This window comes from Phocoena phocoena, chromosome 15, assembly GCF_963924675.1.
Source record: "Phocoena phocoena chromosome 15, mPhoPho1.1, whole genome shotgun sequence".
Taxonomy (NCBI): Eukaryota; Metazoa; Chordata; class Mammalia; order Artiodactyla; family Phocoenidae; genus Phocoena; species Phocoena phocoena.
Genome location: NC_089233.1, coordinates 65,796,740 through 65,868,008, shown reverse-complemented (window position 1 = coordinate 65,868,008; position 71,269 = coordinate 65,796,740). Strand labels below are relative to the sequence as shown.

Genomic DNA, 71,269 nt, shown 5'->3' with positions numbered 1-71,269 from the left:
GAGGCCAACCCCGAACCCAGAAGAAGAGAAAAAGGCAGGAAGGGATGTCCCAGCACGGACGTTTGTGGCAACTCTATCTGTCATAGTGAAAAAGAGAAAATAGCCTACGTGTACATCCACAGAAGGGGAGCGAATCAACCACATGTATTCTGGAATGCGCTCCGGTGCAGATTTTTAAAACAGGGTGCATCCTGGGCCAGGCTGGCAGGCTGGCTCTCTGGGGAGGAAATGCCCAATTTGTAGCTTTTGTTGATTTCTGTGGTGTAAATACAACCACCAAGGTCAATTTCAAGCTACCAACGTGCCATCGCTGGACAGAGTTGGGAAGAGATGGCTGCCGTTGGCTCCTGCAGCTGGAACAAGCCGACTCCAGCACAGTGACGGTGGGTCGGCGTGTTCACCAAAGAGCTCAAAGACTTGCCACTGGGAAGAAAGCTTGTTGGCAAAATCTGTGCACGGTAAATAGCACGTATATTTGAAACACCCCCCTTCAAAGCAACTCCATTTTATCTAAATAAGAAGACGGACAGACTCACACAGACTGGGTCCCAGTGGTTCCCCTGGGGCGGGGTTGGGGGTGAGGAGAGGCAAAGGGCTCTCAAGTCTTTCCCATCATGCTTTAAGTTTTTGCATAGAAGGTGCCTTCACATATCACACGTATAATTAAAAACTATTTTTTTTTAATTAAAAAAGGAAGAAAATTGGAGAGGGAAAAAGGATGAATGAGACTGAGGAGAAGGAAGAGGCCTCCAGATCTTTGGTCTGTCTGTCCATCAACCCCCTCCTCTGTGCTGAGACAGAGAGAGAAATCAGATGCAGACCCTGCCCTCACGGAGCTCCCAGGCCCTGGAGGCAGGGGGGGTGGTGTGGGAAGTAGATTGGGGGAGATGCCCAGACACACGTACTCCTGGGTGCCGCGGATGTGTGGAATCCTCACCCGATAAGGTGGGGGCCCCAGGGAGAGGTGGGCAAATACTTCTCTGAGGAGGGCATGGGCTTCCTGGAGAGCACCCGAGACCCCACTCAGCAGAGCTCTAGCAGGGAGAGAGAAGGGTGCCGGGCATGGTCAGCATGAGACCGCTTACCCAGGGCAGCTGACAGAGAGGGAAGTGGGAGGATGGGGCCCTAGGAGACTGGGCACAGAGGGGTGGATGAAGCAGAGGAGGCTGCAAAGGAAAGAGAAGAGGGATGACCTCAGAAGTGGGGTTCAGGGAAGTAAAGGAGGTCCAGACACCAAGATAGACCCCTGTCGTCAGAGACCTTGGATGGATGAGGGAGGTGAGGGGAAATGGGCCATGGGGTCTGGAAGCCTCATCCAGCCACCCCAGTGAGCACAGAATGGCTGCCATGGGAGGTTACAGAGGACCAAGGATTGGGGAAGGAGTGGGTAGACATGGCCAGAGCTGAGAGCCCCTCCTCAACTGTTCTGTGGACGAAAAGAGACAGGACAAGAGGGAATCGGGAGCAAAATGTCAAGGGAGAGCATGACTCTTCAGGTGGGAGAGATGTGAGCGCGTCTACCTGCTGAGAGAGCCCAGGGGAGGGAGAGAGAAGGGGACAGCTGTTGCCAGGGCAACCACATTACTGGGAGGATGGAGAAGATGGGACTTTGGGGGTAGAATCAGCCATGGGTTGGATGTGGGAGGCAGGTAGAGGGGAAGGGGCTAACGTATGTTTTCAGTCCTGGATTTGGGACATGGAGGGAACACAGAGCTGATAGCAGACTTGGTGAGTCTATGAGGCTGGTGGGGTCCTCAGTGGGGTGCATGGTGCTTCAGAAGAGGGGCCTGGAGTGGACTCAGAGACGTGGGGACATCTCTCTCTTTCACATACAAAACCACATACACCGATGCTCAGAGTGACATAAAAACATGAGATGAACTTACTCCTATACTCTTATTACAGATAACTGCTTCCCTGTGGACTCAGCTCCACCGGGATGTAGCCTGGGCTGTGGGGTCTGTGTCCTCAGCAGAGCAACCAGTAGGTGTTCAGTGCGTGCTTTGTTGGATAGATGGATGATGGATGGATGGGTGGGAGGAAAAGAGGGAGGGAGGGAGGGAGGGAGGGAGGCAAACAGATGGGTTGTTGGGTAGAAGAATGAATGGAGTGGTTGGTCCATGCCTGAACCGTGACAGGGGCTAAGGAGCTGGGCTGGGGTCTTGAACAGCCACTTGGAGATTCAGCAGGAGGGGGACACATTTGGGCATGGGTGGCAGGAGAGGAAGGAATCAGAGAAGACTCCTGGCCTCTGAGCCTGAGGAGGGTGGCGATTCAGTGCTAGTGAGGCCACGAAGTGTTTGGTTGACCCCGGGAGGTGATCACTTGTGGTGTGAAGATGCCTTGAGAAGCTCTAGGTCGGCACTGGCTTCAAATATGAGGCTGCGGTTGGGGCAGAGTCCAGGCTGCGGGGGAGAAACAGGGGTGTCAACCAGAGGAGCAGGGCCAGGACAGGGAGCAGGGCCTCACACGAAGGCAGAGGGAGGAGGTGGCCAAGAAGGAGAGGGAAGGACAAGGCCTGACCGTGCCTGGAGCTCAGTGAGCACTGTGTGGGCGGACGGGGAAGATGGGTGGACAGATGGAGCTTACACCAGGGACCTTGACCACGCCCCGGAGAGAGAAACACGTTTCAGACATGTATGGACACATACGCATACCACGTACACACAACGAGGCTGACATACAGTTAGAGAAAATGCCACAGATCCAGAAAGAGAGGGCTGAGGGGATGGGTGGCACATACGGACACTCACACAGCAGGGATGACACGCAGACTCAGAGCAAAATTCACAAAGGTCCCTCTGGAGAGAAGGAGGGAGCCCCGCTGATAGAGATGAAGACGGGGCAGAGAAAGGATTGATTGCAGAATCCTCAGGGAGGCATGGACAGAGGAGCGCACGGTGGATGAACAGCTGGGATGACAGGGGAGACAGAGCGACTTAGAGACACAAGCGGCTGACAGACAAAAAGGACAGGCTAAGGACAAATGCTGAGAACCCTCTAGAGCTACGCTGTCCAATACGGGAGCCAGGAGCCACATGTGGTTCTTGAGCACTTGAAATGTGACTAGTGCAAATCGAGATCTGATGCAAGTGTAAGGTGCACACAAGATTCCAAAGACTTCGTACCTGAAAAGAAGTAAAGTAACTCCTTACTAAATATTTATATTGATTACATGTTGCAACAGTGATGCTTTGTATACTTTGGATTAAATAAAATATATTATTAGAGTTAATTTCACCTATTTCTTTTTAAAGTGTTCTTTCTACTTTTTAGTATGGTTATGACAAAATGTAGAATTATACACGTAGCTCCCACTACATTGGACAGGACTGGGCTAGAACCTAGAAGAGGGGGAGAGAAGAGGAGGCAGGGGCCCTGGAGGTTCGTATGGAACTTCCATCAACTACTCGATGATGAGTAGTTAGCTTGTTTTCACTTTTTTCACATTATCACCATTGTTTGGAATGGTGTATGGAACGGTGATAAAGTGAAAAAAGTGAAAACAAGCTAACTACTCATCAAACGAGTGTTCAACTAAGTAAACACTCATGTCAGAGTCCTCTGGCCACTACGCCTCGGATTAAAGAATGGCAGACCTTCCCCGTGAGCTGCCAGGGAAAGTAATCCAAGCTGGATCATCGGGTGAAAACCCATTACAGAACAAACACACTTACAGTAGCTTTTTTTTTTTAGCCACACCGTGCAGCGTGTGGGATCTCAGTTCCCGACCAGGGATAGAACCCGGACCCCCTGCCGTGCAAGCACGGAGTCATAACCATTGGACCGCCAGGGAAGTCCCTACAGTAGCATTTAGATTTAGGAGGATAAAAAGAACTAAAAACACTGCATTTCTATGAGTACCTAGGAAAGGGGGTGCAGAGGACTCATCCCCCCACGCTGATCCCCTCAGTTCCCTCCCGGAAGGAATCGGGGGTTGTCCAAAGAAAACTTAGTCTTGTCTGTAAAATGTTAGTATGTAAACAAAAACTGTTCCTGTGCTATTTCTGTAATGAAGTTATTTTTTTTTAGAAAAAGAGAGAGAAGGCAGAAGAAGGAGGGAGAAACTAACATAGAAAGATGGAGAGCCACAGACAGATACAACATCTGTGTGTCCATCCGTTTATCCTTCTGCCCAAACATCCCACAGCCTGTTGAAAGAATCACGTACCCTGCTCTCAAAAGCTTACAATCCAGTGGGGAAAAGACCTCCCCACACTGGTGTCTGGCCTCCCCTAGGGGGTGATCATGTGGGCTGGTGGGTGTCCCCAGAGGAAAAGGGTCAGCAAGGCTCCTTCAGGGAGGACAGAGTGCTGGGTCCCAACAGAAGCCCAGCTGTGTGTCAGACCAGAGGGAAAGGCGTTCCTGGCCACGATCCAGCACAAGGAAAGGCCTGGAGGTGGGAAACAGACTTTATAAGAACCTCAGGTGGTTCGGGGGGCTGGGCTACGGGAGGAGTACGGCTGGGGGAGTAGACAGCAGCCGGTGCAGAAAGACCTTGAAGCTGGACCAAGGGCCTGGGTGCAGTAGAAGGCCACCAAGTAAGAGCCACGCTGGGGAGAAGCAAGCTGGCCAGGCATGGTTCTCAGTATTCACAACAGCCAAGACATGGAAACAACCTAAATGTCCATCAACAGATGAATGGATAAAGAAGATGTGACACATATATACAATGGAATACTACTCAGCTGTAAGAAAGAACGAAACAATGCCACTTGCAGCTTCATGGCTGCAACTAGAGATTATAATACTAAGTGAAGTAGATCAGAAAGAGAAAGACAAATACCATATGATATCACTTGTACGTGGAATCTAAAATATGACACAAATGAACCTATCTACGAAACAGAAACAGACTCATGGACATAGAGAACAGACTGGTGGTTGCCAAGGGGGAGGGAGTTGGGGGAGGGATGGAATTGGAGTTGGGTATTAGCAGATGCAAACTATTATATATAGGCTGCATAAACAACAAGGTCCTACTGTATAGCACAGGGAATTATATTCACTATCCTATGATAAACCATAATGGAAAAGAATATATATATATATAACTGAATCACTTAACTGTACACCAGAAACTAACACAACATTGTAAATCAACTATACTTCAATAATAAAAAAGTTTTCCAGGAAGGGTGCTCAGGCAGCTATGTGGGCATGGCAGGAGGAAGCCAGAGCTTGTGTTCAGGGATCAGCCTGGTGGCCTGACTGGGGGCAGAGGCCGGGCAAAGTGGGAGAGCTCAGAGTTAGTCACTAAGGAGGCAGAGGGGCTGAGCTGCAGTGGGATGGACGGTGTGAGAGGAGGGGTAGCCTGGGATTCTGTACTGAGCTAGAGAGTGTTCCCCCAAATCCACATCCTTCCCAGAACCTCAGGATATGACCTTATCACCCAGAGGGCAGGTGGCCATGTGAAGACAGAGGCAGAGATTGGACTTTGGTAGCTGCAACCACCAGAAACTAGGAGAAAGGCATGGAACATATTCTCCCTCTGAGCCCCCAGGAAAAAACCAACCCTGCCCACACCTTGATCTTGGACTTCTAATCTCCAGAATGGGAAGAGGATAAATCGTTATTGTTTGAAGTCACCCAGTTTGTGGTACTCTGTTATAGCAGCCTTAGGAGACTAACATAGGTTCTGACCTGGGCAGGTGGGCAGTGGGGAGGGAGCAGGAGGGAGCGGATTGGGGGAGAAGAAAGGATGAGGCCTGTGGTGATCACACCAAGTGTGAGAAGGTGCCCGTGGATGTCCACGGCATCCTTCAACGTGCCATTGGGGCTCAGCAGAGCATCTGGGTCCAAGAAAGGAGCGCTGGGAGGTTAGCGTGTGGACAGGTAGTGCCACCTAGGGGGCGGGAATCTCCTCCAGGGGATCAGGCAACTCAGGAATCTGAGAAAGAAAGGATCAAGCCCTGGAGAGCAACACCTATGAGGGGTGGATGGAGGCAGAAGTGGAAGCAAAGGAAACTTAGGAGGGACTGCCCAAATATGGTCAACACGTTGTCAATACGGGTGCCAAGACAATTAATCGGGGAAAGAATAGGCTCTTCAACAAATGGCGCTGGAACAACTTGACATCCACGGGCAATAGAAGGAACTTGGACCCCTATCTCATACCATATACAAAAATTCACTCAAAATGGATCTTAGACCATAGCTCATGAGAGAGCTAAAACTACAAAACTTTCAGAAGGAAACATAGGCATAAATCTTCGTGACCTTGGACCACAATGCTTTCTTAGACACCAAAAGCACAAGCAATGAAAGAAAACATAGATAAACTGGACGTCATCAAAATTAAAAACTTTTGTGCTTTAAAAGACACCACCAAAACGTGAAAAAACAACCAACAGAATGGAATAATATTTTTGCAAATTATATATCTCATAAAGGACTTGCATCTAGAATATATAAAAAACTATTACAACTCAATAATAAAAAGACAAATCGCCCAATTTAAGAAATGAGCAGAGGGCTTGAATAGACATTTCTCCAGAGAAGGTATACAAATGGCCAATAAGGACATGAAAAGATGCTCAACATCATGAGTCATCAGGAAAATGCAAATCAAAACCACAATGAGATATCGCTTCACACCTGCTAGAAGAGCTATAATCAGAAAGATATATAATAAGCAAGTGTTGGTGAGGCTGAGGAGAAAAGACAGGTATCAGTGAGGGCGTTGGAATCCTCAGTACTAGAAGGAGTGTCGCTTTGGAAAACAATCTGGTAGTTTCTCAAAAGATCAAACATACAGTTATCATCTGGCCCAGCAATTCAATTCCTGGTCTATACCCAAGAGAAATGAAATACCTGCCTACGCAGAAACGTGTACCTGGATGTTCACAACAGCACTATGCATCATCGCCAAGAAGTGGAAACGACTGAAATGTCTTTCAACTGATGATGGATAGATAAAATGTGGTCTGTCCATGCAATGGAATAGCATTTGGCAAGAAAAGGAATGGAATACTGGTACATGCTCCAACACGGATGAACTTTGAAAACGCTAAGCTGAGTGAAAGAAGCCGGTCACGAAGTACCACATATTGTATGATTCCATTTCTATGAAATGTTCAGAATAGGCAGATTCATAGACAGAAAGCAGATTCATGGTTGCCTGGGGCTGCAGGGGATGGGGAAGGAAGGGAGGTGATGGCTGAGGGGGGGGGTCTTTTTTGGGGTAATGAAAATGTCCTAAATTTGATCATGGTAATGGATACACAATTCTGTGAACGTACAAAAAGCCATTGAACTGTAGACCTTCAATGGGTATGTGGATTCTATCTCAATAAAATTGTTTAGAAAACAAAAAGACGGGGTGCTTGAAAGGTGGGAGGAAAACCGTGAGTAGCGGGTGGCCCATGAGGAGAGTAGGAGGCAAGAAGGGAGGGGGCATCTTGAAGTGAGGTGAGGGGCCCCCAGTGGGCTGGGAGATGAATAGGGAAGCAAGGCTGTGGGATCTGGGAAACAAGAGGCCAGTGGGGCCCTCCTCCCTCACTGGGGTGGGCTCAGGACTGACTGGGTGCGCCGGGTGCAGTGGGAAGACTGAGGGGTGGATGCATGCGATATCCCATTCCTCCCCAGCTCTTCTGGGACTAGGGGAAGAGGAGGACAGGTGCTGGCTGGGAGCAAAGGATCCGGGGAGAAAATTTTGTTTCTCTGGGAGAGAGGTGGCTGTCCATCTGTATGCTGGATGTTGCCTTGAGGAAGGAGAGGAGAAAAAGGACTCTGGGAGAGACAGCTGAGGGAGGAATCAGGAGGAATTGGTAGGAAGATTGGAGGTGGGAGGTCAAGGTGTAGGGAGGGGGAGGTCTCTGGAGTTCTTACCCCAGAGATGGGGCCACGGGGAACATAAATGAGGGATGGGAAGGTGAGGAGCCTGACCCTGCACTGGTTTGCACTGCTGGGACTGAGGAAGGTGCCGTGGACGTGTGGGTCTAGTGCTTCCTCAGCAGGGGCTGGAGAAAATGCAGAAATGAGGCAGCCATCTACAGGAGGGAAGCCCTGGGGATGGATGACGTGGCCCCGGACAGAGAGGAGGGAAGAGGGCACAGCCCTGGGGAGCACTGATGCCAGTGTAATGGGAAGATGGGGAAGGATCCAGCGAAGAAGGGACCAAGAGAGGAAAGAGATAGGCAGATTCCCCACTTTCTCTCCTTTTCTCTCTCCCCATGTGCAAGTGTAGGCACGTGCGTGCACACACACACACACACACAGCATGCAGCTCAGAGTGACAAAAAGATTTGGGACTGCTCTATTGCTGTCTTCTCATGGCATGTTAGCTTACCTGTCTCCCCTGGGGCTCTGAAGTCCTCAGCAAAGAGCCCAGTGGATGCTCAATTAGGTTAGAAGGATGGAATGGTGGATGGATGGATGGATATGGTCCAAGCATAAAATTCTTATATCTGAGCTGAGGCAGGGGCTCAGGGGATAGAGAGGGAGTCTTAACCTGTGCTTTGGAGGGAGAAGCAGGAAGGGAGGAACAGGTGGGCCATGGAGATCAGAGTAGGAACAGTCAGAGATGACTTGGGGCTCCTGGTTGTGGAGCCCTACGTGGTGGTGATGCCCAGTGCTAATGAGAATGGAGTGGGTGTAGAAACAGAGCAGTGGGGTTGAGGAGCTGGGTAAGGGCTTCCTCAAGTTCAAGTCTGTGGCTTGAGGGAAAGAGAAAGAGGTCTGAGCTGTGGAGGCACGGTGGGGACATCAGCACAGAGGACAGGGGACAAGCGTGTCCAGGAATGCATGTGTAGTGAGCCGAAGACCTGGGAGGTGTGAGAGCAGGAGGAGGAGGAGTTGGGGAAGGACAGGACAGACAGACACTAATTAAGCTGTTTACGAACATGTAGGGGAGCCGGCAGATAAACAGGCAGGGAGAGCAAGAGAGAGGGTAGGAGCCAGCTCTAATCACGTCTCAGCCGAAAAGACGAGACACACACGTGCTCACACATGGAGAGACGGAGCAAAGAAAGGACGTGGGTCCTGGCACCTGCTGCTGTGTGTTTGTGGATGATGGGTGGATGGGGATGGAGAAATTCAGGGAGTAAGAATAAAATCAGATAATGGGACCCGAAAGAGAAAGATTCATATGTGACCACTCTGCTGGTCACCTTCCTGATAACAGATTTCCTGTGAGGAAAGGGGATGGTAACCAGGATCAAGGGAATCAAAGAGAATTTCAAGGCTTTAGAACAAAACTCCACAAGCCCCCAGAAAAGAAAGAACTGCGGGGGAAGGGCAGCCAGCCCAAGCACGCACACACATATACGCAGCAGGAATGACGCACAGCCTCAGAGCAAAATTCAATAATTCTCCTCTGAGAGGGAAAGAGCAGAGATGAGCAAGACACAGTGAGATACAGGAAGAGAAGGGGGATTAGACGTCAATAAGAGAGTTGAAAAGAAGCGGGGGCGGCAAGCCACGCAGGCAGATAGATGGGGGGCAGGCAGACACTGAGGCACAGGCTCATGTGTGCTCACACGCACCTCACGAGACACCCCACCCCGCTCAGGGCACGGGGAGAGGCTCCGGGTGAAACGCTGGATGGATGAATGGACGGATGGATGTCTGGAGGGGGCTGGATGGATGAGTGGAGAGGGAAGGGCAGATGAATGGAGGGGGATGGATGGATTGATGGATCGATGGATCGATGGATCGATGGATGAAGCAACCCAGAGACTGGAAACAAAACCTGATAAAGGGCCCAGACAGAGAAAGTTCTAGATGTCTATTACTGGCTCCTCCAGTTCCCACCTCCACGTTTCTCCTCTGCTCCAGGAGGCTGACTGCACTGACTACCATCAGTGGGCTCCCATGGGATGCCCTAGCAGGAGACAGGTGGGGGAGGAGAGAGATTCCGTGGGTCACCTCCGGCTGGCTGGTCCCTTGACTGAAGGTCACTGCTCCTCTCGGGGCAGCCCTCCTCCACAACTATTGCCTCCAAGTTCTGGTCATTACACCCACCCCTCATCCCCTACGTAGCAGAGGTGGTCACAGCCTTACCGCTATCATCCCCAGGTTTCTGCAAAATCCCTCAGGGTTCTTCTATTACCACACTTGACAGCACAGTGCCTTTGTAAATAAACTGCTCGAATGTTCCATCTCTTTCCTGTTGGGATCCTGACTAACAAAAACCCACCGTGAGAAGAACAGACAACACATACTTGTGCCTACATGAACACACACACGCACACACGGGGACACGGTAACGACCACATCCAGAAAGAACAGGGACATTGGAGAAGCTGAGCGAATGAGGAAAGCAAGGAGAGACAGAGTGACTCAGAGACCCGGAAGGCGACACGAGAATGCACAGGCAGAGTAGGGACGCGGGAACACACATGTCAATGGCAATATCGTTTTAACGGCAAAAGTAGAAATCATCTAAATGTCCGTTACCAGAAGAAAGGCTAAATAAATCATGATGTGTCTGTTCTCTGGAACACCATTCAGCTGATAAAAAGGCTGGTGCACCCTTACGTACTGAGAGGAAAAGAGATCCCCAAAAATTGTTCAGTCAAAAATCTCTCTGGGGGGCTTCCCTGGTGGCTCAGTGGTTGGGAGTCCGCCTGCCGATGCAGGGGACACGGGTTTGCGCCCCAGTCCGGGAAGATCCCACATGCCGCAGCGCGGCTGAGCCCGTGAGCCATGGTCGCTGAGCCTGCGCGTCCGGAGCCTGTGCTCCGCAACGGGAGAGGCAACAACAGTGAGAGGCCCGGTACTGAAAAAAAGAAAACAAAAAAAAAATCTCACTGGGAATTCCCTGGCAGTCCAGTGGTCAGGACTCAGTGCTTCTACTGCTGTGGGCCCGGGTTGGATCCCTGGTTGGGGAACTAAGATCCCACAAGCCACACGGTGTGGCCAAAAAAAAAAAAACCTTGCTGAACAATAGTCACAGGTCAATAGAATTTCTATGGAGAAAAACACCCTAAACCAAAACCTACCAAAAACATTCTCTATTCCATAGGAATAAAGCATACATGTACGTATATGTGTATATGTGTATGTGTAAGGATCTATGAATGTGTGTGTGTATATGTATCTAGTATGGAATGATTCCTGCTAAAGTAATGACTGTGATTTCCCCAGAGGAAGTGGATGGGAAACAGGATGGGACGAGGGTCAAAGGGACCCCTTAGCCTTTTTTTTTTTTTTTTTTGGAATTTTATTTTACTTATTTTTTTATACAGCAGGTTCTTATTAGTTACCAATTTTATACATATTAGTGTGTATATGTCAATTCCAATCTCCCAATTCATCCCACCACCACCACCCCCCGCCACTTTCCCCCCTTGGTGAGGGACCCCTTAGTCTTATCTGTGATACTTTCTTTTTCATACAAAGATGATGTGTTCGTGTGTCACTTAGGTAATTAAATACTGATTTTAACAGGAGAGGAGGCAACAGGGGAGAAAGAGAACAAGAAAGTTGAAATAAGAGATCCTCTAGACAGACACAGCTTCCATCCATTTATCCACCCATCCTCCCCTCCAGCCACGGCTATTGGTCAGCCCCTCCTCTGTGCCGAGACACGAAGACCCTGTCCCAAGACATACAAACCCACATGTGTCTGGGCGCTCCAGACACCCCTGGGGGTGCTTCCCCCCGGGAAGGGTCAGCCAGCATTTCTTGGGAGGACACGGGCCTTCTTCTGGATAGACAGTGGGAGGGGGAGGGGGAGGCCCATGATGGTCATGCCAAGGAGAGGCATCCCCTCCGGCCAATGGATGTGGAGGTCCCGGCTCCTCAGGAGGAGGCTGGACCACAGACACAGTCCGATGTGGCCAAAGTGCGAATAGTCCCCAGGCCCTGGGAGGGGTGGAACTGACCTGGAGGAAGCAGGCAGGGCAGGTGAGGGAGGTAGGGAAAGGTTGTGGAGAGCAGAGATGCTGCAGCCCCGGGAGGACGAGAAGCCTCCAAAGGAAACAGAGGAGAGACAGCTCAAGAGGTGGGAGGAAAACCAGGACCCTCAGCGTCCCCGGAGCTAAGGGAGGAGCAGGGCTGCAAATGGCAGAACGAGTCTCCAGAGGCAGGGTCCCTATGGACCAGGGGAGGGGGGAGACTAAAGACCTGATTCTGTTTGAAGGTCAGTGGGGGCCTCAGTCGAGCACCACGATGGGCTCAGTTCAGCTGCAGATGGTTGCAGGGGGGTTGGGGAGGATGGGGAGAAAATCTGAGCCTAATGTTTTCTCCCAAGCTCTTCTGTGGACTGAAGGAGAGAGCAGACAGGAGGTACTGGGAACAAAAGGTCATGGAGGGAGGTGAGCGCTTTTGTCTCGGAAAAACCCAGGAGAGGGGAAACATGGCGTTGCCAAGGCAACCACACTGACCAAGGGTGATGGAGAGGAGTGAAGGGGAAGATGGGGATGGGGGTTCAGAGGAAGAATCAGCCAGACTCAAAGGTAAAAGGCAGGATAGGAGCAGGGGGCCTCGATTTCTGTTCCCGGAGATGGGGAAACAGGGACAAGGACAGTCAAGGATTTCCTCCCAGACTTGGTGAGTTTGCAATGCTAGGGACACCTAAGTGGGGATGGAAAGATGTTTAGATACATGGGCCTGGGTAAACACAGGCAAGAATGAGGGGGGTGTCAGTAACCCCCAGTGTGGATGGCATGGCCCAGGGAGCATTGGTGAGTGGAGATGAGCAGAAAGGAAAACACAGCCTGACAGACACTGATGCTGGAAGGGTGAGGAGGGAGACCGTCCGGAGAAGTGGACATACAGGAAGACCCCACGCACAGCCTGAGTGTGAGACTCAGAGACCACAACCTAGGGAGCCTTTATGCCTCTCCTCGTCTTCTCATGACATAATAAGTGGTCTATCTTCCCCTGGACTCTGAGTTTCCTCAGGACACAGCTTGGGACTTTGGGCTCTTGACCCTCAGCAGATCACGTGGTAGGTGTTCCACGGCATTTGTTGAATGTCTCCTGGATGGGTGGGTGGGTGGGTGGGTGGACGGGTGGGTGGACAGGTGGATGGGTGGACAGGTGGATGGGTGGACAGGTGGGTGTATAGGTGGATGGGTGGGCAAGTGGAAGGGTGGGTGAGTGGATGGGTAAGTGGGTGGATGAATGTTGTCCAGGTACAAATTTCTGGGTCCTTGCTGACGCAGGGCTGAAAAATCAGGCAGAGGTCTTGAGCAGTCTCTTCGAGGGTCACTTGACAGGAAACGGGGCCGTGTGGGCCGTGAGTGGTAGGGGAGAGAGACAGAAGTGACTCAGGGCTCCAAGCAGCAGAGCTATTCAGCGCCGTTAAGAACCTAAGGCGGTGCCCACCAGCGGTGTGGAGAGGCGGTGGGGGTGCCGTGATGCTCTGGATTTAAGACACCCGACGGGGGTCCCAGCCAGCGTTGGCGCAGAGAGAGTCACATCTCCAGGAGCATGGTGGCGGACACACACATGGAGGGCATGGGCAAGAGGGTCCATGGAATATGTATGGCGTAGAGAGAGTGGGCACGGGAGGGGACCCAAGGCGTCCCCAGGTGTGAGAGTGGACGAGGGGCAGTAGTTAGGGAAGAACATGCAGAGACGCAGGACAGACACATAGATCCTGGCCCAGAGCTCTCCAAGGACCCCATAAATGAGTGGGTGGGTGAATGGATGGATGGATGGATGGATGGAAGGACGATGGACAGACAGGGAGACAGATGAAGCAGGATAGAAAAGGTGGGAAACAACTTTGACCATGAACACACCTGTACACACACACACACACACACACACACACACACACACACAGAGTGAGGTACAGAGAAAGAAAAACTCCACAAGCCTCAGAAACGAGAGAGAGAAAGCTGTGGGGGAAGCAGCAGCTACACACACACAAATACACAGACACACGGAGCAGAAATGACGCACAAACAGAGCAAAATTCAATCCGGCTCCTCTGGAGAGCTGAAGGAGATGAAGTTAGAGGCCGCAAGCGAGGGAGCAGCACGTCAAAGCTTCAAACTTCGCAGAAGGGGAGCAGGACCCCAAGGGAGGCAACGGAGTGGAGATGTGGAGCGTCCACAGTTCAGCATAGACGCCACCCGGCCCGGGCCCGGGCTCCGAGGAGACGCTCACGTGCGTTTGCAAGGGGGTAGATGTAACCAAAGGGCCAAGCACTAAGCCCGAGGAGGGCGCCAGAGACAGATAGACCCTGGGGCACCCCAGACAACTCCCCGCAGCTCCACGCTCCACCCTCTGCCGCCTCCCAGCTCTCAACCCTCAAGAGGTTGGGCTGTGCAGACCCCCAGCCCGAGCCCCCCAGCTTCCCGCCGAGCTTGGCCAGTGGGATGGTCAGAGGGAGGGAGGGATGGGGGAGGTCAGTATGTTTGGTCCCCTGGACCTCAGGCTGCTGTGTCCTCTTCCTCTCGAGGCGGCCCCCTCTACACGATTCTGGAAGCTTCTCCCAGTGGCGGTAACAATTCATGGCCACCATCCGTGGCTTCCGGTGGCCCCCTAACCCACACCTCGGTACCTATGTCCACAGACCCTCCTCAAAGTCTCTGCATCGTGGAGAGTCCTGCTGGGGCCTGACTGAGGCTAGGATGGGAACAGGGGTCAACGGAGACCTCAGTCTTATATAGAAAGCCTTAATTTTTTTTTTAACAAATATAATCCATTCTTATATCTCCTGTGGAATTTAAAAATTATTTTCCAAAAGGAGAGATGAAGCCAGAGGGGAGAAAGAACAAGAGTGCAAGAGAAGAGACCCACAGACACTTGTCCAGCCTCCCTCCAGGGCAGACCCCAAGAGAAGGCCCGCCCAGAGGGAGAAAGATGACCACCCGTGCAGTGCTTCGTGCTGCCCGGGGAGCGCTTGCTGGGTCCCACAGGGCCCCAAGGGAGGGGTCAGCAGGGGCTTCTCCAGGGAGGACCCTGGACCCAAGGCCTTTTTCTCTGCCCGAGGTGTGGGTCTGGAGAAGGAGAGGGGCCAGTGGCACCCAGTCCAAAGGGAGCCTCCCTCATGCCAACACTTGAGGTGCAGGCTGGGCAGAGTGGCCTAAGCCTGAGCCAGGTGGAGCTCAGCATGGCTGGGGAGAGGTGGGAGCCAGAACAGAGCTCTGGGGAGCCCTGAGACCCCACGGAGACTGGCAGGGTCGGGGGGGATCCCTCCAAAGGAAACAGAGGAGGCACGGCCTGAGAGCTGGGGGGAAACCAGACATCCTCCATGTGCGCAGTGCTGGCCCCCAGCATCAGGGCCCCTGGGGGGCAGAGAGAGTGAGGAGAGAAACGGGCCAGCTGGTCATCACCGAGCAGGTGGAGGAGGCCTTGCTGGAGAGCTATGGGTGCCGAGGCAGGGGGCCTCACTGCAGAGGATGGGAGAGAAATGACCAGTGCCTAATGTCCCCCCACCCCAGCTCGTCTGTGGACGGAAGGAGAGGGAAGACAGGAGGGAGACGGGAACATCTCTCCTCAGGTGCAAGGGAGGCGAGCAAACCCACCAACCGAGAGGGCCCAGGAGGAGGGAGAGAGGACCCGGGAGGAGGGAGAGAGGACAGCTGTTGCCAGGGTGACGACACTGGCCGTGAGGATGGGGAAAAGCAAGGAGGAGGTGGGAGAAAGCCTTTGGGGAAAGAATCGTGAAGAACTGGGGGCTGATTAACGCTGGGGGCAGGAAGAGGGGAAGGGTGGTCAGATTTCTGGCTCTGGAAATGGGGGATGGCCCTGGTCGGGGGATGAAGAATTTGGGCCTGGTTTGGGGAGTCTGTGATGCTGGTGGGACCATCAACTGGAGCCAAGGAGGGCTCTGGAGCTTACGCCGAACAGAGGGCCTGGGTTGGGGGTAAGGGGGTACGTGAGGTGGGGCAGCATCTTGTGGAGCGGGCCCTTGAAACCCCAGGAGTGAACCACAAGGAAGTCTAGGAGGGAGAGAAGGAGGAAGGTGCAGCTTCGAGGAGCATCGTTGCTGGACCAACACCAGGAAGAGGGAGAAGCGTCTGGAAAAGTGACCAAGACAGACAGACAGACACACATACTGACGTTCAGAGTGACATAGAGCTGTGAGAAGCCCCTGTCATCCGTCCTGTAGTGCAGTGATAACTGGTCTCTGAGCTCCTGCAGGATGTGGGCCTTGGTCCTCAGCAGAGACCCAGTGGGTGCTTGGGGCAAGTTTATTGGATGGATGGATGGATGGACGGATGGTCCAGGCATCAAAGAGCTGATGACCGAGCTCTGAGAGGCTGAAGGGATTGGGGTGGGGAAGGAAGTGCCAAGCAGCCCCTCAGAGGGAGTCTTGACAGGAAGAGGGGACAGCTGGGAGTGGACGGCAGGAGTGAGTGGAGTCAGAGATGACTGACTCCCGGCTGTGAAGCCCCAGGTGGCGGTGATGGTCAGCACTAATGAGAGCTGGGAGAGAAACACATTTGGAGACCTGAGAGATGATGCACCGGGTTTGCGTGCGAGCCCAGAGTCAGTGGCAGGAGTGGGAGGGAATGAGTAGTGTCGGGGCTGAAGGAGGATGCTGGGGGGTCAGTGCCAAGAAGTACTCTGTGAACTCATCCAGGAAGTAGGTGAAAAGTAGGAGAGGGAGGCTTCCCTGGTGGCGCAGTGGTTGAGAGTCCGCCTGCCGATGCAGAGGACGCAGGTTCGTGCCCCGGTCCGGGAAGATCCCACATGCCGTGGAGCGGCTGGGCCCGTGAGCCATGGCCGCTGGGCCTGCGCATCCGGAGCCTGTGCTCCGCAACGGGAGAGGCCACAGCAGTGAGAGACCCATGTACCGCAAAAAAAAAAAAAGTAGGAGAGGGAAAGATCCAGGACAAAGAACTAGGGGCCCCGTGATGTGAGGATGTATGAAGCAGGAGGACTCGGGGAGGAATGATGGTCAGGACAGACAGACAGACCCTAGTAAGGGGATCAGCAACAGTGTTGTGGATAGACAGAAAGGCATAGGGACATAGAGTCATGAAGGATGACAGAGAGGGTGGGACCCGATCGTGACCCTGCCTCACAGAGAGAAGCATTATCTAAACACGTGTACACTTGTGCGTGTTGCACACGGAGAAAGTAAAAAGCTACAAGCTTGAGAAAAACAGAGACAGAGCTGAGGGGGCGAGCTGTGCACGCACACGCACGCATGAACGCACACACACTCCCAGCAGGAATGACGCACAAACACAGAGCAAAATGAATAACACTTTCTCAGGAAAGTAGGAAAGAACACGGCTGAGCCAGAGAGATCAAGACAGAAGGAAGAGGAGCAAGACGAGGTGTAGATTAAAAAGTTAGAAAAGAAAAACAGGAAGGGAGGTGGGGCCTGCAGGGGACCCACAGGCAGGCAGGTAGGGACACAGGCACATGTACAGGCACACACCCCCTAACACCCGCACACACACGCACACTGTAAACTCTTCTCCTGGAACAAGCTCCATATGTCTTTGTTGGTAGGTGAGAGGATGCAGTAGCCCGGGAGTGAGAATAAAACCTGAGAAAGTCCCCAGAGAGAGGAAAGCTCCTCAGATTATCCAAATTTGATTGTGACATCGATTTCCTGATGGGACCTTTACTGATCCACATACAGGGTGGGGAACAGGCAACACAGAAACACACACACACACACACACTTGATAACTAGGGCCAAGTCCAAAAAGAACTGGGAAAGATGAGGGACAAACTAAGAGAGAATGAGGCAGGGAAGGAGATACACAGACCTCTCAGGGAGCCAGGAGATGGATGAATGCACAGACAAGGTTTGGAGTACCCCTAGGACCCGAAGAAAAGGGAGCCAGAAGGAGACAGCACGTGTTTGGTACAGCCTTATCTGTAACGATGAGAAAGTGAAAACAACCAAAATGTCCATCCTTGGCGGGGAAGAGCTAAATAAACTCCAATTCAGCCCTTCTCTGGAATCCTGTGAGCAGAGGAAAAGAATTGACTGCAATATATGTTCTAATAAGGAAAAGGAGCCCTCAGAGAACTGCTGAGTGTAAAAGCTCACGAGAGAATAATATACATAGTATGAGGCGATTTCTTTTAAAAACAAGAACAACAACAGTATTTTGAATACTGTTTACCAAACCACATTCTGCATTTTCCAGGGAAATATATACGCTTCCATTTCCAATTGCTCATTGATTTTTGTAGATTGACTTTGTATCTTGTGGCCTTGCTAAACTCACTTAAAAGTTCTAGTCTTTTTTGTAGATTCTTTAGAAGTTCCTATGTAGACAATAACGTCATCTGCTAAGAGAGAAGGTTTTGTTTCTTCCTTTCCCATCTGTATGTTCTTTTGCTTCTTTTTCTTGCTGTATTGCACTGGCTAGGACCTCCAATGTGACGTTGAATAAGAGTGATGAAAGTGGGTATCCTTGCCTTGTTTCGATCTTAGGGGGAAAGCAGTCTTTCACCACTGGGTGTTATTTAGGGGTGTGTGTGTGAGTGTGAGAGAGAAAGAGATGAATTTTTTTGCACTAATTTGATAATGCTAGTTTCTTCTTGGGAAAGGAATTGAGGAACAGGATGTAGGCTGAGGGGGACAGGGGAAGGGACTTTAGTCTCATATGTAATGTTTTAATATTTTAAGATAACATATTTGTATATCACAGGTGAGACCAAAAAGTAACCTTTATTAAAAAAGAGTTTAGGGGCTTCCCTGGTGGCGCAGTGGTTGAGAGTCCGCCTGCCGATGCGGGGGACATAGGTTCGTGCCCCGGTCCGGGAGGATCCCACATGCCGCCGAGCAGCTGGGCCCGTGGGCCATGGCCGCTGAGCCTGCGCGTCCGGAGCCTGTGCTCTGCGGCGGGAGGGGCCGCAGCGGTGAGAGGCCAGCATACCGCAAAAAAAAAAAAAAAAAAAAAAAAAAAGAGTTTTGGGTGGCAGAGAGGGGAGAAGGAAACTGACAAAGAACAAGGAGAAAGAGGAAACCCACAGGTAAAATTCCATCTGTCTGTCTATCCTTCCTCCTGCCCCAGACCCATATATCCCCTAGCCCTCCTCTGTGCTGACATCGGAGAAGAAATCAGACACAAGGTTCAGTCTGGTGGGCAGAAAGGCACCCAAACCAAGGCATGCCTGGATGTTCCTGGGATATGATGGGGATATAATGGGATATTGGGAGAGAGGCTGTCAGGGGCTTCATCAAAGAGGATATGGTGCCTTATTCTTGAAAGGTGGGTTTGGAAGGGGAAGGGAAAGAGGCCATTGCAGCCTTGCTGACAGAGAGGAGGGGACATCCACAGGGACCTCTCCATTGGGCAGATGGATTTTCTTTTCACAATGGGATAGAGACTGTTGATCTGGCGAACAGGAAGTCGGTAGGGGGATTTGCCGAGCATCATGGCTGGCCCAGAGGAACTGGGGGCGGCTCTACTAAAGCCAAGGCTTCTGCAGATGGATGGAGAGAGTGGACAGGAGTGAGATAGGGCAAGATGGAGTGCTTCTCTCCAAGTTAGAGGAAAGCGAGCACGTTCCCCTGCTGAGAGGAGCCTGGAGAGAAGGGAGAGCATGGTCGTTGCCAGGGCAACCATATTGGCCATGAGGATGGGCAGGAACAAGGGGGAAGACTCGAGAGAGATGTTGGAGGAAGAATCGGCAAAAAATTGGAACTGAATTGGAAATGGAGGGCAAAGGAGAAGAGAAGGTGATGTCTGGGTTTCTGGTCTTGGAGATGGGAGGTAGGAACCTCCCATCTGGGAGGAGGGTGGGGATGATGGGGAGTTTGATCCTATCTTGGTAAGTCTGTGATGCTGCTGGGGCATCCAAATGGTGCTGAGGAAGGGACAGGGCATGTGCACGAGGGAGTTTCTGCACGGAGAAGGAGCTCTGAAACCCTGGGCACAGACAGCTCGTGGAAGGACAGGAGAGAAGCAGGAGGACGCAGCCTTGGGGAGCACAGATTCTGGAGGACTGGAAGGAGGAGGAAGGTCTGAAAAAGTGGCCAAGGCAAATAAGACAGATGTCACCCCCCAAAACATGCACAATGTAGTGACCAAAGTGACAGAAAATCTTGGGAAGCTCCATCACACGTCTTGCAGAGCAGTGATGACTGGTCTGTCTTTCCCCTGGACTCTGATGAGGTCCTGCACGACATGGGCCAGGGCTTTGGGGCCTGTGTCCTCAGCAGAGATCCAGTGGGCGCTTAGGGCAAGTCTGCTGCTTGGATGGATGAATGGATGGATGCAGTGGTCCAGGCTTCAATTTTCTGGGCCGGCTGAGGGAGGGGCTGATAAGATGGTGGGGGCTGGGTGCTGAGCAGCTTTTGGAGGAAGATTCTACAGGAAAGAGAACAGATGGGCTGTGGGTGGCAGGAGAGTGAGGACTCAGAGATGACTCGGGGCTCCTGGCTGCGGACCCAGGCAGGCAATGACACTCTGCGCTAATGAGAACAGGGAGAGAAACCCATCAGAGGTGCAGAAATGATGCTGTGAGCTTGTCATATGCTGGGTTTGAGGTACCAGAGTCAGCTGCGAATTGGCTTTGAGTTTTCAGCTCGTGAGCGAAATAGGAGTCTGGCCTGCAGGCTGCAGGAGGAACACGCACAGAGGAGGGGTAGCGTCCAGTACACACACTGGGGGCCCGGGCTGTGAAGGCAAGTGGAGGGACAGGAGATGGGGAGGCAGGGTGGTGGACAGCAGACAGCCGTGAGCTCACACCACACACCCTCACAGCCCGGACCAACCCAAGACCTGGCAGGAAGCAGGTGTTTAATAAACTTCTTGTGGATGAATTAACAAATAGTTGGACAAAGCGTGAATGACAGTGATCCAGAGACTGGGAACTACCTCAGCCCAAGCCCTAGAGGGAATGACGTGAGAGGCTGACAGATGTTCACACACACACACACACACACACACCACGAATGGCTCACAGACTCAGAGCAAAAATTCAACAAAGCTCTTCTGTAGAGAGAAATGGAATGTGACTTTGGAGTGAGATAAAAAGAGAGGCAGTGAGGGAGGGGGAAGGGGCGCTCAGACAGCAGGACACAGATATAGGCACACGCACACACACTCAGTCTCACTGGCTGGCACAGAATCTGGCACTAGTTAGATGATGGCTGGCTGGCTGGATGGCTGGCTGGCTGGCTGGATGGATGGGATCAATAGGTGGATGGATAGGTAAATGGATGGATGGATGGATGGATGGACAGATGGATGGTTGGAAGGGTAATCCAGAGATGAGAATAAAATTTGATAAAAGGCCCAGAATAGGAGGGATTCACATATGTCCACGTACACACATCACACACATACACTGCCTAGCACAGCATTCACCACAAGATATTTAAAGATGGAATAACTGAATAAACTAATAAATTAACAAAGGAAGGAAGGAATGAAGCAAACTAGAAATTAGGTCAAAACCCAATAAATGAGAGAGACAGAAGTATAACCCACAGTGAGACAGACACAGATGCACACACCCAAGCATGGGTGTGAGTTCACACTCACACACAGGATGATCCACGCACAAAGGGAGGGCCAAATCTGTGAGGGCTCAGAGAGGGAACTCGGAAGCTAGGAGACAATGACGAGCACAGCAGAGCAAGGCAGGGAGGCAGAGGGGTGAGCTGGAGTGGAGGATACAGGAGGAGAGCTATGAAGGAACAGACTTGATAGGATGTGCTCACCATTCAGATACATGCACGTAATTCGTGAGCATTTATAGAGCACCTACTATGTGCCAGACACTGTAATGAGCAGATTACGACAGGGAGCTTCTGTTGTAGGAGATTCAGCTCCTCCTCTCCCAGGACTGATCTTCTAGTACAGGAGACAGAAAAAGGCCACGTAAGTTAGAAAGATAATTTCTGATACTGATAAGAATGAAAAGGAGGTTAGTGCAGGGTGGTGAGATAGAGCCCAGGGGGAGGGGAGGCATGATCAAGGAAGTCTTCCCTGAGGAGGTGGCATCTGAGCTGAGAACTGAGTGACAGAAAGGGTGGAGGTGGCAGCCTTGTGAATTTCTGGGAGAAGAGTCTTCTCAGGCTGAAAGAATTAAAACGGCTAGAGCCCTAAGACAAGAATGAGCTTGCCATGTTTGAAGAGTAGCAAGGAGGTGGGCGGAGCCAGACTGAGTGAGTGAGAGAAGAATGCAAGAGATGAAGCTGGCAACACGGTCAGGGCCAGATCATGTTAGACTTTGGCACAAAGCTTGGGTTTTACAGTCAATGCAGTGGGAAACCATTGGAGGGGTTTAAGCAGGCAGTGGCCCGATCTGATTGATAAGATCCCTCTGGTTCTGGACACAGGAATAGAAGCAGGGAGCCCAGGGAAGAGGCTGGGTTATTGTCCCAGAGAAATGATGGGGGCTTGAGTTAGGATGGAACAGGTGGCGTGAAGAAAACAGAATGATTTGGAAGTTCAGTCAATGAATTGACCACGAGTATGTATGAAATGATGAGGGTAAAAAGGGACCCCTGGATAACTTCCAGGGTTTCAGGGTGGTGTAATTTATTGACCTGGGGAAGAATGAGGAAGGAACAGGTTTTCGAGGAAGATGGGATGATTTCAGCTTTCGGTGTAGTGAGTTTGAAATGCGTGTTGGGTATCCCTGCAGAGAAATTGAATGAGCAGTAGAGTCCGGAGTTCAGGGAAAGGTAGAGTTTGGGAGTGGTCAGAAAACAGAGAGTACGCCAAACTGTTGAATTGGAGGGGTTGTGTAACTGAAGAAGAGAAGGGGGCCATTTAGAGATTGGGGGAAGTGGGAGGATCCAGCAAAAGAAATAGAGAGACCGAGAGGTAAAATCAGAGAAATCTGATTTTCAGAGGTAAAATCAGAGCCAAGAAAAGTGAATGTTTCAAGACTGAGGGAGTGTTCAACCACATCCAACATTACCGATGGGACAGGAAGATGAGGTCTGAGAACTGAGCATTGGATCTGACAAGATGGAGGTCACTGGTGACCTTGCCAAGAGTAGTGTCAATAGTGAGGTCAGGGTGAAAGGCTAATTAGAGGGGTTAGAGAAAGAATGGTGGGGGCTGACTTCCAAGGTCTTGCTGAGATCCAAGACATGCTCTAGTAAATGAGGTGGAATGACGACAAGCGATGGCTTAGGAGTAGGGTAGCTGGAAGCTGGGACTTTGGAATTGGAGCTGTTGTTGCAAGGTCAAAGATACGATCATGGTTGAGGTCGAGTAGAGAACGAGATTGTTAGCACTTGGGAGGTCAAGAACATGGTGTTGGCTACACCATCCATGTGGGTGGTGAAGTCATCAAGGAAGGCCACAGGACTAGGAACAGAGAGAAGAACCAGGAAGTACAATCCTCAGTGATTGAGGGGACACAATGGGAGACTGGAAAATGACCATCCCAGCAAGCAGGTGGAGAGAACAATGCAGAGTCAAGAGGGATGCGGAGGTACCACCCTCATGATAGGGCACAGCGTGGTCTTGTTTACCGACCCAGGGAGCCCAGCAGGAGGAGTACCTGTAGGGAAGATGCTGAGTCCACTTTGGGACACATGGAGTGGCAGGTGCCTGGAGGGATAGCCAGGTGGAAGCATCTAGGAAATGACTGATCATACAGATCTGAGGCTCAAAATAATGATTAGGCAGGAAATAAAACGTCAGGAGTCATGGTATTTGAGTGGTTATTGAGACGGGGGCAGGGAAACAGGTGGGAAGAGAAATGAGAAGGGCTGGGGACACAGTCTAGGGATGAAGGAGGGCAACGATACGTTGTTTTAGGTTCCGATGGTGGTTGTACCAGGTACTGAAGTGAGGGAGGCGAGGTGGGTGTCAGGCTTGGGGAGTGGACGTCAAGGGCTCATTTGGAGCATGTTAGAGTTGAGTTGCCTGTAGACTCCCACGTGGAGATGTGGGTGTAAGAGTCTAGGGTTCAGGCTGGGAGTCAACAGCATGGGGCTTGCTGGGTTTTCAAGTCATAGGACTGGATGAATCAAGATCCCCAAGGAAGTAAGGAGAGAGAGACCAGAGGGACACAGAGAGAGGATATCCAAAGACTGAGCCATTGGCTCACCAATATTTCATCAGCACTTACAAGGGGTTTCCCAGCTTTTCTTCAGTGGCCAGTCGTGAAAGACAGGAGAGAGATGGGGATGAATGTCCTGGAAACTGAGAACAGCGCTGAAATGCTGCAAAGACTAAAATTAAAATGTCCGTTAAATCTGGCAGCATGGAGGCCACACCAATGACCTTGATAGGGGGCAGCTGATCACAGTGTGGGGAGGTAGGGCTATTTGGGGTCGAGGGCAACTCTTCCCACAAGCTTTTCTGAGAAGGGAGGAGAGAGAAGGAGCTGTAGTTAGGGGAGAGGTGGGGTCACGGGGAGGATCTTTTTTCTAGGATGGGAGAGATTTGCACGCTGGCTGGAGGGATGCAAATTTTTTTTCAGAGGGTAGCCATCCTTCCAAAAGTACAGCATGTCAGACAAGGAGATGGAAGCGGGTACTGAGAGGAGGACGAGGAAGAGAAGAAAGGCGCACCCACTGGGTCATTCATTCATTCATTCAGAAAATCTCTAATAACAGCTATCCATGTAATCCTTAATAACAACTGCGGATGGTGAGGCTGGCCCTTCCATAACAGCTTTTCAAAATTCATCTAATCCTTGTGATACCCCATGAGGAACGTGCTGTCTGTGGCTTCATTTACAGACGAGGGGACTTGGGAAGGTGACAGGTGTTGGAGTAAGAAGTGGAGGGATGAGTGCAGAGGTGGGGGGCCGGGAGGGGGCTACGCTGCAGGAGGGGCTGCACAGGGGCTGCTGAGGGGCTCCCAGAGGGAGCGTCAGCAGGAAGCCAGACAGATGGCTGTGGGCTGCGGGAGCTGAGGAATCAGAGATGACTCTGGGCTCCTGGCTGCTGCCCCCAGTAGGCGCTAATGAGAACAGGAGAAAAACATGTTTGGGGGCTACAGAGACAAGATGGTGGGTTTCAGGCATCCGTGGAGAGGCCCAGATGGAGACACATGCTGGCATCATGTCTTTATCCTTGTGGACTGCAGGAGCAGGGGATGCACTGCCCAGGGAGAAGGGGCAGAGTGAGGATACAGCAGGCTCAGGGTAAGACAGGAGATGCTGAAAAGAGAAAGACTTCAGGGCCCTTGACACTTTGAGAGAAAAATGCTTAATACCACCTCATATCATTTAGAGGGTGACTCTAGAGACAGACATCTTGGTTCAAAACCCACCTCCACTACTTACTTGTTGTGTGAGCTGGGACAAGTCACTTAACCTCTCTGAGCCTTGGTTTCCCCACCTGTAAAATGGGGATAATAATAGTATCAAGAATCATATTGTAAGGGTTAAATGAAAAATACAGGCAAGGCACTTAGGACAGTTTCCGACATGTAGTAAGCCTATATGAGATTAGTTGTTGTTCTTGCTGCTGTGGTTATATTCTGTCTCACTCTGCCCCTGAATACCCACAGCCTTTAGGAAGGCAGATATACAAAAAGGGAACAGTGATGTGACCTGAGATTTGTTTTAACAGCCACATTTATGAGAGAGCCCAGGAGGAAGCCATTTACTAATACGGGGTCAGGAAAGACGTTAGTGAGGAAGGGTCATTTGAGCTGGGCCTTGAAGGATGCATACGAGTCAGCAGGTGGAGGAGAAAGGTTTATTCATTCTTCCAGCCTCTCTCCGGCATCCCCTGAGTGCCTCGCTCATGCCTGGCCCTGTGCTGGGTGAGGGAGGCCAAAGCTCCAGAGAGGAACTGAGCACCAGACTGGCTCCTCTTTCTGTCACTCCCAGTCTCGTGGGGGAGACAGACATGGGAGAAATAGATTGTTATAGGACAACATGGTAACAGCAGCAACAGGGATATGCCCAGGAAGTTACAGGAGCTTCAAGGAAGGATGCCCCCTTGGGGGTGACAGGAGGGGCACCAGAAAGAAGCAGAGGAGGGAGCCACGTAAAGAGAATGACAAAGGAAGGAGAACTGCATCCCAGGCCAGGCACGGCCATAGCCAAAGCCTTCAAGGTGGGCACTCCGTGTTGTGAAGGTCACTCGTGTCCCCAGGCTTCCCAACCAGCCTTCCCTCCCCCATCCCCACTGCCCACAGGCCTCCCTGATTTCCCTCGCTCCCTAAGTCCTCAGAGGAGCCACACCTGGGTGGGAGGGAGGAAGGAAGGAAGGGACCTGTGGGGTAGGGTGAGCTGTGATTCAGCCAGAGAGGAGAGAGGATGCCAACACAGAGGCAGCAGCACTAACCAGCATGCACTGGGCACTGCCACGTGACCGCACTGCACTGAGCATCCCTGACGTGAGCCGTCCCACGGACCCTCAGAACTCTTGTTATCCTCATTCTGCTCTGAGGACCAGCATAAGATGTGAACAGGCGTTGGGCACCAAAGTCCAGAGGCTTGTTTATCTACTGTGTCTCGGTGAGAGGCAGGAGGCACAGGAAGACCCAAATGGAGAGGAGACGGCTGAGTTCTCAGCAGGAGGCGACCTGGGCCATGGGTAGAGGCTGGGAGGGCTCAGACCACCCCACTCCTGCTGCCCGTGAACCACGTCCCACTTCCCGGCCCCCAGCCCTCACGAGACTGAAACAAGAGTGAAGCCCCTCCATGCCCCGGCACCTGGTTCTCCGCCACCCTTATCTCCCGGGCTGCACAAGGAAAAGTTCCCAGAACCTCTGTCCCGTGTCCTGGCTCCACTGCGTTACCCACGAAAGCCCCACCCGCAGCCACCAGCTCTTCTTCATTCTTAAGCAACCCAAGAACAAAGTGACAAGGGCAGAAAAAGGGATGGTGGGACATGGAAGGCACCCAGCAACCTGAGGGAAGCAGCAGAAGAGAGAGAGGGAAGGGAGGGGAGGGAGGATGGGCTCTCTGTCTCTCTATCTCTAACCAACACCCCTTCGCTATTTTTTTCTCTGGATTTCTCTATCTAGCTTCCTCTCCTCTCTCTCTCTCTCTCTCTCTCTCTCTCAACACACACACACACACACACACACACACACACACACACATATCAGATAAAGCCCCAGAAGGAGGAAGGGAGGGATGGAGGAGACTGTCAGACAGACAGAACTTCCCAGACAAAGACATTCAGACCATTCAGACAGGCTGACAAAGACACACAGGGGTGTCCCAAGTGGAGACGCCCAAATGCTCCTGAAGGAACAGATAAGTAAAAACAGTGAAATCAAATTTGCAGAGAAAAACTCACGCCGAGAGAAAAGGTTCACAGATACAAGGAACATTGCAAAAAGATCTCCAAATGTTAATAGTGGTTCCTTTCCCTCTGGGAGGTGGGATTACAGGGGATTTTTTTTTCATATTCTCCTGCACGTTCTTTCTGGTATTTCCCACCTTCTTTGTGGTGAACACATATTACTCCTGAAACCAAAGGAAAACAATAAATGTCATTTCTGAGGGAAAGAAAACATCCGAGGCAGGGTGGCCGATAAAGCCTGCCAAAGAAGCAGCGAAAGTGTAGACCACACGCACACACACTCCTCCACAGACGCTTGCACACTCACGGGCTCACACGTTCACACACTCCTCCACGATCACAGTACTCCCGCACACACACAGGCCCATGCTTTAGGCGCACAGCATGAACAGCTAGAGTGAAATTCCAGAAATCTCCAAGGAAGGAAAAGGATGGAGAGGAGGAGGAAGGAGAGGCAGACAGGGAAGCCTGGAGATGGATGGACAGACACACGCACGACCCTCTAGCCGAGGGCATGACTCAGCACAGCTGCTGACAACGGGCCCCTTATGCCCTCGTTTTTCTGATGGTGGTTGTGGTTCATGGGTTTTTCTTATTACAAAGGTAATAATGCAACTTGTGTTCCTGGCAGACAATTTAGAAAAAATGATGCTCTGTTTTTTGAATGAGCAAAAGAACTTATGAATGGGAGTGACCGACGGAGACAGAGGGAGAGCAAACTGTGAGGAAACCACAGAGAGGAAGTGAGAGAGGCTGAGAGAGGCGAGAGCCTGTGGAGGGACACACACACACACACACACACACACACACACACACGCACGCATGCACACACGCACATACACATGCACACAGGCGCACACAATGGGACAAGAGCAAGATGGCGATTTTGAAAGGCTGCAGAGAGAGGGAGGTGGCCAGCAGACAATCAAGTAGATGGGTGTCCAGGGAGCCAGACACACGGACACAAGCCCAACATGCACCCCTTGAAGCTCACACAGAGGGGGGCAAAATTCAGGGAGGCCTGAGTGGCGGGAGGGAGACCCACCATCCCACGGACACACACTCCTGGTCTGGGCATCCTCAGGACGGGCTTTATGAATGAATGAATGTGGATATCCGTGAGACCCCCCAGGGGGAGCGAGAGCCCATGCAGACAGAGACAGGAACCCAGAGACAGAGGCACAGGCTGAGAGAGACGCAGAGAGGGGCTCCGAGTCAGACCGGAGACAGTGACAGAGACTGAGATGGGCAGAGAGTGCGAGACAGGAGGAAGGGCGGTGGAGGGGGCATGAGGGGCACTGCGAGGTGGGGCCCTGGTCATAGCCCAGCCCAGGGTCCGCTCCCCAGCACGCTCCCAGGGGCCCCTCCTCCAGGAAACGGGATCAGTAGGGCACTTCTATTGTTTTCTCTGTGCTTTTCTGTATTTTCTAAAAGATTATTAATGAAGATGGATGCATTACTTTTCGGATCAGGAGAAAACATGTGCCTTGAAAGAGAAAGAAAACTGGTTCAGAGATTGAATGGAGATGAAGCCACGGAGAGCAAGCAGGGGAGCGGCCAGACACGCCCGCTCGCGCAGCCCTCCGGGACTGAGGGCAGACCCGAGGAGGGGGAGCAGGGAGCAGTGGGGGCAGAGGAAGTAGGCAAACTGAGGCTCCGAGCCCCAGACTTCCAAACATACCCGCACTCACACAGAGAGGACGAGCTCCTGGAGGAGACTGCGGGCGCATTTGTTGATCACCTAGTGTGCACGGGAGCCTAGGGTTAGGTTGCCTACTGCAATCTTGGGTGGCAAGTCTGGGCTGACCCAGAGGCCCGGGCAGGGGACGGTCTCCCAGAGGAGGGTCCCAGAGCCCAAACACTCAAAGCAGGGCCCGGGGTGGGGGAGATGGGGAAGAAGGTATGGGGCAAAGGGGGAAGCTTGAGCACAAGGACAAAGGCTTGGAGGAGCAGAGGGCATGAGAGAGAGAGAGGAGCAGAGAGAGGCAGAGGCACAGACAGAGGCAGAGACAAGCGAGGGAGGCTGCGGGGGGGCCCCTCAGCCAGAGCCTGAGGGCCTGGAAGAGCTCAGAAGTTGGCTTTGTTCGCTGTACAAAGAGAGTTAAGGGATTTAGGGCCTGGGGGTTGGGTGTTGTTTGTGATCCCTGGGAGGAGGGAGGAGAAGCAGGAAGGCCAGAGAGGAAACCAGTGGCGCCTTCCAGGGAGAGATGGGGTGCCCTGACCAGGGTTGGGGGAGAGGTGGGTGGATGCGTAGGGAACAGCATCTGCAGGACAGGTTACCATGGGGGTGGGGGGAGGGTCAGGCTGACCTGAGCAACTAGAGGAATGACAGCGATCCCCAACTCAATGGGGTCTCAGGAGGAGAGGGTGGGGTTAGATTTGTGGTTCCTGCCAGATGTGTGGCAGGGGTGTGAGGACCCCTCAAGCACGATGCCCCTAAAGGGGATGGAGTCAGAGCTGGGGGTGCCATTGGGAAGACAAGCCTCCCCAGGCAGGGTGCCTCTGGGAGTTCCAGCAGGTTAGGGGCAGGTGAAGGGAGTGGAAGGAGACCCGGATGTGAAGATACACTCACAGACACACACAGACACACTCACGGACACACACAGAGACACAGAGGTCGGGAGGAAGGGGAGCCCGAGAGAAGAGGAGGGACTGAGGGAAATACGTGGCGTGAGACAGTCAGACATGGACACATCTGGAAAAATCGAGGAGGAAGGATAGGGAGGCTAAGAGACAAAGAAAAAGGGCGAGCGTGGCGGGAGCGGAGAGACAGAGATGGAGATGGTGCGGGGCAGAGAGGGGGAGAGGGATAAAGAGCCGTGATGGGGAGAGAGAAGGAGAGACCCAGAGTCAGAGACAGAGCTGAAAACACACACACACACACACACACACACACACACACACACACACACACGCGGAGGCTGAGAGGCGGAGAGTCTGACAGAAAGCCCAGAGAGGGAAGGGAAGTGGGGAGGGGGCGCCCCTCTCCCTTCTTCCTCCTCCCTCTCCCAGAGCAAGGGCAGGCTTCTGTAACGCCTTAGAGACAGAGAGGGAACGGGCTGGAGGGAGGGGAAGAGAAGAGAGTCACACACACACACACTCACACACAGCCCAGCGCACAGGAGGCTCACAGAGTGAGCACAAAAGCAAGAACCCCGCAGAGATGGGGCCAAGGACGGGGCTCCAAGGCTGGAGCACAGAGAAAGCGAGGAGTCCAGTGTGGTGGACAGACAGAACAGTACACACACTCACACACTCACACACACACACACACACACACACACACACATGACAAAGCATTTGATGCTTAAAGGGAGCACAAAGCCACCTGGTGAGAATGCCAGGGGACGGGTCTGGGTGGCGGGCTTGGGGGTGATGGAGGAGGGAGGAGGCTTGAGAGGCAGACAGTGGCGGCTGAGGCCTGGGCTTCGTTTGGGGTAGGGGTGGGGAGCCAGGGAGTGATGCAGTGGGTAGACAGACATGGTCAGAGGCATGTTTGAGAAGGTGCTGGTGTCTGGGGAGTTTGATCTGGGGGAAGCGGGGATGGCCGGCCAGCCAAGGGGCAGCAGGAAGCAGGCTGGCAAAGGGGAATGGCAGTGAGATTGAAGAGGTGGTCATGGTAGGTGGCTCAGGAAGGAGGGAGATGCAGCCTTGGGAGTCCAGGGTGTGCAGTCAGCCAGGGGTGGCCCAGATCATCCCAGGAACGGGAGGGCCAGGAAGGGGAGGGCCCAGTGTCCCAAGACAGGAGGGCTTTTGAGACTCAAAAAGAGGCAAAGTGGACAAAGTGTGGTCTCTCCTTACAATTAAATATTATTCAGCCATAAAAAGGAACAAAGTCCTGACACACGCGACTACGTGGATAAACCTCAAAAACATTACACTAAGCGCAAGAAATCAGACTCAAAAGGTCACATATGGTAGGACTCTGTTTATCTGAAATGTCTGGAATAGACAAATCCACGGAGACAGAAAGCAGATTGGTGGTTGCCGGGGACAGGAAGGGGGGAGGGGAAATGGGGAATAACTGCAACTAAATGCCACTAAATTGTTCACTTTGAAACGGTTAATTTTATTAACCATTAAAATAAAACCTCAATAAACCTTAACCTCAATAAAACCTCAATAAAAAATTTTTGTTTTATTAAAAAATAAAAACTAGTTCACCAAGCAGGCATGTGAAGAAAGGGATTTCCAGGTGGAGGGACCAGCACCTGCAGAGGGGGTAGCGGCATGCAGGCGCGTGGGCGGGTGGGAGGGAGTGTGGCAGGGGGAGGGGCTTGGAAGCTTGAGGAGAGGAGATGGGGGGGTGTGCTTGAATACTTCTTGGAGATGGGAGCCTTGGGGACCTATGAGGTGGGAGAGCTGTGACTGGTCCCCCCTAGGGTGAGATCAGAGACCGGAGATGGACAGAGATGGCAGGTATCAGCCACTCAAGTGGGGGCTGGTGAGGTGCGAGCAGCGGGCGCTGGGGTTGAGAGGTGGTTCAGCCAAGGGATTTCGGAACCAGTTAGGCACAGGTGAGAGCAGATTGGGTAGCGAGGTGGGAGCTAGGGATTGCCTCCCTGGGGACTGGGTGGGCAAGAAGAGGCACGTCCCTGCATCCTGGCCAGGCAGGGTTTAGAAATTAGATTGTTCAGTCAGTCAGAGAACATGTACTGAGTGACTTCCACGGGCCGGGCAGTGTTCTTGGAGCTGGAGACACCGCACTGAACAGACACTCCATGCCCTCCTGGGGCCTACAGCACAGTGGCAGAGAGGATAGTGTGAGAGATGGAAAATAACCCAAGAAATCCACACATAAGATGATAGCTGGGGGACTTCCCTGGTGGCGCAGTGGTTAAGAATCCGCCTGCCAATGCAGGGGACACGGGTTCGAGCCCTGGTCCGGGAAGATCCCACATGCCTCGGGGCACCTGGGCCCGTGCGCCACAACTACTGAGTCTGCTCTAGAGCCCGCGAGCCGCAACTACTGAAGCCCATGTGCCTAGAGCCCGTGCTCTGCAACAAGAGAAGCCACCGCAATAAGAAGCCTGCACACTTCAATGAAGAGTAGCCCCTGCTCGCCGCAACTAGGGGAAGCCCGTGCACAGCAACGAAGACCCAATGCAGCCATAAATAAAATAAATAATAAATTTATTTTAAAAAATAAGATGACAGCTGGCAGGGAAAAGTGCTTTGAAGACAAAGACAGCAGGAGCAGGATAGGGGTAAGGAGAGCTAAAACAGAGGATGCTGCATTAGATTAAGTCACCAGAGAGGCCTCTCTGAAGAGGGGACTGTGGAGCGGAGACCTGAGGAGATGGGCGGGCACACAGATCTCAGGAGAGAGCTCCAGGCAGAGGGGACTGCACCTGCAAAGGCGCTGGGGTGGGAGCAGCACCTCTCATTCAAGGAGAGGCAAGGGCGGGGTGGCTGGAGCAGAAGGGGTGGCAGGTGGGGGCTGGTGGTGAGGAGGGAGCAGCAGAGCCCTGCCTGGAGCCAAGGGCCTTCCGTGTGGGTGATGGTGAGAGCCTGGGTTCTGCAGGGGGCGCCCCTCAGGGAGATGGACCCTAATAAGGACAGTGGGACTAACAGAAGGACAAGGAGGACCTGTCAGGCCCAAGCGCTGCCCGCTCTGCCCCCCGCAGGGTTGGTTGATGGAGATTTTATTAAACCCTGAAAGTTTCCCCAACAAACTCACTCAGCAACATAAAAGCAACAGGAGGGGCAAAAGAGTGAGGAGCTTTGGACAGACTTACACAGAGGCAGGCCTGACCCCTGAAGAAAGGAGAAGAAAGCTTGAGAGAGCCTCCGAGGGAGAGCAGGAGCGGCGAGGCGAGGCCCCCATGCTGCCAGGCGCTAGGGATGACGCACACACCCGACCCACGCAGGGCTCACGGGGTGTGACACACCGCCGGCTCTCAGGCTGGCGAGGCTGCCAGGGGCAGATGGTGACGTGCAACCCCGACAAAGCCCCCAGGAGGGGGATGCAGAGAAGGAAGAGGATGGGGAGGGAGACACGTGAGCCAGATGGGCGGGTGGTGGGGGAATCTGTGGCCAGACAGACAGACAAGGAGCCCCCAGAGAGAAAGGGAAGGACACACAGACAAAATCACCCAGACAGATCCCTCCACTCAGAGAGACACAGCCAGAGACACAGTGACCCTCACAACACGTGGAGACACAGCCAGGAGGGGCCTTCCCTGAGATACACAGACAGACATCCCGCATACACTCAACACTGCACACAGACAGGAGACAGAGACACACGCACACACAGACACATAGACAGACAGCTGCCGCACAGCAGAACACACACAGAGACCAGCAGACACTCCCATTCACACAGGCAGAAACAACCAGAAACCCAGGTCAGGACACACAGACCGTCGGATAAACACACAAACATATCAACACAGAGAAACAGATACATACACACAAATACAGACAACAGACAGTCAAACACACACACAAACGCATCCACGGACACACACAGACTAGGACCAGATACTCACACGCACTGGTGCACAGGGACAAACAGACAGACCTCACATGGACAGAGACACACAGCCCCTCACCCTGAGTAAGACAGAAACACACACACTGACGTTGGGGGAGAGACAGGCAGGACACCCACAAGGGCAAGATGGAAGGACAGGGAAGTTGATAGAAGTGAGTAGGTGAAGATGAGGAGACGGTGTGAGGTCAGGTGCCCGCCCCCCCCACCCGCCGCCCACCAGGCTCGGGGTCCCCCCTCCACACCAGGGTGCCCAGTCACGGATATGCTTTTGACTCTGAGGCCTGCGACACAGCAGGGGATGTTTGTCCCCATCATGGCCTCCCACCCTGCTATGGGGCAGCAACTATGTTTGTTGACTGAATGCACGACCAAATTTGCCTGATGTCATAGGGTCACTCTGGGGGGCCAAGTGAAGGCCGGAGCACTGCAACAGGTGACAGATGACAGGGAAGCTGGTGCGGGGCAAGACATGGAGAAGGAGCCGGCAGGGAAGTAGGGGGAGTGTCAAGGGGACGGTGTCCCCGAGGTGCAGCGCCAGACCCCGGTTTGCTGGAAGGTGGGAGAGGCCACAGTTAGAGCCATTTCAGGGAGTCAGGAACAAAACGCCACCAGACAGGTAGGGAGAGGGAGGGGCCGACATGAAGACAGCCCTAGGATGGGATGGGAAGACAGGCGGGGGCCTGGAGGGGGGCTCTGCAGGTGGGGAGACGGACCGCGGTGGGTGCACGGGTCTGGGGCTCAGCTTGGCTAGAGACCCCGATGGCAGCGGGTTGCCTGTGGACCACATAGAGTTTGCAAAGGGGGCTGGGGAGCTGCGAGGGGCAGGAAGGGGAGGGCCAGGCCGGCACACACACACACACACACACACACACACATACACACACACACACACACTGCCAGCCAGCACCCACCCACTCTCAGAGACAGTGAGGCGAGAAAGGAGGAGAGAGAGAGAGAGAAATAGAGCCAGGCTCACCTGGAAAATTCTAGATGGAGCCCCCAGGAGCGGGAGAGGAGGAGAAAGAGGCAGAGGTGGGGGAAGCAGGAGCGAGGGGGAGGTAGTGGGCGAGCAGGACACACACAAACACACTCTCACGCACACATACACCCCTGCAGTGACACACAGAATGGAAGCAGAATTCAATAATGACTGGGGAGACGGGGCGCAGAGCGGAGAGAGCAGAGTGGAGCAGCGGGGGGCGGGAGGGGGCGGAGGGAGCGAGCCAGACACACACAGCCCCGTCTCAGGAGGTATTCAGTAATTGTTGATCAAATGGAGGAACAAACATGAGGGACTCTCAGAAGGGAAACTGCGCCTAAGAAAGTTCCAAGATGAATAGACAGAATGTCACGCATCTATACAGTGAGAAAAAAAAAAAATCCCCATCAACTTTTGGATTTAAAACAATAATAATAAACAGTACTAGAGTCAGAATAACTGTTCCCTTGAGGGGTGGGGGTAGTCCTGAGCGAGAAGGAGGCTGCTGAGGGGTCTGTTTCTTGCTCCGGGATGTGGATCCACAGGTGTAGACATGGGTAAAATTCATCGAGGTTTTTCCCTGAAGATGTGTGCATGTTATGGTATATAAGTTATACCTCAATTTTTTTTAATGAGAGAAAGAGGATAAGAAAGGGAAGAAAAGATGAATGTCAGGTGGCGAGAGAGGAACAGATACACACACACACACACACACACAAATGATGTAACAGTGTCCAGGTCAGAACAAACCCCGAGAAAGTCTGACAAGAGAAGAAGTAAAAAGCTAATGCGACCAAGAGAGAAAGCCTGATGCCTAGACCCTCACATGGAAAGAGAGAGCGACCCCAGAGAGACCTGAATTGGAAGGGGTTCCACAGGGCAGGAAGGACGTCGCCAACATTGGCCCCGTGAGCCGGAGGCACCGAGGATGGGGGCTCCTGGAGAAGGCGTCCACCACCAGTCGTGGAATGGCCTGGCCAGGGTGACCCGTTGGAGATGGGCATGAAGCAGAAGGGGAGAAGGGAGCTGGGAAGGAGCTGAGGCTGGGGTGGACTTCAGAGGTGCAGGGGCCGGGCTTGGTGAGGGGCCCGGGAGCAGCCGCGTGCTCTGGTCCGGAGCTCATAACCCAGGGACAGGGGGCAAGAGAGGCTGGCGTGGGCACCGAGACGGCCCAGAGGGCAAGGATGACAGTGGACCCAGGAAAGGCGGTAGGAAAAGGGCCCGGAAATAACTCTCGGACAGACAAGCGGATGGCTAGATGGACGGAAAGATGCTCATCTGCAGAGCGAAAGCAGACGCGGGACAGAGCCTTGGAGATGGATGTGGAGGTAGAAAGAAAGCCTTAAGGGACAGAGCCTTGGCGATGGATGTGGAGGTAGAAAGAGAGCCTTAAGGGACAGAGCCTTGGAGATGGATGTGGAGGTAGAAAGAGAGCCTTAAGGGACAGAGCCTTGGAGATGGATGTGGAGGTAGAAAGAGAGCCTTAAGCGGAGGTGGGGAGAGAGACAGATTCCACTGTGTGTGGAAAAATCAGAATGGAGCCGGAGAAAAGGAGGACGAGCAGAGAGCAAGGGGTGAGAGGAGACGTGTCACACACACACACTCACACACAGACACACTCACAGGGGGTGTCCAACGTGTGCTGACCGAAAGAAAATACAAAGGAACTGCCTGCCCGAGTGTGAGCAGAGGATTTAGGTAAAGTAGTCCAGTTGACAGAGTGACAGACAGCTTGTCACACACAGATACACACACACATGCACACACAACCTTTCTCTGTGAATCCAGGCGCACAGCGCCAAGGCAGCTTTCAGAACCGCCTGGGAGACAGGGTGGCCACACACAATCACCCCCAGCACAGGAGAGGCTCAGGGAGTTGACTGAACATAGGGACAAACGCAAAGGACTCAGAGAATGAGCACAACAGCCGAGGACCCCAAGGAGAGGGGGTCCGGGCAGGGGGCAACTGTGTCCCTGTGAGTCACTCTGTGTCCACACACACACACACACACACACACCAGCCAGGGAAGGAGCAGCTGCTTCATGATGAGTGATCTAGGAAGAGCTGGGGGCATGAAAGGAAACAAAGCCCCCAGCCGATGGCAGGCACCCCCCAGACTGGAGCGAGGGTGGCGGTGGCTGCCCACACCGGGAATTCGACAAGCCACAGGGACAGGAGAGCCGGAGCCTCAGGGGTCAGATGAGCCAGACCCCGGCTTGGCCACACGGACACACGCTCAAGCCTGAGGATACTACACAAGTGTTCGGGGGGTGGGTAAGCGAATGGGGGGACATGTTGTGGGACACAGACACACACGCACACAGACGACTGTGCAGTCACATCTTGGCAGAAAAGACGAATTAATGCAGGTAACACGTAGAGTCAAGCTAAAACTGAGAGGCAGAGACGGAAAGAGACAAAGAACAGAACAAAAAGAAAGCCAGAGACACAGACACAGAGACAAAGAAAGACAGGAAAACAAAGAGAGAGAAAAGGAGAAAGGCAGCGGGGATGGAGAGATGACTGACCGACACGAATGCAAGAAGGACACAGACGTCTACAACCAAAGGAGCGACCCTGAGAAGGGAGTTTGGAAGGAGAAAACAGAGATGGAGGCCAAATGACAGAGGGAGAGAAAGATCAGCAGAGGAAGAGAGAGAGGCACCCAGGCCACCCAGGGCTGCCTCTGAGGACCGGCTAGATTGGGGGTTTAAGACACAGCAAGCAAAGGAATGAATGAAAGAAAGAAAGATGCCTGAATGGATGGGAGGGACCGTCACACAGCCCGTGCTGGATTCAGGGAGCAGCCAGGGGGTCAGCAAGGGACCACATGCCATACACCCCACACCACATGCACCACACACACACCACACACACCACACGCACACACCACGCACACACACCCCCCACACACACCCCACCACACACCACACTACACACACACCACACACACCACGCACACACCACACACACACCATGCACACCACGCACACCACACACACACCACACACACCACACACACACCACGCACACACACACCACACCACACAAACACACCACACACCATACCACACACACACCACACACATTACACACACACACCACACGCACACCACACACACACCACGCACACACCACACCACACACACTACACACCACGCACACACACACCCCACACATACCCCACACCCCACACCACACACACTACACACACACTATACACACACACTAACACACATACCATGCATACCACACACCCACCACACACCCCACACACACCACGCACACACACACCACACACACCACACACACTACACACACACTATACTACACACACACACCACACCACACTACACACACACCACACACACCACGCACACACCACACACACCACACACACCACACACACCACACATACCACACACACCACACACACCACACACACATACACCACACCACACACACCACACACACACCACGCACACACCACACACACACCACACACACTACACACACACCACACACCATACCACACACACACCACACACACCACACGCACACCACAGACACACCACACACACACCACACCACACACACACCACACATACCCCACACCCCACACCACACACACTACACACACACTATACACACACACTAACACACATACCATGCACACCACACACCCACCACACACCCCACACACACCACGCACACACACACCACACACACAACACGCACAACACACACAACACGCACACCAGGCATACACACACCATGCACACACACACCACACCACACACCACACACACTACACACACACTATACTACACACACACCACACCACACAACACACACACCACACACACACCACGCACACACCACACACACACACCACGCATACTACACACACCACACACCACACACACACCACACACACTACACACATACACCACACCACACACACCACACACACACCACATACACACACCACACACACTATACTACATGAACAACATACATGGACCATGGACGCCACATATACACCACACAGGTGTGTGCATACATAAACAATTGCAGGAAGCCCAGAGAAAAGATAAGGTTTCGAGGAGCCCCAGAGAGAAGGCGGAAGGAGCAAGCTGGAGAGAGCGGGAGAGTGGAGTTCCGCGCACCTCTCTCGCCCTCTCCCGGTACTGGTCTGTACGTCTGTCTGTCTCCCTCTCGCTCACTCCCCCACACACAATCACACCCCCTAAAAAGGGGGAGAATGGGGGGTGGGCAGAGAAACGAGGGGATGTGATGACTCGGTGGCTGTCCCACCCCAGCCCGCTGGCTCCCACCTCCTGGCCTTCGCATGGCTGTCCTGCTGCCTGGAGTGCTTCCCGCCCGGCCACAACCCTCCCTCCCCGCCCCGCTTCTCCACCTGCTGCCCCCGGGCCTCACTCAGCCCACTCCTCAGGGGAGCCCTCCCGGACGCTCTGTTCAAGCTCAGGACCCCGTCTCTACTCTACTGGGACCGTGGGCCTTTCTGCATCTGTTCTGCTCATCTGTCCTTCTGGACACTAAGTGCCTTGTCCACGGCTGCTCCCCAACAGATTTTTCTCCCCCCAACCCCCTAAACCCCAACCGGGGTCAGGTATACAGTAGGTGCCCACCGGAAACGTGTTCAATGAATGCTTACACACCTGAGTGAGAGCAAAGCTGGAAGGCATTTAGGATGAATGTGGACGGAAAAGGCTGAGGAGGGCGGAGGGAGGGAGAGCCCTGGAGGGCAACAGCAAGATGGGGCAGGCACAGCTGGAATAATCTAGATGGAGGTATGGGGGTGGGGCAGATTCCTGGGAGCTGGTGGGTAGTCGGGGGGCAGGGGGGGCGGTGATGCACTTCGCGGATACAGGCAAACACACACGTACACGCGCACACGGCCGGGCAGGGGCAGCTGCTCCATGATGAGTGCTTTATGAAGAGCCTAGGGAATGAAAAGAAACACCTGCCCCCAGCTCATGGCAAGGAGAGGGGGCTACAGGGAGAGAGCCCACATTGGAAATTCAACAAGCCCGAAGATCTGGGAGGGCAGAAGGCCTGAGAGAGACACAGGGAGCCAGATCCCTGCTCCCCGGCAGACACGTAGACACCAGGGCCACGCATGTTTGTTGGGGGAATGAATGAATGAACAGGGGACCCCAGAGCAAGGGACAAACCTGTTAGGGTGAGAGAAATGGACAGAGAGGGAGAGAGACTCAGGAGGCCGGGTAATACGTCATGTGGCTTTGATGCACTCAAACGGAAGTCAAGGGCAGTCCGCAGGGGGCAGAGTCGAGATGAAGAGAGATTCAGAGAGGGTGGAATGTACAAAGGACACACAGCCTGCCCCCAACAGCCATTGCCCATGGTCAGCACAGAGAAGGCGCTCAGTAAACCTGCAGCCCACCATACCTTTAGGTGCCCATGAAAAATGTTTTAATTTCTTTTAAAATCGGAAGAAAAATGAAATTTAACTCAAAGAAAATGTTTTCATATATGTTAATATATTCAACTTTATATCAATGTTGTCATAAAATAGAATTTTTTAAAATATTTTTTATGGAGAAAGGGGTCCATGAAGGCAAAGCTGACTAGGGCCCATGAACGTCATAACGGGGTCCTGGTTGGGTGCCCAGCCTGGGACTGCATAACACGAGGCCAAGGTTAGGAAGGACGCTACTGCAGGGAGTGCTGGAGCCAAGGGAAGCCAGGGAAGGGGCAATCAGGAGGCCTTCCCGGAGGAGGTAGATGTCCAGGCTGAAGGAAGGAAAGACGTGTCAGGCAGTCAGCGTGCCACCGGCAACTGGAGCCAGCCTGGCAAGGCCTGGAATGGCAGGTGAGGGACATGGGGCTTCCTCCACCGGAGACAAAGGATTCTGAGCAGGGCCAGAGGTGGGAAGAAAAAAAGGAAGGCCACGGCAGAGTGAGGGTGAGTGATGGTGAGTGCGGCCCAGGGCTGGAGGCTGAATGGTGGAGCCCTCCCCAGAGTGGGCAGGAGCGGACAGGAGTTGAGTTGAGGGTCAAAGATGAGTTGTCCAGGGGATAGTCGCCAGGGAGACTGTCCAGGAGGGAGGCCTTGATGCAGAGGTTGGAGGGAGCATGGGGCTGAGTCTGGGGCCAGGATGGGGAGTGAGTAGAAAGTGACCCCAGAAGCCAAGTCCCAGGAATCCCAGGGAAGGGGAAAGGGGTGGCCGAGAGGTTCATTCGCAGACATGCATGTACACAGATGCACACACACCGAGAGGGCAGCAAGAAACGGAAGAAGAGAAGGATATTTAATAAAATTGCAGGAAGTTGGAGGTGGGAGGTAGAGACAGACCCACTGGCACAGAGATCCAGCCGCAGACACACGCACCCACACACACACACACACACACACACACACACACACGCAGGACAATCAGAGAAAGAGAAGGGCATTTAATGAGACCACAGCAAGGGGGAGGCGTGGCGGCAGAGGCAGACACACAGACATTTGGACAGATGGACAGAAGGCAGAGCCCTGGATCCCACGGGACATACTCTGAGGGAAGCACAGCCCAGCACTGGGTGGGAAAAGCCCCAGGGAGGGAGGGCTGGGGAGACTGGGATGGACAGACAGACGGACAGAGCTCCATCTCCCAGCCTGATTCCCCCACCCCCATGCCACCCCCCCATCTCCATCTCTATCTCCGTGTTTCTGTCTCTGTCAGTCTCTCTTTTTTTCTCTGCAAACCACAGCTTTTTGGAGCCCCCAAGAGAAAAGTGGGAAAAGAAGACAGAGATGAGAGAAAAAGATGAGGGACCATGTGTGTGCGTGTGTGTGTGTGTCCAGCACAAGGTCTAGTTGGAATTTTAGGAGGTAGGGAGGAGATGAAAGGAGCAGAGGATGAGCGAAGAGACCAACAGCAGCACGGAGCCGCAGCCTGGAAGGACCAGCAACACGCACGTGCCCCGAACACTGCACACATCACACACCCATTGCACACACCAGAAGTGCAACTGGTGGAAGGGAGGTCAGTGAAACCATGGAGAAAGGAAGACAGGGAGGGGGTGCTGAAAAAGAGCCGGCACAGGGGGCCTGACACAGATCCACAGGCGAGCACGTGCACCCACCCGGACGAGCAGGGCTGCAGCAGGATGGGGCCCAAGGTTCACCTTTAGTGTAAGTTTTACATATGAATATGTGAAAGAATCGATAGGCCAGCAGCCCAGAGTGGCAGCCAGTAACTATGGGCCAGAGGAGGAGAGACAGAGAGAGAGACAAGGAGACACTGAAGCCACTGTGCAGAGCACAGGCGACAGGCCCAGATGGACACACACCCAGAAACATGCCCCATCGTTTCTAGGTGGGAGGGAGGGGGTAGAGAGCACAAATTACAGTCTTCTTGTATGTGCTTTTCTGTATCTTTCCTACACTACTATAAGGAATTGTTTTTCCCATGGGGGCAAACATCATCTTACTTTTCTCAAAAAGAAAAAAAAAATGCACGTAGAATGAGAAAAACCACTGAAACCAGGAAGGGAAGGCGGAGGGGACGAGGGGGGTCCCAGGGTCTCCAATCGCCTGAAGTGGGCTGGAAACTGAACAGGGCAGCAGAAGCAGGAACGGGCAGAGGGGGCAGTGAGATGGTGGTCCCAGCAGAGGAGAAGTCACTCGCCTTTTCGCTCTTTCTCTTGAAGAGTCGAGCAAAAGCAAACTGAACAGGGCTTCCCTGGTGGCACAGTGGTTGAGAATCTGCCTGCCAATGCAGGGCACATGGGTTCGAGCCCTGGTCTGGGAGGATCCCACATGCCGCAGAGCAACTAAGCCCGTGAGCCACAATTACTGAGCCTGCGCCTCTGGAGCCTGGGCTCCGCAATAAGAGAAGCCGCGATAGTGAGAGGCCCGCGCACTGCGATGAAGAGTGGCCCCCACTCGCCGCAACTAGAGAAAGTCCTCGCACAGAAACGAAGACCCAACACAGTCAAGAATAAATTAATTAATTAATAAACTCCTACCCCCAACATCTAAATTAAAAAAAACAAGCAAACTGAAAGAGGGCCAGAGTGAGGAAGTCAAAACCAGCGGAGCCAGAGACAATAGGTGGGAGAGACAGAGCAAACTCCTGCCTCCCTTCTCTGATCAGACAGCACCCCGGTGTGCTAGATCTGGGTGCATCAGCCAGAATTTCCCCAGCCCCTCAAGCTCTCATTCTAGGGGGGGAGCTGTGTGAATGGCCGTGACCACCCTTGCAAGTTCCAGGGGGTCATGGAAAGCGCCCAGAGGTGGTCTGTGGCCTTTGAGATGTTTTGAAGGATGAAGAGGAGTTTGCCAGGTTGCGGAGAGGAAAGAAAGGGCACTCTAAGTCGTGGAAACAGCCTGGGCAAAGGCACGGAGGTGTGAGAGGGTCTGGAGGAGAACCAGAGCCGTACAGAGATTGATAAGGAAATAAAATCTGAGACGGAGACACAGAGAGAGAGAGACTAGAGAAATAGAGACGGCCACGAGGCACAGAGAAAAAGAGAAACTAGCAGCAGTGAGAAACAGACACATACAGAAACGGAGACAGAAAATCAGAAGCACACAGAGGAAGACCAATTAGTGCGGGGGGAGGGGGTTTAGGGAAGAGGAAAGAAACACAAAAAATTGTGAAGACAAGAGAGCCAGGGCCAGAGAGCCTGAGAGAGAGCTGAAGAGGCACAGACAGACAGAGACAAAGACGGAGGAGGCAGAGAGAGACACACACGCATTGAATCACTTGGCGAGAGCGGCGAGAGATGGAGATAAAAGGGTCTCGGGGCTTCTTCCCCGGCTCGACCCGCGGCTCACCACCGCGCAGGCGCACTCCCGACCCGCCGCGGTAGCGCGGACGAGCGCTTTGTCCCCGCCGGGGCTGGGGCGCGTCCCCGGGCTGGGCTGCTCGCAGGTGTCCTTGCGCCCCCCGGTGCATGGGGGCCCTGGCGGAGCGGCCGACGCCCCGTGCACGCCCTGAGTCCACAAGCATCCACGCGGACACACACACTGCCCCGCGCAGACAAGCAGAGCCCCGCCACACACATCGGGGCCCGCGCCTCCGGGGGAGCCCACAGATTCAGGCAGAACCACCTAGAGTGGTGTCCCCGCAGTACACACAAATCTCTGCACACAGGGCCAGGAAAAACAGGTTCACACATCTGGACGTCCAGACTCACAGGCCACCTGGACACGTGTCCACACACCAACACAGACACCCATGAGCAAACAGGGCCACACGCATACCCCAGTGAACACAAAGGCGCACACCCACAAGCGCACACTCACACCCATGCTCCTACCTCTGCTCCCAAGACACATGTTCACCCATGGGGTCTCCAGGTGTCCATTCTGACCGGACATTGTGGTATTTGGCTTGTGAAAATGACAGTGAACGAGAAACATCCTGATTTTGAAATCTTTTTTTAATTATACAGATTAAACAGTGTTACTACGACCAGAGGTAACTTACATGGATCGGTGTGTGATCTGATATAAAAGACATTTCTTCCTATAGACTGCTGCAAATGAACTTCCCAGATTGTGTGCCTTGGTGGAGGGGAGAAGGGAGGAGAGGAAGGGTCTTTGGATTTTTCTCCAGGGTGCCCAGGGCTTTTGCTAACCCAGTCTCACCAACTCCCTACCCACCCAGCCCAGCACTCCTGGGAAACACACAGCATGCACACAACCGCATCTCCCTGTGAGGACATCCACAACTCCACAAGGGCCTGACAGCCCTGAGGGGTCCCCAGAGTGTCAACTGCCACCATCCACCCAGGGCAAAGAGTCTTCAACTGCTCACACTTCCTGCTCACAAGCCCTGGGCTTCGCCTGGTGCATCTCAGACATAAGCAAGGTTTCTGCCAGGCACAGTCACTCCCCAAACTCAGGGATGGATGTGCACACACAGGCGCATTCCAGAGATCTCCAATCTGATTATGTCCCTCTCTGGCCTCAAGCCCTCCAGCCACCAATGCTGCCTGCACAAAGGCCCCTCTGACACAGTCTGTCCTCACATCCCACCCCCTCTCACTCTCCAGCACACAATAGATACTCAAGAAACCGCTGACCAAACTCTGAGGTCTGTTTGTGTTTAATCAGACAATATGCAAAGTATTTACAACCAATTCCAAATCCCCCCTCCCCCCACAGGCCTCGGCCATGGAACGCAGGAACCCCAGGCCCTGCCCAGAGCCGGGGGTCCCCTAGGCCTCTGCATAGTCATCTGAAATCTACAAAACACTGTTTGTTTAAAAAAAAAAAAAAGACAGTATTAGGACACCTTATACAAAGGACACTGGGCAGTCAGAAGGGGATTTGGGAGCGCGCTGGGGTAAGTGAGTCCAGATTCGACTGGGACGGAGACAGGACAGGAGAAGACTTGGGTAATAAACATGTATGAAAGGAAAAGTTGAAATTTCATAGGCAGGCACCACTTGGCCTCCCTCCCCACTGGCAGGGCCTGGCTGGCTCGAGAACCCCTGGCAGCAGGAACGTTATTGCTATGATGGGGGGCTGTGGGTGAAATGTACAACAGGTCTGGGGGACAGAGCAGAGGGCGTTTTTACATGTTAAATATGAACACACATGGAGGAACATACACGTGCACACACACACACACGCACACACACACATGCACACAGGGGCCCTTGGCAAGATGCCTACAAACTGTTGGCTGCCCCATTTAAGAAGGACACACTGAGGTCCAGGGAGAAGCCACCACATAGCCCAAGGGCCAAAACACGGTCTCCTGATGCCATGGGCTGAGCTCACCACGTGATGCCAGGCCACAGGGTCTGGACAGGAGTGGAGCAGTTGCAGAGGGCATGGCCACAAATGGAGGCAGACAATGCAGCCCAGAGAAGGAAGCAGGGGCTGCCCGAGGGCACACAGCCAGTCCTGGTGTGTGACAATAGACACCCCAGTCCTCTCTCCTCACCCCAGTCTAGGCACTCCTTTCCGTACTCGTGAGTTAAAGGTGCCAACTTGGGGAGAAGAGCAGGGGCCAGGCGTTGAAATGACACAGGACAAACTGGGCGAAGGAGGACCTGGGGTTCCTTCCTGAGGCCAGAGCCTCCCAATCATATGGATCTTCTATTTCTGCTTGATTGCCTCCAGAGCCGGTGAGCTCACTCTCTTTCATGATTGGCTAGCTCCAAAGGTCAAATCCCTCCCACCTTCTGATTGAAACCTGCCTCCCTACCCTTGTACCTTTCATTTCTAGCTCAGCCCCACATCTACCTCCACTCTCTCCCCCCACAATAGCCCACTGAGCAAACAGAAGCAGCAGGACTCTCTCTGCTATCTCTAACCCGTCCTCAGGCCCCTTGTCCCCTGGGCTGCCCCAGTCTGTCCACAGTGCCTCAAAGGACAATCCTGTTGGTTCCTGAGGAAGACAGAGGGAGCACCAGGTTCCAATCCCACCTGAACCCTGAACTGCCCTGTGGCCTTGGGCAAGTCACATCCCCTCTCTGGACTCAGTTTCCCCACGGGTAGTATGGGGACAAGGAATTGAAGATCTCTAAGGATCCCTCAGGTCTAAGAAGGGCAGGGTTTGAGGGAGGTGTCCACCCCACCCACCAGCAACAAGTCAAGCTAGGCCTCACCAGCCTGGGAGCCACAGCAGAGGGGGCTGGACCCAGCAGCCTCCACCAACAGGCGTTTCAGAAATGGATGGCAAGGAGCAGGGTGGCAGGCAGGCCGAGGGCCAGTGGCCCATCACTCCTCTTTGGAAAGGCTCTTTGGCTAGCTCTGCAGACAGACCTGGGGTGGCGTGGAAGTGGGAAAGGGCCAGTGCGTGCAGTAGGTCGAGGCTAAGAAAAGGGTGCCCTCAGCCCGGCCCTTCTTCCCAGTTCCTCCTGCTGAGACGCACAGAGCTCCAGGAGGGAACGCAGGGAGGAGGTGTGTGGCTGGCCAGGGGCTGGGGCACAGTCACTGCGCCAGCCTTGGACCCCGCCCCCAGGGCGGCCCCAGGCCCCAAGCCCTTCCATGCCACAAAAGAGGGAGGGGCCTCGTCACTGGCAATTCAGCCCCACAGAGAGGATCAACGGGGGGGCGGACAGGCAGAGGCAGGCAAGACCCCACGTCAGGGGCCACCCAGCTCAGGATCCAAGCCAAGAAGGCAGTCTGGCCCTGTACCCCACGCCCTATAGGTTCTCTCCGGGCTGGTACTGGGGCTCGGTGGACGTGAAGTAGTCCTCCAGGAAGGCCTGCAGGTACTCGAAGGTGGGCCGCTCCTCTGGGTCCTTCCGCCAGCACTGGCACATGAGGTCATGCAGAGACTCGGGACACTCGGGCGGGCAGGGCATCCGGTAGCCCCTCTCCACCTGGTCCAGCACCTCGCGGTTCACCATCCCTGTGGGCAGAGGGAAGCGTGAGTAGGCTGGCCCCACTGAGGAAAGTGGGGCAGAGGGAGGTTGATGGGAACAACAGAGAGGGCTTCCTGCCTAGGAGAGGGTGGCTGTGACCGTGGCTAAGGCCCCCCCGCAAGGCTGGGAGCCCTCACCAAAGACAGAGCCTAAGATCAGATGGTCAACCTCTTTGTTATACAGATGGGGAAACTGAGGCCCTGGATGGGGTTTGACTTGCCCAAGGTCACCTGAGAGGGGTCACCAGGGCAGGGGCAGAAGGACCAAAGATGGGCTGTGGGGAGCCCTCTTACCGGGGTAGGGCACCCGTCCCTTTGTCGTGAGCTCTGTCAGCAGGATCCCAAAGGACCACACATCTGACTTGATGGTGAACCGGCCATAGAGGGCAGCTTCTGGAGCCGTCCACTTGATGGGGAATTTGGCACCTGCAGGACCAAGAAGGGTCGGGGGAGCTCAGGAGAACATCATGACCGCTCTGCCAGATAGGCACCATTCTCATCCCCACTTGACAGAGGAGGAAACTGAGGCTCAGAGAAGGGGTGTGACTGCCCACGGCCACACGGCATCTGCCGGGAGCCTCTGCCCACCTTGCCGGGCTGTGTACTCATTGTCTTCGATGAGCCGAGCCAGCCCAAAGTCAGCCACTTTGCACACGAGGCTTTCTCCAACCAGGATGTTGGCAGCACGGAGGTCTCGGTGGACATAGTTCATCCGCTCCACGTACGCCATGCCTGAAGCGATCTGTAGGCAGAACCCAGGAGCCTGGCTCAGGGGCCACCCCTTGCCCTTCCCAGATCACAGGGCACATGCCCAGGGGTGGTGTTATCCCCAGGAGTGGATAGCCAACCAAATGCCCCACCCTTCCCAGTTCTTCAGGCAATGACGTCAATTTACAATAAATACTGTTGGCACAAAAAGCAGGACCAGTGCCCAGCAGGAGGAGGTAGCATAGGGAAAAGGACAAAGGGGAGGCACAAGACTAGATGCAGCCAGGGAAGTGGGGTGACCATGCAAAAGAGGCCCCAGATGCTCCCAGAGACACAGATGAGTGTCAGGTCCTGCCTGTTGTCCCAAGTACCCTCCCTGAACCTCAGTTTTCTCACCTGTCAAATGGAATAATAGCCATCTCTACCACCTGATTGTATTAAGGATTAAATTAAAAAGTAGTTGTTGGGGCTTCCCTGGTGGTGCAGTGGTTCAGAGTCCGCCTGCCGATGCAGGGAACACGGGTTCGTGCCCCGGTCCGGGAAGATCCCACGTGCCGCGGAGCGGCTAGGCCCGTGCCATGGCCGCTGAGCCTGCGTGTCTGGAGTCTGTGCTCCGCAACAGGAGAGGCCACAACAGTGAGAGGCCCACGTACCCCCCCCACCAAAAAAAAAAAAAAGTAGCTGTTGAGCACTGCCTACAGCAAGCAAGTACTAATACATGTTTGATGAGTGACTGACATTGACAGAGAAGAAAACTGAGGTCTGAGGTCCCATAGCAAGTCAGTGACTCCTGATGCCCAGGTAAGGGCTCTTTCTTCTGCCCGAACCACCACTCACAGCACCTGTAAGTGGTCCCAGTAATACATGGGATGAGATCAGTGAGCGTGGGGCAACCAAGACAAGTTCCTTGGAGGGGGCACTCAAGAGGCCAGACATGGCTGAACCAGGTGGGTCAGAGAGCTCAAGGCCAGGTGTGGGAGCGGGGAGGGGCTGGCTCACCTGAGCAGCCATGTCCACCAGCTGAGGCAGCCGCAGGTACTTGCCCGTCTCCCCCTTGAGAAAGTCCAGCAAACTCCCTGGAGAGAGAGAAAGCAGCTCTAGCCCCCACCCTGTCCTCCCTGAGCCAGGAAGCAGTGACTCCCAGATCTCGTCCACCGGGGCAGGCTGGCCTCACTTTAACCACACAGCAGATTTTGTGCAAACCCATCTCTGAATAAAGTCTGTGTTTGTCACTTAAAAGGCAAGCAGGATGGGAAACAACCAAATGTCTGCCTCTAGGCAAACAGAACTGTGGTACGGCTATACTACGGAATACGACTCAGCGACAAAAAGGAACAAACTACTGAAACACACGACAAGAAGGAAAACCCTCAGATGTAAAAGATGTAGCTATACGAAATTCTAGAAGAAACAACTCTGCGAAGACATTAAGCCCATCAGCGGCTCTGTGGGTTTGGGGCTGGAGAGCATTACCTGCAACGGGGTACGAGGGCGCTTCTGGGGGTGACGGCCATCTATATCTCGGTTGTGGTAGGAGATACACAGCATAGCCATTTGTTAAAACTCACCGAACTGGACGCTTAAAATGGTGTATTTTATCCCATGTAAATTATACCTCCAAAAAGTGGAATTTTGAAAAATAATTAATTTCAAAACCAAGTAAAAGTCAAGCCAGGAACTTGACCCAGATGTGCTGTGGCTCAGCTTGGAGGATTCGGGGAGTTCTCCTTCCAGCCCCAGAACGGCAAATGGCTTTACAAAACCAGCAAATGGGGGGACGTAGATGCATCGTGGGAAATCATTAAAAACAAAATGAACGGAGAAAGGCAACCTTTGGTTTAACTTTCCATTGACATGGGAAGTTGGTTCTTTCCATTCATTCCACCTTTAAAGGCGTATGCTCTAGATGTGGTGGGAGGTGAAGCACATCCCACCTGCCCTTTTGTGAGGACCCCAGCCAGGGGTCACCCATGTGTCCACGCCATCATGCAGGCCTCACCCTTGCTCATGTACTCCGTGACGATGTAGATGGGCTCCTCAGACACCACCGCGTACAGCTGCACCAGCTTCTCATGCCTCAGTTTCTTCATGACCTGGGCCTCCTGAAGGAAGGCCTCCGGAGACATCGTGCCGGGCTTCAGAGTTTTGATGGCCACCCTGGTGGTGCCATTCCAGGTCCCTGCATGGAAAGGGGTGCAGGCTGCCTCAGGGGAGGACCACCATTCTCACCCCACAGGGACCAGGATCTGCCGGCCTGGGTACCAATTTCAGCTCTGGCCTCCCAGGCCACGTGACAAGCCAAGCCAAGGCCCAGCCCCTTTCTGGACCTCAGTGTCCCATCTGCAGATGGGCAGGACGCTCCTCACACAGGGCACGCTCAAGAAACAGGAGCTGTTGTTCGGACGCTGATTATTAGAGATGTCCCCCAAAGCAGCACCCTCGTCTGAGAGCTGGGGGACCATGGTTCCAACTCAACCGCCCTCTCCTGGGTAGGCATGTTCCTTCCGGTGGCCCAGGTGTTAGCAGATGGAGCACGTACTCGTGGGGGCGGGGGGTGAGGCAGAGCCGGCCTCAGAACAAGGCCACCAGAACAAGAGCTTGTCTCAAGCCACACTCCCCAAACAGTAAGGCATCACACTTAGAAGGGCTCGGACGTCAGTCTGGCAGGAGTTTGCCTCCCACCTCTGCCTCCTCCCAGCAGTGAGACCATAGGTGAGCCAGTTCCCCTCTCTGAGCCTCGATTTTCTCATCCGGAAAATGGGAATGCTATAGTATCCACCTGTGGGCTGTCTGAGGATTAAATGAGATTTTAGCCACTGGGCCAAGCCCACTGTAAGGACACAGTTAATAATAGCTGCAGCTGTCATTTTATTATTATCTGGTTTTACATTGTGAGGCCTTAGGGGAAGCTGTGCTCTAAACCAGTGTGTTTAATCTGAGTTTTGTCCCAGCTGGGCCTGAGGCGCCTTGGGCCCATTCCTGCCCATCTCTGGGCCTCCAGGTGCGAGTTGGGGCTTGGGCCCCTGTCTGTGGCCTTCCCGGCACAGGCCCTCTGGGCATGCGTACCAGGCGCTTCGTGAGTCTACCTGGATCATCCAGGGAAGAACGGGAGCCTCCCCCACTGACTGTTCACCGCACGCCCAAGCCAGGAATGAGTTTTGCAGCCACAGGAATGGCTGACGCCATGGATTTTTCAGGTTTTGCTCACATCCTCTTTTTGTGCCTGTGCCTGGGAGCTGGCTTCTCATCCCCCTCCCCTCTCCCCAGCTCAAAGCCTCCCCTTCCCTGACTTGGCCTGACCTCCAGCCTGCAGGCCTCTGTCCCTGCAGTGCTGCCACCCAGGAACCCCCTCTGCTCTCCTCCATCATCTCTTCCTCTGAAGGGAGGGAAGTGGTGGTGGTGACGCCAAGTGAATACTGCGGCTCAGATGAAACAACCTTGAAAACAGCACACGGCCATCCACCACCACCCCCCCACAACATACACACCCCCTCGCTGGACGCGCAGGCTCACAACAGCCAGGCCTGCCTCACCGCTGCCTCTGTAACTCCTGTGTCAGCAGAAACCAAAGCAGAAGGGGGCCTGGGTTTTGTCAGGGCTGCGTGGCATTTTGTTTTCAAGGACGGTTTGGCCGTCTCTCCAGAGTTAGACAGGAGATCATTAACAGGCCTGGAACACGCCAGACCCTGTACTCCTTCTGTGAGCGGGGGCTTCTCTTCCCACAGCTGAAGCTAACGTGTGGACCCACACGGGGCCAGCGTTCTCTCAACCCCACCAGGGTGTCCTATTATCACCAGTCCCATTTTACAGTTGGGAAGATCAAGGCTCTGTCCATGAGTGTGACAAAGGAGAGCTGTGCATGCAATAGCAGGTGGGCTGGGTGGCATCCTGGAAGGCTTCCCAGAGGAAGTGGCACCTGAGCTTGGATCCGCAGGAGGGTGAGTGGTTGACTCGGAAAAATAGCCCTCCAGAGTGAAGCCACCCAGCCCAGGCCACACGGCACGTCACTGGGACGTCACGATGCCCAGCCCTGAGCAGTTCTGGGTAAACAGGTACCACGGTGTGTGGAGGTGTGGCGGTCTACACCTCAACTTGCTGTCAGCCACCACTGGGGGAGCTCCATGTTGAAAGTAGGGCCCACTGTTCAGCAGAGGTGATGGGGCTCGTGGAGGCGAAGGCTGGGGGACCCATGGGGCCTTGAGCTGCCACTTTGGACAGACATCTGCCTGGTTCGCAGGTGGGCACATGGCGGAGTGTGCGGGGCCGGGGCAAGGCCTTACCCATCCACACCTCTCCGAAGCAGCCCTGGCCCAGCTTGACCTCCAGCCGCAGCGACTCCCGGGGGATCTCCCAGGCGTCCTTGGCCAGGCCCTGAGTCTGTGGCTTGGACATGGGGCACACAGTGGTGAGGCGGTGGCACAGGCCGTCAGCGTGTTCTGAAGACAGAGGCAGGGAGGTGGAGTTCAGGCCCGGCATCCGTGCTGGGGTCTCCGTGTCCTGCAGACTTACACACTGTATGCACACAGGCTTCGGGGAGGCACAGGACACCCCCAAGGCCAGGCATCCATACCTATGTGTACAGAACCGTCCCCAACACAGGCCCACACCGCCTCATGCATCTGCTCCCTGAGTCATTCATTCATTCATTCATCAGACTTTAAGCGGGGGCTACCTAGGCAGGTGCCAGGGACCCAGTGGAAACCTGCCCTCAGGGAGTGCATAGTTCAGGATGACACCCAACTTCCCTTAATCACCTCCGAGGACCATGAGTGTGACAGAGGAGAGCTGTGCATGCAATAGCAGGTGGGCTGGGTGGCATCCTGGAAGGCTTCCCAGAGGAAGCGGCACCTGAGCTTGGATCCACAGGAGAGTGAGTGGTTGACTCAGGAAACTAGCCCTCCAGGCAGAGGGCACGCTGCCTCATGCATGTGCAAAGGCCCTGAGGGAGAAATAAGCCCCTGGGTTGGAGGAACTGAAAGGAGGCCAGGGGGCTGCTGGAGAGTGACTGGGGGAAGGAGGGCCCCAGATAAGGCAGGGAGGCCAGCCAGGTTTAGACTACCCAAGGTCTCAGAGGCCACATGGGCGTCTTTATCCTAAAATTCCAAGGTAACCCCTGGAGGGTTTTGATCTGGGGGAACGGGGTTCAGAATGAAACCTACAGTGGTGGCCAAGGGGACAGAGCGGGGTGGCAGATCCTAGAGGGAGTCGGGAGGCCTCAGGAAAGGCCACACCTGCACGCGCAGGCCACAGCCACGTGCCACAGGCCCACAGACACCCACAGAGAGCTGTCCACGTGGGAGCACCCAGGCCATGATGCCTCAGTCCAGCGGGCAGCCCTGAACATCCAGATGGGTCGGCCACACTCCCGCACACTCGGCCTGGCCCGCGCTCACGCCCTGCGCACGTGAGCTCCCCAACTGCGCGCGCTCTCTCCCGCTCTCTGCTACAATCCAATCAATAGAGCCGCCCCTCCTTGTCTCCCGGTAACCATTCTAACTGGTCCTAAGGCTGCAGGGGCAAATGACACCGGCCTATGACACCGGCCCCCTCCTTCCCAGCTCACTCCTCCAGGCAGCCCCCTCCTCATCAGGCAGCTGCGGAGGAGGAGAGAGGTTAGAGGGGCAGGTTGGGGTGGGGGGAGGGAAGAGGGGAAACAGTGAAGAGAGGGCACAGGGAGGAGAGAAGGAAAACAGAGGGGGTGGGAGGAGGGAGAAAGGGGAGAGGAAGAGGTGGGGAGGGGAACAGGAGCCCACATCCCCAGGGTGACAGAAGTCCTGGCCCTTGTTGGCCCCAAAGCCCCCCTCCTCAGGGTCTGCAGCTCATAGGATAGGCGGAGACCCCCGCATGCTCTCCGAGGGCCTACTCTCCCCCGCGCCCCGCTGGCCGCCCGGGAGACCTGCCCGGCACTCACTGGAGTAGTAGGCCACGAGCTGCTGCAGGCTGTTGAACTGGGTGCGGGAGGTGATGTAGAAGCCGCCGCTGTCCAGCTTGCGGATCTTGTAGTGCTTCACGTTGAGGCCCTTGGCGTTGTCGAAGTCAGACACTGAGAGGCAGTAGGCGCCTGCAGGGCAGGCCGAAGAGGAGCCGTGACCACCATGCCGGCCCACCGATGGGCCACGACACCGAGCACACCTACCCAATGCGGGACGGAAGGGAGGCACAGGCAGAGCCAGGTCTGGCCCAGCCTGTCTCTGAGCACCCAGTTCTGGGGCGGCCACTGGGGCAGAGCCAAAGGACAAAGGGGCACCTGACCGGAGAGCCTTTCCATGAACCCTTGGCCCTAGCAAGACCTCTGAAGCCCAGGTGTGCATCCCCACTGTGTGACCTGAGCGGGTGGCTAGCCCTCTCTGGGCCTCGGTTTCCTCCACTGCACATGGGGCTACTTCCCGGGCTGCTGGGGAGATTCAATGAGACTACATATAAGAGGGCCTGACACACAGTAGGTGCTCGATAAATGCTGGCAGGGAACCTAACAGGAATGGTCCCAAGTGGCTGTGTGTCCCTGGCCTAACTGCCTCCCCTCTGTGGGTCTGCCCACGGGCACACTGTCCGGGCCCTGCCCCTTCCTGAAGACTCCAGGCTCAGGCAGGAGCCAGTGGTTGGCTGAGGCTGGGGCGATCCTGGGCAGAAGACCACGTACTGGGTGTGGCCTGAAGGCTGCCAGAGCTAAGCTGGGCCAATCCCGATGGCCCCTCCCTGTTTCCCTTGAGCCTGGAAGAGCTCTGGGCTGGAAAAGTTTCCTTCTGCCCAACAGGCCTGGCTAAGCCTGAGCCTAAGAGATGCCTGGGGTGGCATCAGGGAACAAAGCTGAGCCCCAGGGGTAGGGGAGGAGGCTCCAGGGGCCAGAGAAAGCCTTTCTCGGGAAGCAGCACAGAGGCATCATGCTAGAAGCCCAGTCCACACAGCGCACAAAACCTCTGGACAATCCTCAGGTGGGGGTTACAATCTCCAGTGTAAAGAAGGGAAAATGAGGCCCAGAGAGGGAAAGCAGCTAGCCTCAGGTCACCCAGCAAGTCAGGCACAGAGCTGGGACTTGAACCCATACCTGGGTCTCTAAAGCCTGCATTGGACAGCCATGACTTTCTACAGATGGCCAGGCCGTGTGCGTATAGAAGCCACAGGCCTGAGTCTAAGGCCAAGCCCTGACCACATGTGCACACACACAGGCATGCCTGTGTCCAGTGGCTGTATGATCACACAGGTCCACACTCCCTAGGCCCTTGGGCACAAGGACAAACCCATAACAATTCGCTCCCACACAGCAACCCACAGACAACTCCACCCCCATGTGTGCACACACATGCCTGGACCCACACACGGCATGCACAGCCACATGACCTCTCATAAATGCACACACATGACACGGATGCTCTGCCTTCCCATCTCCCACTGAGCCCCAGGCCCACAGGAAGCGGGAGCTTCGTAGCTATGGTGATGGAGAGTCTGCAACCCACGTGCGGAGGGGCTGGAGAGAAAGGGGTGATCATTCTCTGGTGGGGAGGAAGAACAGGAGAGGAAGAGAGGCCAGGACTGTCGGGGGAAGGGCAAAGCCAGGTCGCAGCACCCAGTCCAGCCCCTGAGGCCCCTAGAGAAGGGGAAGGAGAGGGGCCCACTGCATCAACACCCTCCCTGGGAACAGCCTTTTGCTCTGTGACCCTCAGACTCCCTGACAACCTGTGCCCATTCCTCACCTGAGGAACCTGAGGCCAGAGAGGCTGGCCTCTTTTGCTGTACCTGTTGCGTCACCTTTTGCTGCATCTCTGGTCAACCCAGAGTGACTCAGTGTTCCTCAAATGGACCTCCCTGCCTTTGATCCTGTCTTTTTCTCTAGCTAGAGGGCTCTTCCCACCCCACTCCATATACCAAACTCCTATTCATTCCACAATACCCGGCTCAAATAACCCACAAAAGGCTCAGTTCCCACTGGTCAGCAGAAGCACTCATACCTTTCGTGGTCTCACTTTCTCGCACAAGGAAGGTCCCTCTTGGGTTCTCCGCATTGAGCAGTAACCGCTCTGACTCCCGTCTGGTGATCTTGCCAAAGTACCACCTGGGGAGGGAGGTGGAAGGATGGTGCTGGTGGTCCAGGCTTCCGCCCACCCACAGTGCCTCTTCCTGGGATGTGGCTGGGGCCCTGGGCAGCCAGACCTCCCACTCTAGCCCAGGAGAGAAGCTCTGAACTGGCAGCGATGGTAAGCAAGCAGGAGGCCAGAGTCGATACTCACTCCTCGGCCTGGATGGAGTCGGAGGGCGCGACGTAGTTGCTGGGGATATAGCCCGTCTGTCCTGTGCTGAGTGAGTGGGCCAGCCACCAGTCTCCCTCTCTGAGCAGGGGGAGAGGGAGGGAGCAAAGGAGAAGGGAACCATCAGCAATGGAGCCCGATGCCTGCAATCTTTATAGGTGCTGTGCTGGGGGCTCTTGAGGCTGAGTGAGGTGCAGGGAACAGTGAGATCAGGCCTCTCACAGCTGCCAGGCCGAGGCGGCCTGGGACTCTTCCCCTCCCTACCCCAGATGCCTCTTGGCCAAAGCTGACTCAGATGACAAGGCCCGAATTCACGGGGCAGAGTCCTGGGACAGGAAGTGATCTGCTTTCCTTCAGATAGAACAAGCAGTCTCAAGATGCCAAGAGCCGCCTTGGGATTGAGGGAGGGAGTTCCCTGTCTTTGGGGAGCAAGCAAGTTGTAACAGGAGAAGATTCCTCCTGAGATGGATGTCAAATCAGACCTTCAAATCCTCCCCAACTCCTGAGATTTGGAAGCCCAAGCCTGGGAGCTGGTAAGACCTGAGTGGAGGCAAGGGGTGGCTCTTTGGGGGCTTGGTGACAATCCAGGCGCCAACCCTGCAAACTGGAGCAGTGCTTGCCTTTGTCACAGATCATGGGTCACACCCACAGGGCTCCTTGACTGAAAACTACAGGCCTCCTCCTGCAGCCTACCCATCTATGGGGGAAACTGAGGCCAGAGGGGGCTGGGACTTGCCCAAAGTCACACAGCGAGTCGTGTCAGAGGGAGCTGAGGTGGCAGAGCCCCAGTACCCAGGGCCCTCTACACTAATTGCCCCATGAGGAGGAGGTGATGGGGACAGGGTGATGGGCGGGAAGAGCCCCCGGCAGGGCGGGTCCCCTGGGTCTGGGTGGGAGTGGGGAGGGGGCAGAAGTACCTTTGCAGCCATCTGAATGTGAACCAGGTCTGGCTGGAGCGGGGGTCCAGAGACACAGAGGAGGGAGGAGAAAGCGAGAGCCCAACAGGAAAGAAGAGGCAGAAATGGGGGTGGTGAGAGAGAGAGAGGCAGAAAGAGCGAGGGAGAGAGCTGAGCGCCAGGCGGTGCTGGGGACGGGGGAGGGGGGACAAGGCGGGGCAGCCACTAGGGCCTCGCATCCAAAGCAATCCAAGGGGACAGGGAGAGGGGTCTATGGGGAGGGAGGAGAGGCCAATGGGAAGGGCTGCCTGGGAAATAGGGTCCAGCCCCCTCCCATTCCCACTGTGCAGATGGGAAGACTGAGGCTAGAGAAGCAAAGGCCTCTGCTCAAGGTCACGTCACGCAGCCAGGCCCAGGTTCCTAACTCCCAGATGAGAAGGAAGCCTTCCCTACAGGGTGCAGCAGGGCTTGATACCTTGCTGAGCTTCTCAATCCAAGGCTGCCTTTGACCTCATCACAACCCTGAGAAGACACAAGCAAGCAGGATGTGCTCCCCCACTCCCTATCACCGGGACACAATGAGAGAAAGGCCCTTGCCCACAGCCACAGTCTGGACTTGAACCTGGATCCCTGGCTCCTGGTTTTTCTGAGCTGCCTCTGACCCATATTCTTCAGCCCATTTTGAAGATGGAGAAGTTGAGGCCGAGAGAGAGTGGGGCTGGGGGAGCTCTCTGAGAACAGGTGAGTACAGGTGAGCATCCCAGAGCCAGGGGCCCAGCCAGGTGGGCCGAGGCTCAACCAGAGAGTGTGGGTCCCTTCTGGATGGAGTGAGGTGAAGAGAGAGAGATTGGGGCTGTGCGGTCTGACTTGGCTGTGAGACCACCGCACGCATGCTCAGGCGGGGGCACAAGCTCACATGGGGGTCTCTGTGGGAGAGGGAGGGCCCTGGAGTAAGAGGGCGAGGCCCGCCTCAAGGAAAGAGTCTAAAGATGCCCAGGCCCTCCATCTACCTCTCTGTGTGCACCCACATGGGGTGGGGGATCCACACTTGTCTGTCCCATTTGACCCTCAAGGCCAACCTGCTAAGAAGGAAGGCAGGCCTCAGCCCCCCAGATGATGAAACTATGGCTCAGAGATGTCTAGGGACCAGCCCAAGGACACACAGCACCCAGGCTGGAGTAACCCAGCACTTTCTTTGTAGAGTTGGGGAAACTGAGGCACAGAGTGGGGCAGAGACTTCCCAAGGCTACACAGCAAGGACTCAAATCACAGGGAAGAGCTGAGATCTTCCAGTCCCAAGTCTTCATTTCACCAAGGGGGAAAATAAGGCATAGAGAAGGGCGGTGATTTGCCCAAAGCCACACAGCGAATCAACAGCAGAGCAAGGGTGAGAACCAGGGCCCCTGTGTGCCCACAGCCAGACACAGCAGGCCTCCTGGACCCCTGCACCCTCCCCAGGCCTCTCAGAGGCTCAGAGACCCTCAGAGAAACCAGAGGAAGATGTAGGAGGAGGCAGCAGGACTGGGCCGAGGTCTAGGTCAGAGACTACCAAATGAGGCAGATTGACAAAGCCAGAGTGTGCAAGCTGGCTGGCCTCTGGGAAGCCCCCAGCCACCCACTCACAGTGGAAGGCCGGCAGGAGCTTGTGCCCAGGGGCCAACCAAGCAGGGCCCCAGAAGCAAGGGTGAGGGTTCAGCTCTGCTGACACTACCCAGACTTCTGCCAGCAGAGCCTCCACCTGCCTAACATCAGCCCATGTGTGAGTTTGGGCTCACAGTCCAGTTTGGGGGTTTTATATCACAAGGGCAGGGATGGAGTTGCACTGCAATCTCACTAAGGATCCAAGGTCCACCTTCAGCCTGGCCCCAGCTTGAGAGGTACCTCAGAGCCTGAGCGCCAGAATCAGAGCGTCCTGGCGCCAGCCCAGCTCACCACTTGCAGGCTGCATTACCTTGGCCTTGCGGGACCTTGGTCCTCATCTGCAGGAAGGGGATACTCATGCCTCCCTCTGAGGATGTAAAATACCGGCACAGGGCCTGGCACATAGTAGGTGCTCAGCATGCATGAGCTGTTAGTATCTTGATTTGGCTAAAAAAAGGAAAGCAATTAAATCTGCAACTCTGTGGTACTCCTCCCCACTCTCCAAAATGTTTTTAAAAACCAAAGCAGCTCAGTTCCAGTCTCCGATAAGGATTTGCTGTGTGACCTTGGGCAAGTACCCTATCCTCTCTGGGTCTTAGTTTCCTCATCTGTAAAAAGGAGATAATATTCACAAAATCTCCCGTGCAGGCAAAGTGTGTAAATCAGTCAGCTTCAGGCCAGGCTTTGGGTAAGCTGATTACTGTGATTATCATCTGAGCCTCAGTTTGCCCACCTGTGAAATGGAGATATCAAGCCCCATCTTCCCATGTCAATGGTCTGGGAGGCTCAAACCTGCCTCAGGTGGCTGTGAGCTGTCTCAGCCAAGGACCAGGGACTGCCCTCACAATGAGGGGCCCCACAGCTTCCCAGATCAGTCCAGTCTGGTGGGGATACCGATCTGCGCCCGGCTCAGAAGTAACAGCGGTGTAAACCTAACAGGTTGAGCAGATGTACTGCATCTGGCGCCTTCCCTAGGGCCTGGTTCCTATCAGATAGGCAGGAAGAGGGAAGGAAGGGAATCACACATTCCCTGCCTGACCCCTCACCTTCCCACATGTGGCAAGAGGAGGAAGCATTGGACCAGGAGTCCCCAAGCAACAATTTTACATCCCAACTGCTGTCACTAGCTGTGTGACTTCACGCTACTGACCTCACCTCTCTGAGCCTCAGGATCCTCTTTTTGGAGCCTAATCCTTGTGGGTAATTCAGGCTGGCGTGTGCATTGGGAGTGTGGCAGCTTTGGAACCTGGGACATTATGCCCCGTGGGTCCTTCTGTTTAACTCATTTGGGCTGTTGGGACTGGCCAGAGGAGCCGTCTGGGGATTACAGGCAAGCCAGGGCAGCTGGGTACGGCCCAGGCAGTCAAGTTTCCGAGCCCTGAGGCCTGGACCCATGGTTGGTGGGGAGAGAGCAGGGTGAGGCCAAGGCAAGTCGTGTGAGGAGGGCCGGAAGGGGTCCCTCACCCCATGGTGGGAAGTAGAACTGGAGTGCCCAGGGCAAGGGGACAGAAGCCAGTGCCTGCTGGAGCACTGCCCCAGAGAAGCTGCTGGAATCATCTGGGTAGGAGGAAAGGGCAATTTAGGAAGCATCCCAGAGTCAGACCCAGAGGGGCTCTGACTCCTGAAGACTTAGACACCAGGGCAGGGGCTCAGGGCAGTCACACCTCAGACCCCAGTGGCTTCCTCGGACCCAAGACCACACAGCACCCAGGATTCTAGGAGCAGAACCGTTTGGCATGGAGATCCAGGGAGTGCGGGCTCCAGGCTGCTACTGTGAGGACCCCAACCCAGCCAGCCCTGGCCAAACTCCAACAGACAGGCTCAGCCTTAAGCTCTCCCTCCCCGACTCCCAGCCCAGTCACAGGTTAGACTCGGAAAGTCCCTCATTCCTACAGGGAGCGGGGTTGGAGCAGGGGGTTCACAATAATAGACCTTAAGCAGTAACAGTGGAAGGACATGCAGGGTGGTCCCTGGGTGAGGTATGAGACATGAGCACCTCAAATGTGGGTGGCCCATCTTCCACTAAGCCTCTCCCCCCCATCCCATTATCCCTCTTCTTCCTCTAATGCCAGCCCCCAACTCTCCCAGAGGAGCAGCTGAGCTTTGTGATGTGAGGAAGGGTTCCCCATCCACTCCCACCCTCCCCCACTCTCCAATCGGGGTGCCTCACTGCCACCCAAGGGCTTCCCACGGATGGAACTCCATCACTTCCCGGCAGCCCCCAGCCCATCATGGAAGGCAGGAAGAAGGAAGGGAAGGGGCTGGACAAAGGAAGACGTGAGGGCTGCCCTCTGACTCTGAGTGAAAGAGGCAGAATCAAAGTTTTGAGAGCTTTGCTCAAGCTGTGACCCCCTGAGACACTCTTCCTATTGTTGCTGGTTGAGATCCTCCAGTACTTCAAAGCCTCTAACCTGAGGCATCCTCCCCAGCTCAGGCCCTTCCCTCCTCCCGGCTCCTCGGCACCTCCACAGAGCTCCTCTTCCAAGGGCTCGGGGTCATGCCTACCCCTCCCAGCTCTGCCACTACTAGCTGTGTGACCTTGAGCAAGTCACTTCACCTCTCTGGGCCTCAGTTTCCTCATCTGTAAAATGGAGCAAGTAAGCATTTCCACTTTCCAGGGCTGTGGTGCTGTATAAATAAAACAACGCAACTGCTCTGCACGAGAACAGGCCCACACTCGAGGCACGAGAGACGGGGGCTATTTTATGACTGTTCACTCATCTCATGCAAAATCACCACCCAGGCACCCACAGTGTGCTGAGCAACAGGTGATGGGGGACCCAGAAATGTGGCAGGCCCAAGAGCAGCCCTCAAGGAGTTCCCAGTTTGAGGGGAGGGAGATACAAACAGCCGGAACCATAAGAGAACTGGAGCGGCATTGGGACTCAGACAGAAGCGGGTCGGGGGAGCTGGGAAAGCCCCCTCCCTCTGCGAGAGCAGCTTAAGGAAGGGAGAGAGCTGCTGCCCAAGTTCCAATCCTGGCTTTGCTACTTGGTAGCTGTGTGACCTTGGACAAAGGCCTTCACATCTCTGAGCCTCAGTTTCCTCATTTGCAAAATGGAGATGGCCCCTCCCCCATCACTACAGCCCTGGTGGGAGGGCAGCAGAGCAAATACAAGGACATGGGTAAAAATGCCTGCTACCTCTTTTCCCCTTTGCCTCACAAAGGGGGCAGTTCTGAACTGGATCTTGAGGGATGAATAGGAGTTTGCCAGACAGAGATGGGAGAAAGGGTGCTTTAGGCAGCGAGAACGACATGCACAAAGGGCAGGGAGGCATGAAGAAGCAAGAAATGCTTGGAGACGGTGGAGACGTCAGACCCCCTTAGCCAGGCCTTCGAGGATGCTCACGGATCGATTCTACTCTACCCTCTAGAACCTTCTCGCCCCCTTAGCCAGGCCTTCGAGGATGCTCACGGATCGATTCTACTCTACCCTCTAGAACCTTCTCGCCCCCTTAGCCAGGCCTTCGAGGATGCTCACGGATCGATTCTACTCTACCCTCTAGAACCTTCTCGCCCTTCTGCAGCCCTGAAGGCCACCAGTCCCCTCCAGCGCTGCACCCTCCCACGAGCTGCCTTTCTGCGAGGGGAACCGCCTTCTTCCCCTCCCTCCATCCCCTCGACTTCACTGTGCTTCCTGCAGGGTCCTGCTTGAAACTCCCAGGCCCTGTGGTCGCCATCAGAGGGGGGTCACACAGCAGGGGCCCTAAGGCCTGAGCTGACCCCGGCCCCGCCCTCTGCCTGCCACTTGGCCTGGACTGGGGCTGCATCCCGGCCACACTCTGGCTCCAGGAGGGCATGGCCTTCTCCACCCAGACCTCACTGGGCCCAGCACTGGACCCTGCATGCAGCTGGCACTCAGTGTGGGCTGAACAGGGAGGGGATGGGTTAGCATGAGGTGGACGGGGAGTGACAGGGGTGATGGGAGGACCCTCCCCATTCGCAGCCTGGGATTAAGGTAGGGATCTGGTCAAACTATTGGGGGTGCGGACAGAAGCTGGGGAAGCGCAACCAAGGGAGCCAGAGACCATACGAAGCACATGCCGGCGGCAGCCCACCCCACCAGTGAAGCGCCCCTACCCGGCCCGCCGCCCACGGCGTGTGTACACACCTGACATCCACCTTCCTCCTAGGGCCAGCAAGAGAGAAGCAGAGAGGGAGAAGCTGAGAGAGAGCTGGAGGGAGGAAGCACGGGCCAGGAATGGGGAGGGGTTCCCCGAGGCTGTTGGGGGGATGGGAGGTGGCGGAGAGGGGACGCAGGCCCTCCGAAGGCAGGAATGCAGCAGGCGTGGAGCTGTAGCCCGCCCTCTGTCGGCAGCTCCGCCCTCTGTCGGCAGCTCCGCCCCCAGTGTGATCACCCCAGCTGTGACCACCCCAGGGCTCATGACCCAAAGCCGGCACCCCCCCACCCGCCATGACAGGCGTTGCACCCCACCTCACTGCACTCTAGGCAAGGAAAGGAGGGGAGTGGGGAGGAGGGGAAGGACGCCACCCCATGGCCAGAGCCTCACCCACCCCTCGCCAGTTCACTATCCCTGCTCACAGGGGCCCCCAAGCCTGGCAGGGGCCCCCATCCCCCCCATACGCCAACTTGGCCCTAGGATGCCCCACCCCAAGGCTGGAGTCCCTGGAGGTGAAGCAGAGATGCCCACCAGGGTGCCCCGCCCTCCACACCCTATCGCACCATCTCACCCCCTTGCCCTATCCTGACTCCTCTCACACTGGGTCCCCAGGATGGGTCCCCCAACCCTCCCAATGAGGGCCCTCCCTCTACAGCTGCAGACTCTGGCTTTACTGGTTGCCCAGGCTCTCCAGCCTCTCTGTGGGCACAGCCTCCAGCTCCACAGGCCCTGCTTTTTGTAGTCCTGGGTCCCCGGCCCAGTCCTGCGCTGATCACACGCCCCTGTGCGGGTTCTGGGATCTGGAGTGCTGTGCCCTGCTGTCCAGTTACGGACCCAGATTGCTGTCCCTGGAGCCGTCCCAGACCCCCGACCACCGGCGCCTGCCTCATCACCCCCAGAGGCCCCAGGACAGTTCCCTGCACCTCAGCTGCCTGGACACCCAGTTCTGCCTGCTGCCCATGAAGCTGGCCCTGGGACGCTCAGAAGTGGCTCTATCCCAAGACCAGGCCCAGGGTTGGGGTCCTGAGGGGCAGTGGGGTAGGGAGGCACTCACGTGTTGTTGACAATTTGGAGCCGCTCCCCTTTCTTGAAAGACAGGTCAGTCTCTGTCCGCGACTCATAGTCATAGAGGGCCACAAAGGTGGTCACTCCGCCTGCACAGAAGGTGGGGCGTGTCAGAACAGCCAGAGCCATGGCTGGGGGGAGAGGTGGACAAGAGAGCCCTGTACCCCGGGCAGGGGTGGGGTTGGTCTCCCACCGCCTGCCCAGAGGCCTGGTCCCATTCACTGGGGGTGGGCCTCTACGCATGTCCCCCTGTGCCTGTGTGTCCCGCACGCTTGTGAGGGCGTGTAGGAAGCACGTGCGTCTCTCCAACTCTGAGTGCGCCCACTGGGCTTGAGGGGATGCTGGGTTTTGGCTTCTCTGTTTGCTATCTGTCTTCCCCACAGCACCAGAAGTCCCCAATAACAGACATCTTTGTTTTGTTCCTCGAGCCTGGTGTATAGTACGTGCTCAAGAAACAACCATTAGATGAATGAAGCAGTGAACGAAGGAAAATGCACCAGGGGACGTGGCTCTGTTCTGGGGAGGCATGACTCTGTATGCTTCTGTGTGTCAGGGAAGATCTTGGCTGCAGGTAACTGTCCCCTCCGAAGCCTTCTCTGTCCCCCCGTGTGAAGTTACAACCTCCAGCCATACATCCACCAACACTACTCCCTGCCCGCTTTGCTCTTTCACAGCAGTTACCACCCACTAACACCCTGCACGGTTTACACACCTTGCCCTTTGCTTCTCTCCCCCACAGGGGTTTTGTCTGTTTTACACGTTGCTGTGACCCCCGCACCAGAAGAGACCTGGCACACAGAGGGGGCACCACAACTGTCTCTTGAACAAACGAATGGTTATGTTTGTGGGTCTGTCTCACTTGGGTGTGTGTCTGTGCCTGTGTGTTCTCACTGCACATATGTGCATCTGTGAGTCTGTGGGTCTCTGGGATGGCATTTCTAGCTGGGCACGTGTGTGCTTTTGAAGGGCTTCTGACCACATGTGTCTGTCTCCATCTGGGAGTATGAGGTTTTTTGCATATGTGTGTTTGTATTTGTGTACATTTGCCTTGGGTGTGTGTCTGTGCCTGGAGGGTGCACATCCATGTGTCCCTGAGTGTGTCTCTATGTGCATGGTGTGTCTGTTTACGAAAGCGTCTCTAGCTCAGCACGTGTAAATGTCCTGTATAGGTGTCTCTGAATGAGTTGCTGACTGTGTGTGAGTGTGTTTATGTGTGTGTGTGGGGCTCTGTGTGAGGGTGTCCGGGTAAGAATGCACATGTTTGTGTGAGGGTCTTATATCTGTGTGCCTCCAGGACCACATCTGCATCTCTAAGCATCCTTTGCCTGGCGCTGCTATACCCACAAAGCGCCAGTAGAGGGTGCAGGGGCGCATCTAGGCATTGGGCCGGGCCTCTGAAGACCCCAGTTCTCTTTCTCCGTTCTAACCCGCCCCGCCCCCTTGGCCACTCACCGCCTCCTGTCCTGATCCATCTCTGGGCTGACCAGAGCAAAAAGCAATGCCTCAGACCCGTCCCCGTGCTTCCGAGAAACCCCCCGGCTCTCTGGCCTGTTTCCGCCTATAGTCCTATATCTCTAGGGCCCTTTATACGCTACATCGGATTCACCCCTAAAGGCAATGGAGTGTGCACCACACTTTCCAGTTTATAAAGCCTCCAGGAAACTCCCAATGGTCCCTAAAGCCAAGTAACCCCCAGACTCCTCCCCGTCACTGAGCGAAAGAAACAGCAGCCCAGAGAGGGGGCGTCGCTCCCCCAGGGCACACAGCCCTCCTGGGGGAGGGGCCAGGACCACCCGGCTCCCACACTCCCAGGCGCACTGACCAGCCAGGGGCCCCGCCCTCTGCGGGGAGGTGACTGTGTCGGAGGAATTGAAACCTCCGAACAGCTTGGGCTCAGCGGCTGCAGGGGCGAAGGCCGTGCTGGGGCCCCGGTGTCCATCAGCGGAGGCCGGCTTGCTGGGGGTCTGTGAGGTGGGGAAGGCACCCCCGCCGCCGCCGCCGCCGCCGCCGCCGCCGCCGCCGCCGCCGCCGCCGCCACAGCCGCCATGGGTGTTATCAGCAGGTTCCAGGCTGCGGCGCCGCTGGCTGGCATCTTTGGGCTTGCTCTTGTTGCTGCCCATGGTCCTGCTGGAGACGAGAGAGGACCCTGGGTGAAGGGCTCTGGGAGCCGGCAGGGTTGCCTAGGCCCCTTAGCCTGCACTCCCATCCATTCTACAGATGGGGAAACTGAGGCCCAAAGAGGTCTTTTTGGGTACGTTACCTTTCAGAACCTCAGTTTCTCCATCTGTAAAATGGGAATAGTGATGGCAACCATAAAGGGCTTCCTGGGTACAGGGCCAAGCACAGAAGAAACACATCATAATCAGAAGCCCTAACCTTCCCCACCTTCCTCTGAGGCACTGTTTCTGTCTCTCATGGGTAGGGATAGTATCTTGAGTCATGTCTATGTCCCAGGCATATAGGAGAAGGCTGAGGGTTTGTTGAGTGAATACATGACTGACTGAAATTGTCTAACACCAGGGGGAAAGGTGCTAAAAGTTGCAACTAGGGCAACTAAGGAGAGATGGCTGGGAGCTCACTCCAGGCCCAGGGCCTTTGCACATGCTGTTCCCTCTGCCTGAATGCTTTTTCCTGACCACGTGAGCAGAGTAACTCATGCCTCCTTCAGTTCTCAGCCCAAACATTGCCTCCTTGGAGGCAGCATGTGGCAGGTGGGAGGGAAATGTTTAGGGGTGATGGATTATCTTGACTGTGCTGATGGTTTCCTGAGTGCATCCACGTGTCAAAACTTATCAAACTGCACACCTTAAACATGTGCAGTTTGTGGCATGTCAATTATACCTCAATAAAGCTCTTAAGGAAAAAAAAGTCACCTCCCTGGGAAGTGTTTCCCAACTTCTTTCACTGGTTTAAGTCCCCTTGCCTTTTGTGCCTCTCCTTGATAACATGTGGCCCAGTTGTGTGTGTGTGTGTGTGTGTGTGTGTGTGTGTGTGTGATTACATGATTATCGTCATGGGCTTTTGTCTGTCTAGTTCACTGCTGTGCTCCCAGTACCCAGCACAGGGTATGGCACACAGTAGGTGCTCAATAAACAGCTGAATGAATGAGTGTGAATGTGTGACTATTCAATAGTTAAGAGAGTTCTAAGCCAGAAATCTGGGAGGGCTAGAGATCGGGAAACACAGAGAAACCCAAGTTGCAAACTCCCCAGTGACGCCCTTAGCCCTGCCACCCCCCCCCTTTGCTCCCCACGTTGCCATCCGCAGGTCCTCATGGAGCCTAGCCAGGGTCTCCCCACACACCATGGCCGCCCCTCCCAGCTCCCTCATCTTGGCAGCCCTGATGGGTCATCAGCTCACCTGGTGCAAGGCAGGGGCTATCCCAGAGGACCTGGGAAGCAGCCTGAGGTCTCAGCACGAACACCAGGTGTAGAGTCGGTGGTCTCGGACTAGAGGCCCTGCTCTACCTCTCCCCGCTGTGTGACCCTAGGCAAGTCACTTCCCCTCTCTGGGCCTCAGCGTCCTCATCTGCAAAGTAGGGATAAAACAGATTTCTCAGAACTGTTGGGAGGATATGACTAGAAAGAGAAATCATCAAGGTTCTGTCTCTTGGGTCATGATTTATCAGGCTCTGACTCTGGCAGGCCCGATACTAAGGGCTTCCCAGACCTGAAATATCCTTCACTCCCCCAAAAGCAAGAGAGTGAGGCCGTGTATGGCATGGCATAGTCTGAAGCCAGACTCCCCAGACTCAGATCTTGGCTTTGCTCCTAATCGGCTGTGTGGCCTCAGGCAAGTGACTTAACTTCCCTCTGCCCCACTTCTTCATCTGGAAATGACTGTGACAACTGAAGGAGGCAAGGCAGAGTGCTGGGAACACGGTAGGTCACCCTGCCACATCAGCTATTACCGATACTGTGATTCTGGACACACTGGCGATATGAGCTCCGATTATTCTCCAGGGGATGCTGCAGGCCCTGAAATCAGTCCAGAACTTCCTCTGGGAACCCGTGAATGGGCAAAAGTCCCCTTGACTGGCTGGGGCCTCAGGCAAGACTGTTTGCCCTGAGCGCCAAGCCCAGCTCTGTGACACCCCTCCCTATGTGAACATTAGCCAGTCCCCGTAACCCTCTGGGCCTCAGGCTGCCCGCCTGCACAATGGGGGCGTGGCCTGCATGCTCCCTGGGGGTCATCCAGCTCAGAGAATGTGGGGCTGGGGAGGCCCTGGGGAGACCTGCTCAAGGGATATGCCAACAAGCCTAGGAAGGCCAATTTCTACGGCAACCCAATCCGTTGAGGTCACGATGCCCATCAGCGCTCATACAGTTGGTGTCCTGTGGGATCTACTAACCCGGTTACCCACAGCCCCAGGCTCGATGGAGGCTGAGCCCCAACCACCACATCCCCACCCACCTGCTCCCTGGTATAGTATTCACAGCACCCACTGTACATCAAGCCCTCTGCCAGTCACCACAGGGAGACACAGAGATGAGCTGGCCAGGTCCTGCCTCAGAGGGTGCATGCTCTAACAGGGGACTTGTTTGTGGGACTTTGAGAGGAAATAAAAGTTATAAAAACACATTAAAAATATTTTTTAAATTTTAATGAAGAACTTTCTAAGAGCCCAAACTTTCTTTAGAATGAACTAAATGATGAAGAGTGACCCCCCTGTCACTGGAGGTGATCAAGGACAGGAGAAAGTATACTTGGCTAATGTGCCATGGAGGGGGAGGGAAAGCCAGGGCTGGAAATTGAAGGCCCTTCCAGCACAAAGAGGATGCATTTGCCCACTTGGGAGGGGGCAAAGAAAAAAGCTCTTGACCCCTAAGCTCTTACACTAACCCAGAAGACCACTCCCCACTGAGACACTCGGAAAAACATAAGAGGTCCTTCAAGACCAGACTAAGGTGGCCCAGGGCCTCTGCTTGCAATGTTTGTTGGTGTGTGGGGTTTGGGTTTTTGTTTTGGGTTTTTTGGGTGTTTTTTGTCCTTGTGGTTGATCCTGATTATATAAGTACCACCTGTTTGTGGAGAGGTGGGCAGGTCGAGGTTAAGGGCCAGAGTACTGGAGCAGACTACCTGTGTGTGAATCCCAGCCCGACAAGCCCAGTGTGGGACCCTGTGCCTCAGTTTCCTTCTCTGTCAACTGAGGATAACAACAGTACCCATGTCATAGGGCTGCTGGGAGAATCCATGAGGAAGTACACGGAACATGCTTGAGATGCTGTGGCACGCCGGCAACCTGCCTCCAGTGGACAAGCCCCTGGGCATGGCGGTGCATTTCCTTCCGGCATCATATGAACATAGGACTGTATACTGGGATCCATCTAGTGCCCTTGACTCTAAGCTCCCTGCGGGAAGGACCGGGTCGGACCCATCTCCATATCCCTACTAGGTGCTCTGAAATATTTGCAGAATAGATAAAAGACTAAATGAGCACAGACATGATTTGCATCCTGCTTTGTTCCTGCAATGCCATGTTGTAGAGACCAAGTATCATTCTGCAATATTCAAACACTCCCAGAGCCTGGACCTTGTACTGGGCCCTGCTCTAAGCACTTTGCAAATATTGACTCATCAAATCCCCATGATAATCGAGGAAGTAGATACTAATAGTGTCCCTATTTTACTGATGAGGAAGCAGAAGCACAGAAAGGTTGAGGCACCTGCCCAAGATAACATAGTGAGGGTGAGAATGAAAAAAAGTGGGGACATGAAACCACACTGGGCGGCAGGAATCAGGGGCTGCTCACAGGGTCCACCTCCTGCCCTCCGGACATCTCTTTCACATGAACAGCAAGATGGGGTGTGAGTGGATAAGGCAGCCTAGCCCCATTCCTACAGAAAGCCCAAGATTTCAAGCTTTGACATAGCAGAGTGTGTGAGAGGAGGGACAGCACATTTAGGGTGGGATCTAGTCCCTGCAGGGCTGCCGCTGTGCTGTGTGACCTTGAGAGAGACCGCCCTTCCAGACCGTGGTCTCCTTTCTTGAGGCAGGACCCTGTCTCAGAGCCCAGACGCTAAGTCACCATGAGCTGCCCATTTGAGAAGGGACACACTCCAAGGCAGAGATATATCCTTGGGGTCCAAGAGGAAGTGGGGGGGCTCCATACTCGGGGTGTCTGAGGCTCCCAGAGGAAGGTAGCCCCTTTCCTCTGGGGCGCTGCTGCTGACCACAGGCTCCGGACAGAAGGCCTGAGCTATCGCTACCGTGAGAGGTACTGGGATGCCCTATAGCACCTCCCCATCAGTGTCCCCAGTGCTTCGTGCTCAGCGGGTCCCAAACTAACTTGGCATCTCCCTCTACGACTTCCCCTCACCCCATGTCTCCATCTCAGGGCTGGTTCACCCGTCCTCCCCGCCAATCTTCCTCAAATGCATCCCTCCCCACACCCCATCTCCACTCCCTCAGGCCAGGCCCCTGTCGTCCTGACCTGGGACAGCAGTGGGGGCCCCTCCAGGGCGCCCTCGTCCAGCACCCAGAGGCATCTCTGTAACGCACACAAACAGATAGGGCCCCTGCTCAACACTGCTCATGGAAAACTGGAAAAGACCTAAGTGTTTATCAGAGGGGGACTGGACAAATAAATGCTGGTCTGTTCATCAAGCGGACAGCTGTGCAGATAAACAACCAGAATGAGAGCTCGGTGTGGCCTGGGAAGATGCTCACAGCACACTGTTAAGTGAAGAGGAAGATGGCAGTGTAGAACGTCCTCTGGGCCACTCGGGGCCACAGTTTCCTCATCTAGAAAATGGGGGCAATAGTGCTACCTATGTCAAAGGGTTGGTGAGAGGATTAAAGAGAATGCAGACAAGGCCTTAGTGGGGTGCCTGGAACGTAGTACACATGAACTACAATTATTTCTGTAAAGAAAATTAGCATGTGAATGTGTGTGTGTGTGTGTGTATGTGCAGACGTGCACACACATGTGCTGTAAGGTTTAGAGAACATTCTGGAAGGAGTCCAAATTCTTCACAATATTTAATCCAAAAGCTCCCCATCATCCCCCTCTGGATGAGGCCTAAACCCTTCAGCTGGGTCCATGCAGCCCTGTGGAGCTGGGGCTGTGGCCTCCTTCCGTGGGCCCCCTACAGGACGGCACCACACTCTCTCACCTCCTGGCCTTTGCCTAGGCTATGCCCCTAGGCACAGCTACTTACAACATCCAGAAGAGTCCAGAAAAAACTGTAGTTCAGTCAGGTCATACCCGCTCCTTCCTTCCTGACTCTGAAGAAGGTCACCTCCACCTCTTCTAAGAGTGGAGGGGAGGCCAGGAGCTTAGGAGTTGAGAGTGAGGACTCCAGTCAGACCTGGGTTCAAGTCCTGTTCAAGTCCACTACTTACTAGCTAAATCTTCTTGGGCAAGTCACTTCACCTCTCAGTTTCCTTATCTTTAAAATGGGCGTAATAAAAAGGAATGAAATTGAGTTATTTGTAGTGAGGTGGATGGACCTAGAGTCTGTCATACAGAGTGAAGTAAGTCAAAAAGAGAAAAACAAATACCGTATGCTAACGCATATATATGGAATCTAAAAAAAAAAAAAAGGTTCTGAAGAACCTAGGGCCAGGACAGGAATAAAGACGCAGACGTAGAGAATGGACTTGAGGACACAGGGTTGGGGAAGGGGAGGCTGGGACGTAGTGAGAGAGAAGCATTGACATATATACACTATCGAGTATAAAAT

At 54.5% G+C, this 71,269-nt stretch overlaps 1 protein-coding gene across 1 annotated transcript; it reads right to left on the bottom strand.

The window, feature by feature from the left end:
* Positions 1-46,687: 46,687 nt before the first annotated feature.
* Positions 46,688-65,703, bottom strand: SRC (SRC proto-oncogene, non-receptor tyrosine kinase). Its single transcript, XM_065892673.1, has 11 exons — positions 65,406-65,703; positions 63,573-63,672; positions 55,842-55,940; positions 55,563-55,666; positions 53,528-53,677; positions 51,897-52,052; positions 49,616-49,795; positions 48,616-48,692; positions 47,497-47,650; positions 47,203-47,334; positions 46,688-46,896 (listed from the first exon to the last, which is right to left on the bottom strand). Exons 1-11 carry the CDS (start codon positions 65,701-65,703, stop codon positions 46,688-46,690), a joined length of 1,659 nt encoding a protein of 552 aa, XP_065748745.1.
* Positions 65,704-71,269: the final 5,566 nt, after the last annotated feature.

What these genes read in the sequence shown, in the direction of transcription:
- SRC (XM_065892673.1), bottom strand. Translation starts at nt 65,703, where the DNA reads ATGGGCAGCAACAAGAGCAAGCCCAAAGATGCCAGCCAGCGGCGCCGC. An exon ending in GACTCCATCCAGGCCGAGGA is followed by an intron (nt 55,667 to 55,841) that starts GTGAGTATCGAC and finishes CTCCCTCCCCAG; the next exon opens with GTGGTACTTTGGCAAGATCA. An exon ending in TGGTGGACATGGCTGCTCAG is followed by an intron (nt 47,651 to 48,615) that starts GTGAGCCAGCCC and finishes TTCTGCCTACAG; the next exon opens with ATCGCTTCAGGCATGGCGTA.